General features: G+C 42.1%; 1 protein-coding gene across 1 annotated transcript; it reads left to right on the top strand.

Moving 5' to 3' along the window:
- Nucleotides 1-38162: 38162 nt before the first annotated feature.
- Nucleotides 38163-48121, top strand: LOC145394129 (uncharacterized). Its single transcript, XM_080268109.1, has 7 exons — nt 38163-38197; nt 38464-38565; nt 38878-39016; nt 44260-44376; nt 44985-45194; nt 46218-46352; nt 47999-48121. The coding sequence occupies exons 1-7, from the start codon at nt 38163-38165 to the stop codon at nt 48119-48121; spliced, it is 861 nt and encodes a 286-aa protein (XP_080124235.1).
- The last annotated feature ends 23968 nt before the right edge of the window (nt 48122-72089 follow it).

Genomic DNA, 72089 nt, shown 5'->3' with positions numbered 1-72089 from the left:
CTAACCCCTCCAGGTCTAACAGATCATCCCAATCCAAATACAACACTCAGAGGATGGATAAACTATAACTCAAAAGATCTCCCCAAACTCAAAGATTTAATTCAAATTCATCACATCGACACACCACCACTTTCACATCCACATCCACATTTAACCTTCTTTGTTACAGTTACCTAAGACTCACAGACCTGCCTTACCCAAGGAGCAAATAGGGGATATGAAAGTTGGTACCTTCATACCATAATTTGTAGTTGGATGTAATTTTGAAGCATTCTCTCCTGATTATAAATGATTTGCAAGGATGATCATTTAGTAAGAACAGATGGTTCCATTTTATGCCAAATATGTTTACAAAATATCACAACTTTTTCAATATATTTAGTAGTGTAATTTGGGAAAACAGCAAATTAGCTTCGTAGTTAACAATGAAACTTTGTTTATCAATCAGTCTATAACCAACATCTTAATCCCTGAGGGGATGGTCCCAAACATATCTACACCATGTTGCCCTATCCTCCAGCTTCATGTTGCCTTCCCTTCACTCTCATTCATATGCTTCTGCACCCCATCCCATCACCTCATTCTTCAGTCTCTTCCTCCTTCTCTCTCCTCCACCTCACACACACACTTTTCTAGTCAATCTCTCATTCCCCATTCTCCCAACATTGATACTTCTTTCTACAGGTCACTTCTCCAACAAATTCCAGCACATCCACACCAACAACAGAATTCTTCTGATCTTCCTCATTCATCTGTTTGTCTCTCAGTTTTAAGTGTCCATAATTATATAAGTTACTGAAGATATTGCGGTGGTAGGTGGGGGCTCCCATCATCCTCTCAGTTAATGTGATGCTGCCTACTTCCTCCTTCATGTCTATCATTCTTTTTCTGTGTCTGTCGTCCTCGCTTCCTATTTCTCCCATCCTTCATGTCATTATTTATTACCCTTCAGTCGCAATACATTGAGTAACAAACCAAATGGGTTCCTGTAACCTAGGAAACCATTTACTGTACTGTACAAAACTGGGTGGTAACCATATAGACAAATAATGAGATGACATGGAGCCTACTCTAGTCTCCCTGTTAAATGGGAGGAGATGCCAATGCGGCCTCCACTTAGGAACCAAACCTCCACGCTAATCCCTGCACCTTGATGTGGTGTGGTGCTGTCAACTGCATGGGAACATCAGTTCACTGCATGAGATGGCCCTATAGGGACAGTTGCTTGCCTGCAATTGATGAGTCTGCTCAGTCAGACAGACTGGGGGTACCACCACCACCACAACAACTGAACATAATGCATGCCACTGACAAGACGCTTACACATAGTGACACTGTACACCCTGGTTGGAGCAGCTGTGGCATATATCCGGGAGCCAAACTTTCACATATTTCTCTGCACCTTTCTATGGGAAGGATGCTGGTTCAACTGTAGTGAGGTGCTGTCTACCAGAAAGGGGCACCATATCCCTTTGCAGTGCATGTACTGTACTGTAACTGTAGGATAGCCCCATTGTAGCAGTTGCTTACCTGTGGTCAACAGGTCTGCTTGGGCAAATAGACCAGGGTTATGCAACATGTGCTGATGATTTAAAAGCTAAAATGAATGTCAAAAAAGATGACATGATGATGACTAACAGTAATCTACTGTATTATCTATCTATCTATAGCCAAATGCCATAATCCCATAAGGGATGGCCACTTGTCTTTGAGTTAGTTGTTTTACGGGTAGGTAAGGGTACTAACCCTTCACCAATCCACTTGCCGACACACAGGGAACATGTATAGGTTGGTTATATGGTTACACACACAGGGAACATGTATGAGTTGGTGTTGTAAATGGTTTCCTGGCTTACAGGAGACCATTAGGCTTGTCATTCTACTTAAAGCTACCTGAAAAAGAAGAGTAGTAAAAAGTGACAGAAAAGGTGGGAGAAACAGAAAGAAAGGAGGGCAGACACAGAAAAAGAACGATAACGGTGAAGGAGGAAGTAGGCAGCACTACATCAAGTGAGTGGATGTTGGTCACCACCACCTACTGTAATCTATCTATCTATCTATCTATTGCCAGACGCCTCAATCCCGTTTGGGGTGGCCACAAACAAACCGCCTCCAAGTCGCCCTGTCCCCCGCCATCTCACTACCCTGCTCCCAACTCACACCCCCCTCTCTCATATACCTCTCCACCCCATCCCTCCATCTCATCCTCGGTCTCCCCCTCCCTCTTCCACCCTCCACCTCACTCACATACACTCTCTTCGTCAGTCTTTCACCCTCCATCCTCTCCACATGGCCAAACCACCTCAGTGTGTTCCTCACAACGCTTCCTATCACATCCACATCAACACCACAACGCTCCTTTATATCCTCATTCGTCAGCCTGTCTCTCCACGTGACTCCACAAGCTCCTCTTAAATAACTCATTTCCACTGCTCTCACTCTTGACTTGTGTCCTTCCAACAACGTCCAAGCTTCACTTCCGTACGTTAGAGTTGGTATCACAATACTGTCATGTAGTAACTTTTTTACTTCCATGCTCACTTCCCTGTTTCTTATCACTGCTTTCAAGGAACCAGCAACCTTTCTTCCCCGCTGTACCCTTTCAAGCACTTCACCCTCCAAACCTCCATCCTTACTCATCACACTACCCAAATACTTAAACGTACTCACATTTTCCAATTCCTCACCATCCAACCTCGCTATACATTCACTGACTTCACCTCTCTCAAAGACCATCACTTTACTCTTCCCTACATTCACCTTTAGGTTCCGTTTCTTACACACTCTCTCAAACTCATCCACCAAGCCTTGCAGCTCCCCTTCATCTTCACTCAACAACACAGTATCATCTGCAAACAACAGTACAGGGAGTTTCCAAACACTATCCTCTCTCACCAGGGCCACTCCAACATCCACTACCCTACCTTGTACCTCTTTTATTACCCCATCCATGTACAGATTGAACAACCATGGAGACATGACACATCCCTGTTTCAAACCAACTTTCAAAGAGAAAAATTCACTTAGTTCACCATCCACACGCACTGCAGCCTTAGCACCATCATACATACTCTTCACAGCATTCAACAACTTCCCATCTACTCCATATATTCTTAACACTTTCCACAATCCTTGTCTATCCACCCTGTCATATGCTTTCTCCAAATCCATGAAAGCCGCATACAACTTCTTTCCCTTCTCTAGAAACTTTTCCACTAAAGATCTAAGAATGAATATCTGATCTACACAACCTCTTCCCTTCCTAAAGCCTCCCTGTTCTTCTCCAACTAATTTCTCTGTTCTTTCTCTAACTCTGTCTATAAGTATCCTACCATACACTTTTCCTATTATACTAAGAAGACAAATGCCCCTATGATTACCACACACTTCTTTTTCCCCTTTTCCTTTGTACAAGGGAATAATTATACCTGACTTCCAATCCTCCGGGACTCTACCTTCCTCCCAGGCCAATCTGCACATCTTCCACATCCATTCTACTACTATCTGTAATACATGCATCAAATACTTTTAACAAAGGATAATAAGATATAAGTATCAAGTACATTGGCTACTTATTGAATAAAAATCCTTAACATAATAACAATAAATAAGTATACAAACCACTACATTGATGAGATCACATCACTACCGATCCCTTCAGTCTGATGACATACTTTTTTCATTTTAGTCTTTCTCTCTCCAAAAGATTTTACTTAACTATGGAGAGGCTTTTCAATCTAGAGGTACTGTATACAGCCTTCATCAACTCCTTCAGTACTGGGGGTCATGTGCACTGAATATAACAGTCTGATGCTGGCTAAAACAAAATGAAGAATATGTCCTCAGGTTGAAGGGATAAGAACTGTTAAACTGGTCAGAAGCTGCATAAAACTTTTAAAGATATGCACAACCTTTTTTGCACATGTTCATTCCCACCCCACCTGGTAAAAAGGTGCATACTGTATGTTGCTCTTATGAAGGAAGCTGAGTCACAAACATCCAAAGTTCAACATTAGATTCACTGTTAAAGTAAATTTTCAGTCTGACATACAGCAAGTTAGCTAGGGCGGTTTAGCCTCTTGAATCAGGTGATATCTTCTATAACTTAATCTTGCTATTTTAGGAGATTTTCTTCAGTTAAGGGGAGACTTATTCTAGTAATAAGGTAATCAAAGGCTGCATCTAGTCTCTCCCAATCTGTGTAAAATGGTATGACGATAGCAAGAAAAAGTATCTCTTAAGTGACACTATCATACTGAAGGATCTAATAACATGACTGGGTGCAATCTTGCGATGATCACACAGCTGACAGCTTCACCAGTTATCCCCCAGTCTGTAAAATACCTAATTTGCCCTTTATTTCAGTTTATACTGGATGACTGTGCTATGCTCAAAGTAAACCTAGGTCACCAAATATGTTAAACCTATCAATACTACTAATTTGGAAGTGATTTCAAACCTTTGTGCTATATTTCAGCTTAAGATGGATGATTTTTTATACTCACACAGAAATTCACTGCAGTTAAAGGGCTAATTCCTTCAGTCCAATGATGGACTTCTAATTTTCCTAAGTCCACTGGCAGGTGATTATATTCAACCTAGGAAGGGTTCCTCAGTAGTAAAATAGTTAATGAAGCCTATTCCAACCCCCTTCCCCACATGGAAAAGTCTCTCTTAAACTACATAAAATCACCTGATGGTAGCAGTAAGCTTAAATAACACCTGTGGCTCAATAACTAATACAAAATGTGCTCCTACCCCAGGTGCAATATTGCAACTACTGGACCCTGAGGTTTATCACATGTTACAGTGTTCATATTATTTGAAGCTAAAACTACACAATAGTACTTGGAAGATGCTACTGTATCAAAATATTATGCAGCATATTCTAGGTGCACATTAGTGTAGGGCTTTATTGCTACAGAATCTGTCATTGATGCTAAAAACACACATCACAGTGGTAAAAATAGAAATCAGTTAGTTTGACATACAACAAACACATAAACCATTACAGTACTTCAATATACAGTACAGTGTGACGGAACATCCATTAAATGATGGCAGTCACACATTATCACTCTTGGTTATAGCCAAATTCGGTAAACTTAAAAAACTAGTTCCATTCCTGATCTTCACAACTGATAGCATATCTGCTAAAGTATTGCCTTACAGTTTTCGAGGTTCTGTGTTAACATTTGCTAATGTATCAATGAACATTACTTATAAAGGAAAACTGAATGCACTACAAATGATTAATTTTTAACACTATTTTACTTATAGCTCTTTGTCAGCCAGGAAAAAACTATATACTCAACAATATAGAGTTTTCCCCTGATACAAACTTTTTGCATTAAGGCACCTAATGGAAAAATAAGAAAACAGCACAATCTGCTTCTTTCCAAACAATACAGGGGTTCTGCACTTCAGTATTTCAATGCACAGCTATAGCACTTGCACTTCAAAATAACATTCATATAGCTATGTTCTAAACATGACTACCTTCAAACTTACCACAGTCTCTTATAAAACAGCAAAAGAATAAGATATGCATATTTCTCATGAAATCCTCTTTCTTGATATTTTGTAAAAAACTAATTGCTTTGCTATACCATATGTTTTAAGACTGGAGTATACATCTCATCACACTGTTAGGCCTCTGCTCACCTTTTCATCACTCGTGGTTTACATCATTAGCAAAAAATATCACAACACTGAATATTTGTTACAATGCACTGCAGCCTTTATAACTAAGCCTTTGACTCTTGATCATCACCCTCACAACCAGCAGCAGGCCACTCATTGTCAAGAATAATGTATTTATCATCATCCCTTGGAACTGAACTTTTGATCTGCTTGAAAATGTCTTTACCAAGATAGAATTTCAGGTTTTCTTTAGGAGTATCTGAATCATGTTGGTTATCTAGCTCTGATGGGCCATCTTTTTTACCTGCTCTGCCATTATCATTCATTAAATAATTTGTAAGGTCTTGTACCTGAATGTTTAGACTTTTTTCCTCCTTTGAGAATTCCTGTCCCAATGACTTGATGGGATATTTGGTCTGAGATGTGTCGTCTTCATTGATGTCAACTTTATTTGTGGCAGTGATGACTGAAGAGAGGTAGAGATCATCAATGTAAGAGGTAATGTCACGGAATGCATATGACATGATGACGGCAATAGGCAGGAAGACCACTGGGATGGACACCACTATGTTGGACAACCAGCTCACCAGATTTGACAAGTGCTGCACCAAGAACATGAATATTTGTTAATTATGAATATATGTCTTAGGTTAAGCTATGTAATCTTTGCATCACCTTGTCTTATGACACTCAATGGTGACTGGTGTAGAAGGCTATGTGTGACTAGTGTTGCTGACTGTGTGTGACTGGCATAGCTGGCAGCATGACTGGTTAAACTAGCTGTGTCTGACCACTGCAGATGACTGTATGACTGGTGTAAATGGCTATGTGTGACTGGTGTAGCTGGTTGTTTTTGACTGGTAAAAGTCATTATGTCTCACTGGTGTAGCTGGCTGAATGTAACTGGTGTTGCTGGCTGTGTATGACTGGTATGGTTGGCTGGCTGTGTGTAACTGGTATGGTTGGCTGGCTGTGTGTAACTGGTATGGTTGGCTGGCTGTGTGTAACTGGTGTGGTTGGCTAGCTGTATGTGACTGGTGTAGTTGGTTGGCTGTGTGTAACTGGTGTGACAGGCTGTGTGTGGCTGGTGTAACTGGCTGTGTGTGACTGGTGTAGCTGGCTGTAAATGACTGGTGTAACTAACTATGTAACTGGTGTAGCTGACTGTGTGTGTCTGTTGAAATTTGCTGGTTGTGTATGGCTCATAAGATGTAGACTGCCAGATGCTACCCACATTCAAAATTATAAGATGATCGATTGCTTTTATATGCTATGGGTTACAATTAATATACTGGACACAGGTTTCAGTCTACTGGTCCATAACGTAAAGTTTACACTTGATGAAAAGTTGTGTTGAAAAAAAAGGAGAGTGTTCAATTCTAGTTTGAGTAACCAGTTGCTCACCTGTATGTAGAATTACTTGAGCAATAGATCCAACCTCTCTTCAATATACACACATGGGCCTACACATACAGCATGATTCTTACATTAAGTAGTTCTCTTTGCTAGTCTCCATACTTGTGAACTGTATGCTAATAAATGGCAGGAAAAGAGTCTCATTTAAAAAAAAAAAAAAAAAAAAAAAAAAAAAAAAAAGGAACAACAGTAACCACCTTTTTGATCAAAGCAATTATTTTTAACTACAGTAAATTTTTGGTGCTGATGAGGAGCCAACATGCGGTAGCACTATGTAACCTGGGTGCACTGAAGCAGCTGCAGCCTTGTTTCAGGAGTTAAAATCTCCTTACATTTCCCTGCACCTAGCCTTGGGGAAGGACCCTGGTCTGACCCTGGCAAGGCAATGTCTGCTACAATGAGTGCTGGTTCCTCTACATGGTGTATGAGGTCTGTTCAGAAAGTATCCGACCTTAGGTTTTAAAAAATAAATAGCTAATCTGTTGAGCTATGACACTAATCCCACTCAAAGTAGGCCGCTTCTGACTTGTCACATGTAGCCCAGCATTCTTTCAACTGCCTGAAACATTTTTTCAAAGTCGGTTTTTGGTATCTCCTACAGGTGCTTCGTCGCGTTTGTGATGAGCTCTTCTCTCGTCTCAAATCGGGAACTCCTCATTGGAGTTTTGAACTTGGGGACTAACCAAAAGTTGCACAGAGCCCTGTCTGGTGAGTAGGGAGCCTGTTGGACCTGTGGGATGTTGTGCTTGGCCAAAACTTTCTGAATCAGTTGAGAAGAATGGGCAGGGGCATTGTCAGCCTCCAACTTGTCACTTTCCAAAGATCTGGTCTCTTCTGCTGAAATGTGTCATGAAGACGAAGGACAATGTCGAGGTAGTGATGATTGTTGACATTCTAACTTTCTGGTGTGTATTTGTGATGTAAAAAATCATGGTACTCGAAAAAATTGTCAACATGCGAGGGCACTTCACCTTGCTGCGGACCTGTCATGCTTTTTTGGCTGAGGTGACCCTGCATGCTTCCAATGGGACGACTGTGCTTCGGTTTCAAGGTCGTATGAATTCACCCTAGTCTCATCTCCAATGATAACAGTCTACAGAAAGTCTGGATCGCGATTTGCACACTCAAACACGTCATAAGCAATGTTTATCAGAGAGACGAGATCATGATAAATGTGATGAAGCACCAGGAGAAGACACAGAAAACCAACTTTGCAAAATGTTTCAGGCAGTGGAAAGAATGCTGGGCTATGTGTGTCAAGTCAGAAGGGGCTTTGGGGAGATTAGCATCCTAGCTCAACAGGTTAGCTATTCATTTTTTTAGAGCCTAAGGTCAGATACTTTCTGGGCAGACCTCATATGTACTGTACTGTACCTGTAGGACAACCACAAAGAAGTAGTTGCTTACCCTGTGGTCGATGGGTCTGCTCAGCCACACATACCAGGGTTGAGCAACAATAACAACAAAAGATTAAATATTTAATCAGCATAATGGAATATACAGCACAGTACTATGCAAACTGTTCACACACTGAACACACTGAAAGAACAAACACCAGTTAAAGGAGATGAAGAGATATTAATGATCCCTAAGTGCAGTAGGCCATTCAGTTGCAGTAACATCTAGTCCCTTTTACCCACTCTGAGATGTAAGGGTCTGATAATAAGCTACTGTAGTCCAGTACAATAAGTAAATAACTAGCTACTTCTCTTGATGGCATTACACATTCAAAATGCCTCTTGTCGCCACTTGGGGGTCAAACCTACTTGCTTGGCAAGGCCATCACTATGACTGGAGTATTATAACAGCTATACCCTTTTTACCCTAACTTGGCCTAGGTGGTAGGTGGTAGTGACAATCATCCAATCACTTGATATAGTGCTGCCTGTTTCTTTGTCTAACCTCCTCTCTTCCTACTTATCCCTTTAATTTCTATCACTTTTTATGACTTTTCACTTCAGGTGGCTCTATAAGAGAAGAGCCTAATGGTTTCCTGTAACCCAGGAAATCATTTTCAGTGCTAGGTGCTAACCATATAGCAACATAACAGGATGAAGTGGGGCCTGCTATGGTGCCCCTGTTAACTGGATGAAGAGGTGCAAATGCAGTGTTCATCCAGGAACCTCCTTTCCAAGGGCATTCCCCACACCTTGCTATGGCAAGGTGCTATCAGCCAAAAGGGAGCATCAGTTCATTGCATGGGATGGCCCTGAAGGGGTGGTTGCTTGCCTGCACTTGATTGGTCTGTTTGGCTAGACAGACTGGAGTTGCTCAACAACAGCAAATCTAACTTGGTCTAAAACTGCCACCTCTCGATGTTGAGTACCAAGTCATAAAGAGTTTAACAAGAGATTATGATGCTAGTCATGAAGAAGTGTTATGGAAACAAAGCAAAGCAAAAGTGGTGTCTTATGCTGGCACTGAGCTTTGTGAAATAAGTTGGAATAGGACAAAAAGCAGAACAAGGTTAAGGTAAAAGGACTACAGAACACTAGGCACCAAAATGTACTGTACTCACTGGTCCATAAAGGCAGTACAGGGTCACTACCACGATCACCTTGCACCACACCCAACAGCAGCCCAGCACCAGCAAAGCATCCACTGTGCACGCCTCCATGCTCAACAAAGCTGCCAGGTAAGGAATTACAGATGAGTGGGCATCCATATGTAACTGAGGAACAAAGACAAGACAAACCTGAGGGAACCACCAATGGGATTTGAAACCACACCTTCACCATTTTGAGTAATGCCTTATTCTGCTATTCAAAAGAGCTACAGTCCCTGGACATCTTTACACACAAAAGAAAGGCAAAAAAACTCAAGGCATTCTTATGGAAGTAATAAGGGAGAAATTGAGTTTTTTTTTTTTTTATCTCTTGTCTGATGCTGTAAAAGCTTTGATGGGGAAGAGGATGCATTTCAATATATAGTACATATATATCCCCTAGCAACATTCCAACTAACACTTTTTTGCACTGATGATTCACATCTTTTTGACACCTCTGTGAAGTAAAAAAATACCAAATTTTCATGTTAATTATAAATAAAGAGGGAAAGATGTAGTAATTAGTTTCTTATTTTTTAGCAGAAAAAAAGGGATATGTAGGCCTACATAAAATAGCTACATTGTTGACAGTAAATGTAGACTGAAGAATTTAAGGAATTTTGGAAATTAGGATGGTTAATGTGGAAGTAAAAAAGACAATGTGTGAAAGTGTGCTATTGTCAACACATCTGTATGGGAGAGATGGGAAAGAAACTGGGAAGTGAGTGACAAGCTTTCTAAATTACAGGTTGTAGAAATTACCTTTTTAATAACAGCTCGTAAGTAGAATGGATGCTATAAGTACAGCTGTCTTAGTGAAATTAAGGGAAATCTGCAATAGAAGAAAGGGTGATAGAGGTGAATGGGGGAAATTACTAAGTGATTAAAACAATACATAGAGATAGTATGTACATAGGGCATCTTAAAAAAATGTATAGACAAGGTACCAAAGAAAATCTTTGAAAGTGAGAGGGAGTGTAATGTCAGAAGAGGCAGAGCATAAGCGACATGGAACAAGAGAGTAATGAGTAGTAACCCCCCTCCTTCTTCTGTGGACCCCACTTGCACAGATTCTGTTTACTCAGTGCCCTTGTATGCCAAAAATTTGGTGAAGTGCCCATAAACTATACCAAAAATCAGTAAGGTGGTTAAAAAAAAAAAAAACACAGTGATGTCTAGACCTCCATTTCACTGCCATCTTGACTTCTGTCAGGAATTAAACAAGTTTTGTCAAAAATGTGAAAGGTTTGAGGCTAGCACCATGCCCTCTCTATAGGTCACAGAGGATTTTTGGTTGGCAAGTCTATCATGGTTAGATTTTTTTCCATCATTCATTCATTCATTCATCACCCAATCCTACGTTGCCCCATGAGGAGCGTAGAAGCCCGGGGCTAGGCAAGTTGGTCCTGACATTTAAGATGAGAGTGACCAGCCTCACTCATCTCTGAGTGGGATTATGTGAACAATAAACCCCAACCAACCCTTGGATATAAACCTTCACTGGATCAATGCGATTGGAGCTCCAAAATTACCCACTAAACCACCAGGCGCCAAAATTTGGTTATATGGTTATCACTCAGCATAGTAAATCGTTTCCTGGTGTACAGGAAACCATTCGCCTTGTCACTCAGTCTAGAGTCACCCACAGGCAGAAGGAAGAGGAAAGAATGGAGGAAAGAAAGACAGAAGAGGAAGTGTAAAGTCACCCATAGGGAGAAGGATGAGGAAAGAATGAAAGAAAAAACATAGAAGATGATGGAAGGAAAGAAGGATGGAGGAGAGGAAAGGGCAGACACCTGAGAGCAGCACTACATCGAGTGACTGGATGGTAAGTGGCCCCGTCTACCAATTTAACATTGTTAATATTGCTATCTTATGTCTGTTTTACCTCTATACACTAGGTTATGCCCTTAGGAAGCACATTTGTTGTCTGGTTGGGGTTACAGAGGGTATTTAGTAAGAAAATGGGATCTGACTGGAAAATTGGTTAGCACATTAGCTTTATTATAGTTGGTTCACTTATTCTGCTTACACAGTCTTCACTAACATGGAAGGGAAGGTTAGCACCTTACCTGCATGAATGGAGAGGATTATCAAACACTGGTGAGTAAACAAGAAAAGTAGGAGGATTATCTTTGAGAGTAAGAGAGGTATATGAGTACAAAGCTTGGAGGCAGTTCTGACATGGACATCCTAGGAGGAGGCAAGGCATCAGAGATTATGATGATGGAGGAAGGACTTTCAGCCTTCAGGGATAAATTACTACACTCACGGGGAAGAACAGCATTGTACTGTACTTATATGTATGTGGGCCTATGACTGAAACATACAAAGTTCTGACTGCAAAGAATATTGATTGTGAAGCCTCAAAACTGAAATTATGCAGTAAAAATATATATATATATATATATATATATACTGTATTAGAGCAAATTAGATACAAGTAACCTACTCTGTAATGAAAACTTACTTTTAAACTTAGAATGCCAAGGATGGTCGTTGCTTTCCTCATCCTTGCTCCTCAGATAATACTTCTCATCCACAAGCAACCTGAGTCCAACCACTCCTAGTGCTGCTGCCAGGGTCATCATTGCAAGAGACTCCAGCAGCACCACCATCACATAGTTCTGTGTCACATTTATATCACAGACGAGGCTGTCTGTGAGAGAGTGTTGAGAATCAGAATCAAAGCATTACCTCATCAAACGATATAGTAGAAATGAGGACAAAAATCTGGTGCAGAGAAGATGCATATACTGTAATTCACAATGTCACATTCAGTGGATATATATAGTATATTGAGGTACGGCAAGTGACAGTTACTGACGATCTGTGTAGAAATGTTGTTTCCATGCAAATATTGCTACCATAATATGAGAGGTTATCTTTAAGAAATGCATGAAATAAGAATAATAATTACATTGGGTGGTGCATGGAAAGTAAAAAAAAAATGCAATGTTGAAATGCTTACAAAGAGTATGGCCAGCAAGTGATGCATCAGGTATGCGGGGAAAATAATGGAGGACGGTGCAAGTGAAGTACCGGAAGATGATGGTGACTAAGGATGGGACTACCACCAGCACGAGAACACAAACAGGTACATTGAGGGGACGACAGGCACTCATTACGTCCTGGGGAATAAAATAAGATGAGTTGTGGCAACAAATTCACACAAGTTATTATGACTGGGCATTTTAAATGTGTTAGTTGGACCTCAGGACAGTGAACTACAGAATGAAGTTATGAGTACAGTGGGAATACATGTATGAGTAAAAGTAAATACTTGAGTAAGACAAAAGATCATGACTGGGTGGCAAGGTGATCAGATAATGGTGTTGCTGTGGCCTCTTTCTTAAGTAAACATGATACCAGATGATCTGATTTTACAGTCATTTGAGCTGAGCACTTCCAGAGATATTAGGTACAGTCTAGCTAATTTTGAAATGTCTAACTATTAGTATTCTGATATCATCAACACTGTGGTAAAATACAGTAGTTATGGAGAGAAATGAAACATAATACTGTATGAAGATAATTCAGAAATCTGCTAACATCACAACAAGGATTTATTTAAAAAGACTAGCAAAAGAAATTTGAGTACAAAATTTGCTAACTGACGACAAAAATTTTGAGTGAGGATGTACTGCTTGTTATTTTTTTTCTCATGATATGTCCATGATCTGAAATGAATATACCTGCATTTTTATTTGGTTATTGACTTACTTTCTTAGACATCAGGAACCTTGCAGCAGCAGCCAAGAGAAGGCTGTAGACACAAGCTGAGGTTTGTATATCTTGAATAAATGAATTCCATTTGAGGAAAGCTTCAATGTCTGAATATGTCACATTGCTTTGCTGACTTTCTTGACCATCTGTTACTTGTATTACATCAGGTGCATAACCCAAAGTAAGTGTCTCCTCAGATATGATATTCCCACTTCGTAAATCAATGTATTCCACCACAAAGTCTGATGCTATGTCTGGTGTAATAGCCTCTGGAACTGATGATTCAGTACCAAACAGGCTAATATCAGCACCCAGTACATCGTGCTTGACAGAGGTTATGGTGAAGGGCATCCAGACCAAAACTAGGTACATCACATTGACACACAGGATAGTCACTGATACTATACGACCAACATCCTGCCGACCTGCAAGACAAATAAACTGATTTAGAGAACAGTCAGTAAAAACTCTATCTTCATCAAATTAAATGTTTGAAGGAAAATCAGGTTATCTGACCTTTTGAAAAACAAGGGAACATGGGAACACTGATTGTAAGAGTCGCAGCTAATTCCTGGCAAGGAGGCTTGATTCACCTAAACAATTAATCTTAATGCCATACAGTATATAAATACAGTACACTTAACAAGGTTCCATCTGCATGTGGTGGCATAAAGGTAGACAGTATTGTTTCAAATCCTGTGTGTGTGTGTGTGTGTGTGTGTGTGTGTGTGTGTGTGTGTGTGTGAATATATATAAGTATGTATGTATGTATATATGTATGTATGAATGTGTGTGTGAACATTAAAACTCAAACAGTTTTTATTCGATTTTGACCAGACTTGGTGGAAGGGTTGAGAGTCAGTCAAGGATGACATAGTTCAATTAATTGAGAACAGGTCAAGTTATAGGGCCAAAGGGAAAGGTTAACTAAAGAAAAAAAAGTATTTTACCAAGTGTGGTTGGAGAAATGATGATCAGACAAGGATGAATTGATTCATTTTTTTTGGACAAATGGTCAAAGGTCAAGGTCACAGGGCGAAATCAAACATGTACAGATTGAGTGTTGTAGCCTAGGTAGTCTTCCTCAAATTTCGTGATGAAACCGGTAAAACAGAAGACAGTACATCACACACACACACACACACACACACACACACACGCCGCCTGCCTTTCAGTATATACCTCTCTTCTTCTTTGAGTAAACCAGCACCAAAATAATGGCCGTCCAGTTGGCCACGAACAGGAATGTTATGACCAGCAAGCGTAGAATGGACGTCACCACGGGCCCCAGCCATTCCACCCCCATCTTGAGCTTCTGTCACTCCTGAGGGAAAAAAAAAAAAAAAAAAAAAAAAAAAGGCATTTTAGGAGGTCCGGTTTTAGTTAAGGAGTCCCTCTATCACTCTTTCTTACCAGTTAATTTCTGTATTTCTTACTTTATTCCCTTGTATGATATTTCCTCAAAGCACAGTATGTCGATGTTCAAAAGATACAAGTAACATACAATAGAATACAGGGTGAGCAAAAAGTCTCTGGGCGCTTGAACAGTGTGGTGTATCGATTATAACCCTTCAGCACAGGGGGTCTTTTAAAGATCGTTTGGAAGTAACAAGAATATGTGTGTACAGTACATCGAAGTTAATGGGCCAAGCGCTCTGAACAGTGACGATGACAAGAATAAAGTACCTAGAATGGCTGAGAAGGTAATGTGAGAGAATGGGGTTATTACTGGAACACTGCGTATGTGAAGAATAACAAAGGTAAGGAAGTTTACCACAACAAAAGTCAGTAGTGAAGGTCATAAAGAAGCATGGACAGAACATAATCACCTACTGGATGTAGGACATGGCTGAATGGGGTTTAGTGCCAGCAGAACTAGAGTTAGGTCGCACTGATTGATCTTAGGACTGTAGTTTTGACAAATGGTGAGATGAAAAGGCAATTTAGATGAGCAAGGTAAACCTGCGGGTGTATCTGATGTGGTAGGGTAGGTCTATCTATCTTTCCATCTATAGCCCGACGCCCTAATCCCGCAAAGGTGGCCGCAGACAGAACGCCTCCAAGTCTCTCTGTCACCCACCATTTGACTGCCCTCCCCCCAACTCACTCCCCCCTCCCTCATATACCTCTCAACTGAATCCCTCCACCTAATCCTCGGTCTCCCCTCCCTCTTCCTCCCTCCACTTCACCTACATACACCCTCTTAGTCAGTCTTTCATTCTCCATTTTCTCCACATGTCCAAACCACCTCAGTGTATTTCTCCTAATTTTCTCAACCACATCCACATCCACCCCACAACGTTCCTTCATTTCTTCATTCGTCAACCTGTCCCTCCATGTCTCTCCACATGCTCAAGTAACTTATTTCCACTGCTCTCACTCATGACTTGTTCTTGTAGGGTAGATAAAACGCAGAAAGCGTCTGAGAAAGTAAAGATGAAAATAGTTAATGATCTGATAAATCCATGTGTTAATGAGTGTTCTCTGCCACACGACTGTTGAAGCATATTTCTGAACCTATACGGGCAAGAGTAATCTGTTGACTGGGGCATCTATAAGGCCCTGGAACTGTTCGATCAGATAATGAAAGTCATGGAGAGTTCTGGAGTGTGATTAGGGAGAAAGTATATGCTAATGAGATGCAGTTTGTCTTCATGTCTAGGAGTGGAACAGGTGGTACAATATTCGTTAAGTAAACTCTCAGAAAAGTTTTTGGGTAACAAAATATATCTTTATTTTTCTCGTCCTGGAGAAAGCTATCGGCAGGGACCAATGGGGTGGTATAGTGGGCAATGAGGAAAATGGGTGATTGGGTGGTTGTTGCAAATTATGACAGTGCAAGTACCCAAGTGAGAGTGAATGATGGCATGAATAATGAATTCTGACAATGTTGGGATCCACCAGGGATTTCTTCTTATCCCTTTGTTTATGTTGCTTGAGCCCGATGGTCTTTCTATGGAGCTGTTGTGCACTAGGGCTTTGGGCTGTATTATACAGTACGTCGCTTTGGAAAGTTTCATATCACCTCATCCTTAACGATTTATTTGCACCTCTATATCCCCTTGCACATTACGGATATAAACTATGTCGACATTAAGGCAGTAAAAGGAACATAGCCTATAAAACAATGTTAAGGCGTCCTGTTCAATGTAAATCGCTAAGGAGCTACGGAGCCCCCAAAGAGACTTAAATGCCCTAGTGTTGACTGCACGTCAAAGGGAGGCCTTACCAAGAATTAGAGGCAGGAACATAGAATGGAACCCAAGGGACTAAGAGAATGTGGATAAAACTAAAGTAACTGGTGACACTGGGGTAGTGGAAGACGCAGGAGCATGTGCTGTTTCAGAAGTGTGTGGGGTTGAAATTGGTGTAATGTAACTCAAATAGGTACACAAAAACTGCAATTAACCAAAACTCATAACCCCTGTCACATTCTGATAAAAGAAATCAAAGTTGTAATCTATTTTCTTCGATCTGTTTGCACACATTAACATTCATTCATATTTAACTTGACAAACCTCTGGACCTTTGCATAATTTTCAAGATCCCTTTAAAAGGTATTACCATCGCATGTTAAGTCAGTGAATCGTCGTAAACTCTGTCTTCAACCCATTTACTATTACTACTTCCTAAATTAAGATCATATGGAAGAATATTGAACTAACAATCTCAGGCCCAGTGCTATCCAGTCCTCTGTTATTAAATCCCACCCAATGCAGTGACATCCTACAACTAATATTCAACTGAGTACTATCCGGAGATCTGCCCTCTTAAGTGGCTTTGACTATTTAGTATCACCTGTTCCTTAGCGATTTATTTTGCACATCTTTATATTCTCCTTTATGGCACTGATGGAAATATGAAGCAATAAAATAAATAATATACAAGAGAATGTTAAGGTACTATGCAGAATAAATCACCCGGGAAGAGACGCCACGATATTGCTTAAGTCACCTAGAATATGGCCCAACAGTACATAGCACTTAGACACACAAACCCTCTCCCATCACTACCTCACTCCACCCTCCATCTCACTTACACAAAAACATCACCACCGCCACATTACCATCGCCACGTCACCATCACCATCCTCTACCTCATTATGATCACCAACGTGTCAGGTACTATCACCATAACACTTTACCCTCCACCACACGCCCACATCAGCACTATTGCTTTATCACCACCACTAGCACAACTATCACCACCCACGCCCACACCACCATCACTGCTTTTTCACCATGCCTAACAAAACTATCACCACCCACGCCCAACTATCAAGATTCCCACATTACTATCACCAAACATCAGCTTCCATCACCATTCTCCACTCTTTATCTCACTTCCACATCACCATTGCCCCATTACAATCACTACATCACTGTCACAACCCTCCCCAGCAGTACCAACGTCTCCACAACCACCACCACCACCATCACACATCCACACCATCACCACTACCTCACCATCCCACCACACCACTATCACAACTCTCTACCACATTACCATCACCGATACATCAATCACCACCACCACCACCACACATCCACATCGTCACATGCGTTCTCTCCATCATCACCACGGCAACGAGGCTATCACAACAGCAACATCATCACTACCATCTCATCATCGCTTATCATTAAATCACCACACCTGTGTCTTGTTTAATATGTATAGTCCAGATCAATAATCTCCGTACACACCTGGGACTTGAAGCATAAAATGAGTCACCATCCCCTCACACGATGGTGTTGGATTTGACGCAGTTGCGAGAAAATGTGTCTGAAGAGACTTTTAATATTCTTAGCACGCAAGCACGCTCTCTCTCTCTCTCTCTCTCTCTCTCTCTCTCTCTCTCTCTCTCTCACACACACACACACACACACACACACACACACACACACACACACAGATCGATTCAACACACATCACCACGTGGGGACAGACTCCCCCTGTACAAACAAGGTGCACACACACACACACACACACACACACACACACACACACACACACACACACACACACACACACACACACACACACACACTGCCCTATGAGAAGCCTATTCTTACGTCAAATAGTCTTTTTCCACGATTCTCACTACCCCCTACTACTGCTTACATATATCTCTCCTAACTTTACCTAACCTCTAACATCTACCTTTCCTAGCCTAACCTAACTTATCCTGACTTTAAGTGTCCGTTTCACCTTTCATTCACTGCTCTGTCGTCTAATAGTGCTTGCTTTTACCTAACCTTAAACCAGAATTCTGTCTTGTCGGTCCTATCCTATTAAAATTTCTCTTTTCTTACTTCTGTTTTAGCCTAAGAATCTAAACCTACGTATTATGTCTCTCCACCTCTTACGCTACTCTACTTCTAACCTAACTTCAGCCTTAATCTAACGTAACTTTTTTTTTTATGCAAGAAAGAAGAATCCAAAGGCCAGAAGCCCCAACGAAGACGAAGGGAGTATGTTTTGTATGTCCTGTCCAGTCCAGCTTAAACCTTCCTATGGCTCTTGTCTACCCCCCCCTCTCTCTCTCTCTCTCTCTCTCTCTCTCTCTCTCTCTCTCTCTCTCTCTCTCTCTCTCAGTATTACTACTACTACTACTACCACTACTCTGCTACTACTACTGCTACTATTACTACTACTACTACTACTACTAGTCTACTACTACTACTAGTCTACTACTACTATTACTACTACTACTAGTACTACTACTATTGTTACTCTGCTACTATTACTACTACTACCACTACTACTCTGCTACTACTACTACAACTACTATTGTTACTCTGCTACTACTACTACTATCACTAGTACTACTCTGCTACTACTGCTACTACTACTACTACTACTACAACTACTACTACTACTATCATCTGACCTATGTCGCACTGTGAACTGAGCCTTAGTCATGGGGGAAGAATGAGTCTCCTTCGTTACAAGTGAAATTTTCCTCCAATCTGACCCTACTTGGCCATCAACTTAGCTAGACGGGTGTTAGAAATTTTTGTCAAGTTCGAGTAAGCGCGTATTTAAGTCACTTCGCAGCAAGAATCAATCCAAAGACACGCCATCCTGCTTCATATACACCCCCATCTTGTTGCACTTGAGTTAGCATCAGGCTTTGACGCAGATTCTTCACATAAAAACTTAAAAGGCACTTCACTGTCTTCGAAAACATGAAAAAAAGGGTTGCTGAATGTCTTATATTTATTTGCGTTCACTGTGCTTGAATTGTATATTGTTAAAAAGCTGTGTATAATAATTAAAAAGGTCTATATGGTGAAGGGCAAAAAATCATCTACACAACGATACATAAATTCGACACCTCACTTCTACAATAACAATTAATCAGTCAAAATCTAGATACGTACTCGTGCATCCTGTGGCCTTACCTCAATATCGCCTTCACAGCACGTCTACAGATGCCTCCAGATTGCTTCCTTTACTCCAAACGGCTCGAGACGACACTAAAAGTACAGAAGAGTTATGGGAGTGAGGCACGCACACCCACGCACAAACATACGCGCCCTCCTTCCTCTCCGACTCACTTTGTTGTGTGCTCTCTTCTCCGTCCGTGAGCTCCTGTCGAATCCCCTTCCCCCACCACCCCCACACCCCTCCTTTTTCCCACCCCCCTCCATCTCCCCACCCACTCTCCCCCATCCCTCTCCAATTTTCCCTTCCCCCCTTCGTCTCCTCACTTCCCTACATCCACACCCCGCACTCTCCCCTCCCCTCTTCGTCTTTCCCTCCATCCTCCACACCTACACTTTCCCCCCATACTTCCTCCTTATTTAGAGCCCCCTCCCGCTCCCTCGTCGTCCCTGTCTCCCCCCTTACCCCTACCTGACTAGCTAAGAGCCTACCTAGAAAGACTTGGACCTCTCTTCTCTTCTCCCAGTCTCTGTTATCTCCACACCTATGGTCCCCTCCTTTCCTTCTTCCGCTGGATTTCCCTATACAGGCCTCCCATACCTCCTCACCCACTCCTCCCTCTTTCCGATTGCCTCCCTCCCTCCCCTCCTTCCTCTCCATCTGCCTCCTTCCCCCTCCGTCTCACCTCCCTCCTGTATTCTTTCTCCTTTTCCCTTATTTTCCTCCTACCACACTCCCCTCCCTTCACAGACATCATTCTCATCTCTCACTCCTCTCTTCTCCCCAGTATAACTTCTTTCCTCTCCCCTCCGCCCCTCTCTATGGATTTCCTTCCGTCATCCTTCCCCCTCTCCTTGCCCCATGCTCCCTTCCTCCTTAAGCTCCCCCTCTCCATCTCTCCCTCCCTCCCTCCCTCCAACCACGCCGTCATTTGGCTTTCCCTCCTTTTTTCTCCCTGTCTTTGATGACTTGGCTCTAATTTACAAAAGAAATCTCAACCACAATTACCTGAGCTCCATACAACCTCTACGCTCTATATGGAAGAAAATAAATATAATCGACACAGTGTTCACTCAAGCCGATTACCTTAACAAAAGAGTAAAACGCGGTAGAGGCGACGAAGCATTCTGAAAAGTCTGGTTAGTTTAGTGAGAAATTTTACGTTCTACTAACGCCGTTGTGTTGCCAACTCCCGACTTTCACTGTAATTTTCCAAGCTTTCACGCGGTTGGCAGGAAAAGAGAGAGCAAGTCCGTTATTATTGATTAACGGAGACAAATTACAGTTATTATAAAAGATCTCTTGTTTTAGATCATTATGCTGTAACGGGTTTTGTAAGTCCGCAAATCACACATTAAATTATACTGCTGTACTGAAATTATGTGAATTCTATGCTTAATGATGTGAATGCTATGCTAAATCTTATAATAAATTCCCTAGCGAGTTCAAACAAGGACATATACCCATTCTCAAATTACCAGCTGTTAATCATAAAACCCGTGGAGTGCGGCAGGTGCGTTAGAGTGCGTGACACACACACACACACACACACACACACACGCACGACGAATGTAGGTCACCGAGTTAGTCACCATACACATCTTTGAGCGTCCCCTCCCCTCTACCTGCCGCCGACCCTACCTCCTCATCTTATGGGTAAATAGGTCGTATTCTTGGTGACTGTGGACTCCGTATCACCTCTTTCTTAGCGATTTATTCTGCAATTACACCTCACTATCCTTTATTATATTATGAACGCAAACTATGTCGGTATAAAAATGACAAATGGCATACAAGCGAATAGGTGTAATAGGCAAAACAAATCGCTAAGGAAATGGCGCTAGGAATTCCCGTCACATAGAATAGGCTGTAATGGAACTTCTGTCTCATCTGTCCACCATAATCACGTTCGCCCCTGCAAGTCAGCCTCCCCCATGTACTCCTTCATGTGTCTTCCATACCACCGTGATTATTTTTAGAGAGGAATTAAGAGCCAAAAGGTTAAGGGGTCATGCCACGGAGCTCCTGTAAGAGATTCGAAGAGAGCGACTAGGAGAAAAGGACAATAAACTCCACATCTATGCTAATTCGCTTCACTATCCTTCCTACTCATTCGAAGTCTTGTCCCCATTCTTCCATCAACTGCTATAGAGTATAACAACTTTATTTTCCTTTTTTCTTTGTCTTTTCTTAACTCACATATCTATACGTTGTCAATTTTTCATTTCCTATCCCTATACACTGTCAGCTCTTCATTCCCTCAGGCTTATACACTATCAACTCTTCATTTCATCATGCCTATACACTGTCAACTCTTCATTCCCTCAAGCTCATACACTATCAACTCCTTATTTCCTGTCCCGATACACTGACAGTTCTTCATTCCCCATGCCTTCCAGTCAGTCGCCTTATCCACTGTTGTCTGCTTGATTGTGCGAGGTAGTTGGCTAGCTTGGAGATGATAATGATGATAAACGATGATGATGATAACGATGACACTGATGATGATGATGATGATGATGATGATGATGATGTTGATGATAACCTACACTGTCTGACACCCGTAAGATGGCACACTCGTTATTCTTGACACATTCTCGATATGATGAAGTCAATGGGATCCTGGTTGCTATCTGCCAATGCTGTGACAGTGATATGAGAACGAACACGAACGCACGCTTGCACGCATGTATGTCCTTAAGCACACACACACACACACACACACACACACACACACACACACACACAGATCTATGCACTCACGCTTAGACACCTCCCCCACACACAAATCTATGCATTCACACGCTTAGACCCCACCTCCACCCCTAACCTCCAGAGAGAGAGAGAGAGAGAGAGAGAGAGAGAGAGTGGAAGGGTACTGAAGGGGTGTTGGGTAGGCGTGTTTTGACCACAACAACCTGAGGACAAGATTGTGTTGTCTTCTCTCCCAGGCTAGAAAAGTGCCACTCATACATTTTTATTGCATCTTTTGTCTACTATGTAATGATAACTCCTTACAAATCCTTCTTCATTTTACAAGAGTATGTAGATAAATTTCCTGAAGGAGTGTGTTAAGACTCTCCAACCCCTTTTTGTTGCATTTGCACTTATTATACTTTTGCAATAATAAACATCATTCAATCAATCAGTCATCAACATTCTCTCTCTCTCTCTCTCTCTCTCTCTCTCTCTCTCCCTCTCTCTCTCTCATCTGGTCCATTGAGCATATTATGTGTATAGGCATATAAAATAAATTCATACGTATCTCTCCTCTTTTCTCTATGACTCTCCATTTATTTCTAACGGTGTCTGTCCTAATTTATCCTCAAACCTCTGGCAACCCTGATCTGGAGAAGAGACCCACGCAGGTAAACTAAAGGTAAACAAAGAACAGAAAGTATCCCTTCCGGTATTCGCGGATCCTTAAATAGTGGGTCCTGCCAGCACTTTCCACTCCAAGAAGAAGAAGAAGAGGAGGAAGTGGAGGAGAAGCAGAAGGAGAATGAGATGGAGGGATGAAGTGGAGGAGTATATGAAGTAAGGTAGCGAGATGAATTAGTTTGTGGAAGAGAAGGAACAACAAGATGTCACGATGAGGTAGAATGATGAGACATGAAAGGAAGTTTAGTTTCACCGGTGACACACACGGACCCTAAAACACACACACACACACACACACACACACACACACACACACACACACACGACTGAAGGCTGTGTGTGTGTGTGTGTGTGTGAGAGAGAGAGAGAGAGAGAGAGAGAGAGAGAGAGAGAGAGAGAGAGAGAGAGACTGTGAAAGAGTCGGAGTGAAAAAGTGCTTGTTTGGAAGCAAATCGTGTGAAAAAGTAAGTTGGGGTGAAGGATGTGATGAGCTGGGTTGGGACTTGTGTGTGTGTGTGTGTGTGTGTGTGTGTGTGTGTGTGTGTGTGTGTGTGTGTGTGTGTGTGTGTGTGTGTGTGTGTGTGTGTGTAAGTGGCTGTGAAAGACTCGTGTGAAGAAGGAATGCGGATGAGTGGGAATGAGGAAAGTGAGTGAGAGTGAAGGAGACAATGAAATGTCTGAGGTCATCATGTTATTGAGAGAGAGAGAGAGAGAGAGAGAGAGAGAGAGAGAGACCGTGACCTCACTCCCAGGCACCCTCCTTGGACAACAACATCCTTCTCTTTTATAGAAATCTTTTTAAAAATCTATATTTCTGAACTGAAGGCTATTTATAAGGGTTGCCATATACTAAAAGAATACATACCTCTTTTATAGCTTAGTTTAGTCCAACCACATTACTGTAAAACCATAATATACTCGAGAAGAGAAGAAATTTTACCCATATAATAGATACGTCATATGCTAATTTACTCCCTTGTATTTGGATCTAGTTTGGACCTTAAGTTGTTAGTATGTATCTGCCTTTATTTTTTTTTTTCACTATTTGATTACTGTCATTAATATACAAATAGTGATTGAGAGAGACGCCTTCACGTGGTGGTACCGATGTACAAACGTCCCTCAGCTCTCTCCCTGTCCCTCGAAATGAAGATGGTGAACTGCAGGAGAAGTACAGTCTCATCCTGAAGTCCACTGGGTTCACGTGTAGGTGAGCCTGGAACCACCACAACAAGCAAAACAAAATTTCCCCTTCTCTTCCAAGTATTACACCACGAACGTGCGCAAAGTACTTGAAAGAATTTAAGAAAGTTGAGAGATATTTCCCGCCAAAGCACTTGATTTTGTTCCCTGTGTGTTGGGGGTGAGGGTGAGAGTGTGGGTGAGGGTTAGGGTGAGGGTGAGGGTGTGGGTGTGGGTGTGAGCGTGCGTATAGCGTATGGTGTACAGTATGTGTGTCTGCGCATATTCAGCTCCAAGAATCAGAGGCCCTTCTCTCACAACACATAGGCTACAATACACGATACACATGACACGAGGAATGCACTATATCGTCCACAGATCATACTGAGAATGAGAGGAATCTTATATCCAGGACAGTACATAGACACAAGTGAAGAGAGATATGAATAAAGGAGATTAAAAGAAAGCAAGCAGCAAAAGACGGAGGGGAGAAAAGTTGCATTTAACGATGAATGAGAAGAAGCGAATTAGTAGTGTAACCAGATATAACAAAATATCAGATGCCTATTTACAAATCATTATCCTATTTCTCCACCGATTCCGTATCCTTTCCCTCTCCATCACCAGCCTGCCTTACCATCACACACCGTCATTTACGTCATTAGAGGTCGTTAATTACACCTTTCTCTTGGTGATGTCAGTGATATTCCCCGGGTAATAATTGCATATCGGGACCAATTTGCAAACTTTCACTTTTACATTCATAGAGCAGACTAACGAGCTGAGAAGAGCCATCCTACGCAACAGTACAGTCATTTACAAGAGGAAGGGAAAGGTAGGGACTGGAGATAAAAGAAGGGATGAGGAAGGATACTGATAGAAGGGATTAGACACTGTGAGAGGATAGGTAGGTAGGTGGATAGGTAGAGAGGGGAGGGGGACTTAAAATCGGTTGAGGAAGATCCTTAACTCCTTTTCCAAAGCAATTTGGTTTGTTTAATGCGCCTGACTGTCCTCTTCTGTGTTACATAAATCTTTCCATTATCGCCAAATTCTGCCTAAATAACGTACAAATTTCTGTTAGCCACTCATAACCAAAAATAAATCGCTAAGGAAGAGGTGTTAGGGAGTTTCTTTAACCAATGAGGATACGAGCCTATATTGCCAGATATATGGACCATCCCTGTTTTTGAGTTATTTTTTTTTATACAGTACTATACTCTTTTTACTCTAACTTGGCCTACATTTTCGTTCTTTTACAGTTTATTTCGCGTAGCTTAGTAGTAGAAAAAGACAGCAGTACGGCTGTACATTCATTACATAGCACTTCTTCGTGACTGGCACCTTATTCTAGTGTAAATCTTCTGTTACATCTCAGCATCCAAGACCAAGAGATGGCAATTTTAGGCCAGGTTAGAGTAACATAAGTATAGGTGTCTCATGACTGCGAATCAACTTTCTTCTTAAATAATAGATTGATTTAGATGAATTATTTATCAATCTATATTAGGTTAGCATTTTAATTTATATAAGTGACGTATTGTGTTGAGGAAGTGATGGCGAGGGAGGCGGTTAGCTTACGAAATTACAACCCCAAGTGATGCAATAAAACATCCGGAGACTCGGTTAATGACCCTGAGAACTGGGGAACGAGGCTGTTTGGTAGTTACATTGACACACGGGTTGTTAATGTGACGGGAGTGGAGACGAGGCTGTACTCTTTTCACTCTAACTTGGCCCAGATTATTTCCCATCCTGCATCTGATTCACGTAGCTCAGTGGCCAAAAAAGACATTGCTACGACTCTACATCCTTTCCATAGCACTCCTTCGTGACTAGCATCATATTCTAGTGTTAATATATTGTTATAGTTCAGAATTCAGTGAGATGCAAATTTTAGGCCAAGTTAGAGTAAAAAGGGTATAGTATATTCCCTAGATGTCTAAGAATCAATGAAGATATTCCTAGGATAGTCGAATATTAGTCAGAATATTCTAGGATGGTGAGAAAATAGTAAAAAATATTCTAGGATGGTTCGTAAAATTAAACTATTCCCAGGATGGTTGAAAACAAAATCAAGAATATCCTTTTGCTGTTCCCAGGATGGTCGGAAAAGAGAAATTTCCTAGGATGGTCGGAAAACAGTTCGATATTAGGATGAGACATAAGGAAGCTCCCTAACACCTCTTCCTAAGAGATTTATTTTGCTTATTATTCCTTACTATCCTCGTCTGTACCATTTCAAGCATCCCAGTACCACTCTATTTAGCATAAATAGTATACGAATTAATATTAACTAGCCGTACCAAGAAATAAGTCGCTCAGGAGGGTGTGTTATGGAGCTTCCTTAACGACCTCGGGATATCAGATAAGGTATCATTCCTTCTCTCTCTCTCACCCTCCCTTCCTACACCTGCCTCTGCTTCCTCCTTTCTCTTCTCTCTCTCCCTCTCTCTCTCTCTCTCTCTCTCTTATCTGGTTGTCCCCCTCCCTCTACCCCGCTCCCTTCCCCTCTCTCTCCCCCGCTCCCTTCCCCTCTCTCTCCCCCCCTCCCTTCCCCTCTCTCTCCCTCGCTCCTTTCCCCTCCCCTTCCCCTTCCCCTTCCCCTCTCTCTTCCCCTCCTCTCTCTCTCTTTCTCTCTCTCTCTCTCTCTCTCTCACACACACACACACACACACACACACACACACACACACACACACACTCCTCTCCACGTAACCTATCCACAAACATATTCCACCTCTCTCCATACCTAACCAGGATCCAAGTCGGGCCAAACTTGTTCTGTCATCTCAATAAACAGAGCATTTCTATATACGGATAACTAGAACGCTTGGAAAAAAAAAATAAAGGTAATTTTCTAGGATAGTCAGAAAATAGTCATGAATTCCTAAGAGACGTGGAAGGAAATTCAACCATCCACTGTACTGAGCATAATCTATTTCTGTGTATCTATCTATCTATCTATCTATCTATCCATCTGTGTGTCCATCCGTCTGTCTGTCTATCTACCTGTCTATCTGTCCACACACGTCTTTCTGTCTATCTATCTATCAATCTAGCTATCTATCCGTCTGCCTATCAACCTGTCTATCTATCTATCTATCTTTCTGTCTATCTATGTCTGTCTGTCTGTCTATCTATCTATCTATCTTTCTGTCTATCTATGTCTGTCTGTCTGTCTGTCTATCTATCTATTTACTGTATCTATCTATCTATTTCCTGATATCTAATCCTCTCAGCACGTAAAAAAAGGAAAAAAATACAGGCAAGAAAAAAGAAAAAAAGAATTAGAAATCTGACCATCTGCTTCGTCTTCCCGAGAGAGAGAGAGAGAGAGAGAGAGAGAGAGAGAGGATTCCCATATTTACGATTCATCCCTAAACTTAAGATATTTTCCAGGACGCTCTAGACAAGGGTTAAAATTTTCACCTCCTTTCCCAGATCGTCCTGCGGAAAAAAATTGCAACTCTATTATAATTTTCATCTCGTAATTGGCAGCCTCCTTGTCCATCCTCCAAATCAAAATCCCAGTCAGCGTTAAGGGATGCCAGATCTAAGCCTCCTGAAGCCTCTCCAATGCTGAGTAAAATCGTCTGAAGGGAGCTAGAAAGGAATGAAAAATAAATAATGAGTGTGAAGGAGCTAAGGTGTAATAAACTAAAATGAATCGCCGTGGAGAATTTGTTACGATTTTCCTTAGGTAACAAGAATACTGCCTTACCTGTCACTGTAATCTGATATTATTATTATTATTATTATTATTATTATTATTATTATTATTATTGTTGTTGTTGTTGTTGTTGTTGTTATCATCACATCATTAGCATCATCATCATTATTATTATTATTCTTAGAGGTATTATTATTATTATTATTATTATTATTATTATTATTATTATTTCCTGCTTCCAACCATACTATTTTCACTTCATCTTGGCCTCAAATTGCCATCCCTTAATCTTGAATACTGAGTTGTACCGATAGATAAAAAACTCAGAGAGGGTGCTAGTCACGAAGAAGTGCTGTAAAAAAAAAAAAAAATGCATTCCTATGATATATATATATTTTTTCGAACCAATGAGCTACGTGAAAATTATCAGCAAAATAAAAAAAAAATCTGGACGAAAATCTGGGCCAAGTTAAAGGGAAAGAATTATAGTGAATAATTCTAGTCGTGAATAATCCCTCAGCAGTGAATAATCCCGGCCGTGAATAATCCCTCAGCAGTGAATAATCCTGGCCGTGAATAATCCCTCAGCAGTGAATAATCCTGGTCGTGAATAATCCCTCAGCAGTGAATAATCCTGGTCGTGAATAATCCCTCAGCAGTGAATAATCCTGGCCGTGAATAATCCCTCAGTAGTGAATAATCCTGGCCGTGAATAATCCCTCAGTAGTGAATAATCCTGGCCGTGAATAATCCCTCAGTAGTGAATAATCCTGGCCGTGAATAATCCCTCAGTAGTGAATAATCCTGGCCGTGAATAATCCCTCAGTAGTGAATAATCCTGGCCGTGAATAATCCCTCAGCAGTGAATAATCCCTCAGTAGTGAATAATCCTGGCCGTGAATAATCCCTCAGCAGTGAATAATCCCTCAGTAGTGAATAATCCTGGCCGTGAATAATCCCTCAGTAGTGAATAATCCTGGCCGTGAATAATCCCTCAGCAGTGAATAATCCTGGTCATGAATAATCCCTCAGCAATGAATAAGCCTCGTCTTGAATAATCCCTCAGTGGTGAATAATCCTGGCCGTGAATAATCCCTCAGTAGTGAATAATCCGCCGCTGAAGAATCCTCACGGGTGAATAATTGAGGTCGCGGGGGAAGATTGGCGATGAGTCTGCTCCTCACGCGTGTCGGGTTGCGGGTCAGAGAAGAGAGATTTAGTGAGGAGAAAAGTATTAATATTTGCCTGTGTGTGTGTGCGTGTGCGTGTGCGTGTGTGTGTGTGTGTGTGTGTGTGTGTGTGTGTGTGTGTGTGTGTGTGTGTGTGCGCGTGTCTGTCTGTCTGTCTGTCTCTCTCTCTCTGTCTGTCTGTCTGTCTCTCTCTCTCTCTCTCTCTCTCTCTCTCTCTGCTTTCCATCCGTCTTTAACTTTGAGGGTAATATCTTAGGTGACATGGAGGCTTCTTAACACCTCTTCCTTAGCGATTTATTTTGCCTAGGTCTCCTTAACATTCTCCTGTATGTTACTTTTCTATCTATCCATTTATCTATCTATTTATAATGATTTAGTTTCCATCAGTGGCACAGAAGAGGATGTTGCTGTGTAAGTTGCAGAATAAATAGCCACGGAGAATATGCAACGAAATCTCCACACTCAGAAAACAGCCCTCAGTCTTGAAAAAACAACTAAGAAATAATAATATCCTCATCATCATCATCAACAACAACAATGATGACAATAACAGCAGCAATGATAATGGTTAAAATGATTCTACTACTACTACTACTACTACCACTAAAACTACTACTACTACTACTACCACTACAACTGCTGCTACTACTACTACTACTAAATAATTGATAATAATAATAAAACACTACCACCACCATCATCATTAGCATCATCATTAACAACAAGAACAAGAACATGATGAACAACGGCAACGACAATAATAATAATAATAATAATAATAATAATAATAATAATAATAAAAATAATAATAATAATAATAATAATAATAATAATAATATCATCATCATCATCATCATCATCATCATCATCATCATCATCATCATCATCATCATCATAATAATAAGTCCTGTCATCTTGAAATAAAAGAATGTTGACTTCCGGCTTTCTTTACCTGTCTTTGGAAGGGAAAGCCTTTGCGGATTTACGGATTTTTCTTCTCTTTCTTATTCGCATTAAAAGAAATCCGCTCCATTCCAAACACCACCTGTGGATGTTAAACTTTCACGAGTCACCGTAACGTGTGTGTGTGTGTGTGTGTGTGTGTGTGTGTGTGTGTGTGTGTGTGTGTGTGTGTGTGAGAGAGAGAGAGAGAGAGAGAGAGAGAGAGAGAGAGAGAGAGAGAGTTTGCGTCTATGTGCGTCTGTGAGTGTGCATGTGTTCATATGACTGAATGTGTGTGTGTGTGTGTGTGTGTGTGTGTGTGTGTGTGTGTGTGTGTGTGTGTGTGTGTGTGTGTGTGTGTGATCATTACTGGGTTGTGTTCCGGACTCCGCAGTATTCACGGTCAATGCGCGCTTTAATTGTTACTCAGATGAATTCAGAAAGGTGTGTGTGTGTGTGTGTGTGTGTGTGTGTGTGTGTGAGAGAGAGAGAGAGAGAGAGAGAGAGAGAGAGCTACAAGGAGATACCAGGAGCAACAGGGACAAGTAGTACCCTAGAAGGTATTACGACCCATACCGAGAAGTTACCACGAGTGAAATCACCAGGTACACATTGCTAATAAGCGAGAGAAAGGCATAGTAAAGATGAAGGCTCTCCCCACCCACCTCTCCCACCGGCAAATTAGGCAGGGAAAAGGAAGTACACCAAACCTGGAGGAAAAAGGCTTGGCTAGGAAATTTTAGAGGAAAGAGGGAAGTATTCAATCTACCACTAAGGCTTAATATGACCTTTTCTAACCTACCTTTGGGCTTCTCTGTCATGGAAAGGTCAAGTTCTTAAGATGGTAGTCGATTCTAAGTGCTCTAGGTCAATGTATAGTGACCTTCCTGAAGATAGTTGCACTTCATCGAGCGAGTGGACGGTAGGTGTCACTCCCAACTACATTTAAAGTAATGGTTATTGTTTATATTTTTATATAATTCATTGTTGTTGTTATTACTATTATTATTATCATCATCATCATCATCATTATTATTATTATAGTTGTTGTTGTTGTTATTGTTGTTATTTCAGTCATCATCATCATCATCATCATCATCATCATCATCATTATTATTATTATTATTATTATCATTATTATTATTATTATTATAGTTGTTGTTGTTGTTATTGTTGTTATTTCAGTCATCATCATCATCATTATTATTATTATTATTATTATTATTACAGTCCTGGCATCAGTCCTAAACGGTGCTAATCCACGCCATGAGGCAGACGACCGTAATGTGACAGGAGAAACAGCTAGTCATCTCCCACTGCCCCTCCCTCCTTCACCTCCACCCCCTCTTCCCCTCTACCCCCTATCCCCCCCCCCCCGCAACTTCTCCGGGCACCTCTTCCTGTTAGTCAATCCCTTCAGTACGAGGAAGTAATAAAAATGGTGATGATGATGATGATGATGATGATGATTCCTTCCGTCACTCACCTTTGCCACACAAACTTTGGTTCCCTTCTCTCTCTCTCTCTCTCTCTCTCTCTCTCTCTCTCTCTTTAATTACACGCAAGATAATAATTAACTTGACACAGATAGATAACATGCAAGGAAACAGTGCCATATAGGGAAGTTTGTTTACCCACGAAAATATGACCTAGTGAGTGCTTGAGTGTCCCGTTTTCTATGTGTGAGAAAACGGCGAGAGGGGCGGGCTACAGTTACACTATGCCTGGAGATAAAACGGGAAAACAGTTCTTTTTTTTTTTTTTTCCTTTCCCACTTAGTTTCTTCCTCATTTGCTCTACGTTTGATTCTGTCTTTCACTTCTCGTGTATATATTTCTCTCTCTCCCTCCTTCTCTCTCTCTCTCTCTCTCTCTCTCTCTCTCTCTCTCTCCACTAGCTGGCAAATTAGCTTCATGGGATTCTATATTATTTTAAATGGTAATATTTTTGTAACTGGTTGAGAAATTGGCAAAAAAGAAAGGAAAAAGATAAATTTATAAGGGAGGATTTTTTTTTTTTTTTTTTTTAACTTGGGGAGGTGGTGTAATGGTTAGCAAATGCGCCTAGGTACTGATAAAACCCGAGTTCGATTCCCGGGCCGATCAGAGTCATGGACAAAGTTTGTTTGCTCTCTATCCCTCGTTTTGTAAGAGGATATTGTGACTTAGAGAAAATGTTTGTCTGTCTTAATGCCCCTCTTGTGGTAGGTGGGTAACAATATTAGGCTTTTTTCTTCTTCCTCTTCCTCCTCCTCTTTCTCCTCCTCCTCCTCATCTTCTTCTTCCCCTCTTCTCTTCCTCCTCCTCTTACCTCTCCCCTTCTCCTCATCTTCTTCTTCTTCCCTTCTTCGTCTTCTCCTTATCGCTTCTTCTTCTCCTTTTCGCTTCTTCTTCCCCTCCTCCTCTTCTTTTCTTCTTCTTCTCCTCTTCCTCCTCCTTCTCTTCTTTCTCCATCTTTTCTTTCTTTCTCTCTTTCTTATTTACACACCACACTTCCACCAAGAGTCCGATTTCTCCTCGCCACACAAAGTACCTCTGGCCTGCTTGCTGTTGCTCTTACCCTCATAATAAGACCCGCAAGCAAACAGTTAAGGAGAGAAACGGTGCGGGAGGAAGGAAAAATGCTTGTTTGTTTGCCTGAGAGAGAGAGAGAGAGAGAGAGAGATGATGTTGGTCGTCATGCGCTGACTCATGTGCTTCCCGACTGACTCGTCTTGTATTGGCTGACTCGCTGATTTGATAGATAGACAGATAGATAGATAAATAGAGAGAGAGAGAGAGAGAGAGAGAGAGAGAGAGAGAGAGAGTAAACAGGGCAACACTTAGGTAACTGTGGTAACCTGGATGCGCAGTAACTTTATACCCCAGAACTATGAGCAAATAACCCGCCACAGAGTCAAAGGCCTAAGATACGGAGATGAGCACCTTGGTCAAGCGCCTTACGGTATTTCCCTATCGTATTAGGCGAAAAATAATAAAATCGTCCGAAGTTAGCCGAAATACAGGGTGACGCGTAAATAGGACTCCACAAGAAACTCACCTGGCTCAGTCGGCTGGTGTGGGCATGAGTGTGGCAGTGGGAGTAGGAAATGAATAAATGATGAAGGATAGATGCCGATAACACTGAATAAATGGTGAAGGATAAAGGCTGATAACACAGAATAAATGATATAGGGATGATAACACTAACTCAGCCGTCCCCACAAAACACAAGAAATCGCCGGGTGGAGTGGAAGTGAAGGGTTATATATGGACTACCCTCTATAATGCAAAGTTTGTACAAAAGTTTCGCAGCTCGAGCATACAGCCCACCTATTTACTATTTCAACACGAACACCTGTTGCACACCTTGATGATTTTGCACAGGTGAATAAAGCACGATTGCCTCAGGTTTGGTATTAAGGACGGGCACACACACACACACACACACACACACACACACACACACACACACACACACACACACACACGCAGGTCAAGGTCAGGAAGAGGTGGGAGGTAAGTGATATTTTTCGCCCTGACCTTATCATCTCCATTTGGTTCCTTATCAAATAGGGACCTGGATGTAAAATTGACTGTTGCGTGTAAGGGAATACTAGAGCTGCCCTGACCATGAGGATGTTAAGGGTATGTATTAGTACTTCCTGGCTCCTGCGACTCACTCTCAGCTGAATAATATCGTCTGGCGTTAGTTGGAATAGAATAAGAGAGAAGAATCGATCATGAGATGGTAAAAAGACATCTATCTATCTATCTGTCTGTCTGTCTCTCTATCATTCTATCTACCTATCTATCTATCTGTTTATTTATTTATTTATGCTGAGACTGATACAAACCGTGTCCATATTGACTGAAAATTTAGTTGATCAGGAAATTCAAAGTCACTCTAAATATTAACGGTTTATAACACCAGTAAAACACACACACACACACACACACACACACACACCACAGAAGCTGACTCACGCAATTACAAACATGGGCTAAAACACAAATGTCCTTGAGATGTAATGACAGTAGCTATCCCATCCCTTGTCTACTTCCCCTCATCACCACTACACACCATCCTGTCCTTGAATCCCCCCATCCGGCCCACTGACACCACCACCACCACCACCACAACCACCATCTTCATCACCACCGCCACTACCATCCTTATCATCAACACCACTCCAATCCTCATCACCACCACCACTACCACCATCTTCATCATCACCACCACTACCATCCTCATCACCACCACTACAACCATCCTCATCACCAGCACCACTACCATCCTCACCACCACTAGCACCATCCTCATCACCACCGGCACTACTATCCTCATCACCACCACCACTACTATCCTCATCATCATCACCACTACTATCCTCATCATCACCACCACTACCACCATCCTCATCAATACAACCACCACTTCCACCACCACCACCACCACCACCACCACCACAACCACCACCACCACCACAACCACCACCACCACCACCACAACCACCACCACCACCACCACAACCACCACTATGCTTCATCACGTGCGTAGTGGATGGGATTGATGGGTATTAACTTTAACCCTTATATAGCTTTTTTATTTTGTTTTATTTTATTTTTTTACTTTTCCCTGGCCCACCTGACCAAGCAGACCCATCGACGGTATGTAAGCAACCGCACCTATGGACTCGCCTCTTAGATTCCTTTTACCCATGCTCATCTGAACGTGAACCCGGTCGACTGCAGGCCAAAATTACCTTCTGCAGTCCACTATCCTTTCTGGGGGATAGGGAGGATACAGAGGGACAGTTGTATACCCAGCCAGCTCCACCGTCCAGTCATATCAGTGCCACCACACAAAGGCGCCCCTCTCTAGCACACAGGCCTAGACAATAAAAGTAGATGTATTCAGCGATATATCAACACACACTATCGAACAAATTACAGAGCGACTTTCACTACGTCAAGAGAGCGACCCATTTATCATAACCCACTGAGGCGCAGGGCATGACACAGAATAATAACAGTGATAAAGACAAGAGAACACACATAAATCACACAGGAAGACAAAGAGGCCATGGAAAACTCAGAGTCAGGTGTGAATAGGAGCGGTATTGCCACTCTCAGGCTCCTGTAACTCACTCTCAGCTGAATAAAATCGTCTGGCGTTAGCTGGAGCTGATTACTAAAGCTGTCCCGATCATGAGAGAATTAAGAAAAAAGTTGGGCATAAAAGTAAATAAATAAAGAAAGAAAGAGCGGTCTAAGATATCAGCACCAGAACATTAACACGTAGGAACAGAACAAAATTAATTAGTAAGTTTGAACAGGAACAACATTAAACTATATTTTAAACTGAATGATGGGAGATAAAATATTAAGAAAAAAAAAAAATATGCACTCGTGGGTATGGCAAAATAACACTTCTACTACTACTGCTGTCACTACCACCACTACTACTACTACTACTACTACTACTTCTAAACGTTTAGAACGATTCATATGAAAGCTAAATATGCGTGTCTTAGGTTCATGAAAAAAAAAAAAATAGCCTGCCGAAAAGGAAAATGCTAAATTTAAATGATTAGAAAAAAGCAAGAGAGAGAGAGAGAGAGAGAGAGAGAGATAATAGTTTCTTGAATAATACTAAATCACGGGAAGTGGGTCTGCGTGTGTCAAATAAATGAATGAAGGGGAACGCGACACGAGAGCACCAGGCAACGAATGTAAACAAAGAGGAGTGCCACATACCCTCCTCTCACTGTAGTTTCTCAAGCTCCACGCTCCCCTCCATCAAGTTCAAAGCTCCAGGAAGCCACAGGGATTATAGATATTTCAAGTTTATTGTTCGGAAAGTAAGGTTAATGATATTTTGAGGGCATATTTAAGTTACGTGTATATTTCATCACACGCTCCCAAGGCGTCCGTACGCGATCGTAGTAGTGATTTATGGCTGCATGTGGTGGTGGTAGTGTTAATCTTGCTGTGGTGTGGCTGTGTGTGGTGGTGGTGGTGGTAGTTACATTGGTTCTTCCGGAAAATCAAAATCAGATCAAGTGTTAACCCCTCTTATTGTCGGGACAACTCTAGTAATTTTGCCCTATCTAATGCCAGACGATTTTATTCAGCTGAGCGAGTAGAGGAGCCTGAGTGTTAGTACTGATGCAATTACCCCCTCAACGGTCGGCACAACTCTAGTAGTCTGTTCCAGACGATTTTATTCAGCTGAGAGTGAGTCATAGGTGTGAGTTAAGGTCACGAAAGGTATGCGTGAACGAACACTAAATTACAATCGTCATCATTATTGGTTTTAGATTAACTGATGAATTGTACGCTGGAAAACTGCTACATTTCGTATAATACACAATATATGGATAATCTTCAAGTAACTACCAATATATGAATTCAGAAAGTATACTGGAATGAATTATAATGCATGCTGAACCCGGATTAATTTCTGCGTTAGTGCATACAAGTTACCATACCAATTTATATTTATCCATAACCTGAAATGTGTGTGTGAGAATAAGATATCTATTAGAGAAATAATACGTAAGGTACTATGTGTAGTTACCATATAAAATAGCGATGAAATGGCCGCTACTGAATGAAAAATGAAAGAACACAGAAAGGGGAATAATCTGAGGAGAGTGAAACAAAAGCATCAGGCGATATAATAATAATAATAATAATAATAATAATAATAATAATAACAATTATAAGTTTGATAACGATAATAACAACAGTAATAATAATAATAATAATAATAATAATAATAATAATAATAACAGTGATGACTGACGAAGTTTGGAGCCAGTGTAAATGAAGTATTGACCGTAATTGTCCACGTGATAACCCTCTAAGTTTTATTTATTCAAGTTTTATTTTATTCTATCCACCCCAGACGATTCTATTCATCTGTAGGAGTTAGATACAGCCTCCATTAACCCCTTGAATAGCAGAGGTCCTTCCTAAATCAAAATCATCCCTGGTTAGAAAAAAAGAAAATGAAAAAGTCGAAGGAATTTTTGACTTTTGGCTCGTACGGGAGGGAAACTCGCGCCACAAATTTAAATCTCAGCATCGGTATCAGTCTATATATTTATCTTTATTATATTCCTTAAGGTGATTAGAATTGTCTGGAGGAAGTTAAAAATAAAGGAGAATTTGTCACAAGATTCAGGCGGTAATTGTATTGTAAAATTTCAGGACCGACCAGGGACTTGGGGTTAGCAGAGGCAGTAGAAGGAGACGAGCAGGAGGTACAGCAGAAGCAGGGGGATAAGCAGAGGGAAGGATAAGCAGGAGGGAGAGACAAGCAGGAGAGACAGAAGAAACAGTGACTGAGGGACGAGAGGGGAACACAAAGGAGGTGAAAGAGAGCACGAGGATTTAAGAAAGGAACACGAGAAACGGAAGGAGAGAGGAATGCGAAGTGCTGAAAAAGAGAGGAACATAACAAGCTGAAAGAGAGGAACAGAAAGAAGTGAAAGACCGGAAGAGAGAGCTGAAAGAGATAGGAACAGATTAAGCTGAAAGAGAGTGGAAGAGATATAGCTGAAAGAGAGAGGAAGAGATAGAACCGAAAGAGAGAGGAGCACATAGAGGTGACAGATAAGAGAAAGTAACACACTGAGCTGAAAGAGGACCTGAGAAGAGTCACGAAGAAGCAAGAGGAGACGTAAAGAAACCGGTAAATGGAGGGATCTGAAGAAAATTTTGAAAGACCAGCGAAAAGAATGACAAACAGAGAAACGGATTAAAATAAAAGAGGACTTCGGGAAATCGAACAAAGACAAGAGGAGCAAAAAAAAAAAATAAGAGGGAACCTGGAGAATATAATGAGGAGGAACAGAAGGAGGGAAAGAAAATATGGAGGAAAGTAGAATTAAGTGGAGAGTATGAGAGTATTGATTAAAGAAGACCCAAAGAGAAAAGTATAAGTGTAATAAGTGAAAAATAAAGTTGAGATAATAGGAGAGAAGAGGCAAAAGACGAACTATTTAGTGAATTAGGAGAGAAGAAGAGAAAGAAGAGGATAAGATAAGAGGAGTCAAGAGGCGGTCAAGAGAGACTTCACCCTGGCATACATGACCCGGAAGTCCATCACAGCCAGATTACCCAGGTCAGGTCAAACTAAAGGTCAAACATTTCTCTCTCTCTCTCTCTCTCTCTCTCTCTCTCTCTCTCTCTGACTCGAACTTGCCTTCTAGCCTGTTATACATGTACTTGAAATAACAGATCACGTCCTATGCCTTCAAGATGAAAACGTATAAAACAGCAAACGTTTCAAAATGCCATTCACTTGATATCAAACGTTTCCTGTCTTGTAATTATATATGTATGTATGTATGTATGTATGTATATATGTATGTATGTATTCCCACTCAGGCTGACCCCCAATGCTGAGTATGAAAGGACGCGCCAAGCATCCCCACGAGACCTGCGCGGGGCAAGTTACACCAGACTGCAGGACACATGGCAGAAGGACAGGTGAGTTTGTGGGGCTCTAATTAATCTCTAAACACCGTTACCTGTGTATAATGAAAGATTAGCCATGACTCCAGGTAAACCCATTTCTATATCGCCATGTCGAGTAATATCTGAAGGTGTGGAAAGTAGTAGATTTTACTGGGAGAGAGAGAGAGAGAGAGAGAGAGAGCAAAGTCATTTTATTATACGAAGTGAGAGGATATTTGCTGCATGTGTGTGTGTGTGTGTGTGTGTGTGTGTGTGTGTGTGTGTGTGTGTGAGAGAGAGAGAGAGAGAGAGAGAGAGAGAGATGATTTTTCGTCTCATTTTCAGGCTTGTGCTCCTGCCTTCACTGACCGAGGGAGAGGAACACCCCACCCCATACTATGTGTCCAACGAGGTGTCCTTCCCTGCCCTTACCGACCTGCCCTGGCGCCAAGAGGAGAAGAAGAGGATGAAGGAGCAGGCGGAGGTGAGTGGGAAGTGAGTGGCAAGTGAAACGGAGGGGGGAAAAAGTGTGTGAGTACGTGAATGGGGAGTGAGGTGGTTGGGAAGTGAAACGGAGGGGAAATGATGTGTGAGTGCGTGAGTGGGAATTGGGGAAGTGAGTGGGACTGTGAGTGGAAAGTGAATGGGAAAGTAATATAAGTGAGGAGGTAAGTGGGAAGTGTACAGGTGAAAAAGGACTAGGAAGTGAAGGGGGAGTGTATTATGAGTGGGGATGGAGTGAAACATGCATAGAAATGAAATATAAGTAAGAGGTGAGAAAGAAATGTATAGAAAGTGAAACGTTGGGTGGGGAGATGAATGGGATCTGGAAATCAAGGGAAACATGAGTGGGAAGCGTAAAAACAGTGAAAAGTGGGTGGGAAGTGAAAAATGTGTGGGGAGGTGAGTGGAGATTGCACAGGAAGTGAAAAGTGTGTCGGGAATGAGTACCGGATGATGATTGTGGAAATATTGGCTGTGGAAATATGAACCCACTAGTGCCACTAAAAATACGACTTGTTTTTGGTGGTACTGGAGGCTTCTTTGCACCTTTTTCTCAGCGATTTATTATGCATATTACAACCTTCACGTGGCGGCACCGATATGACTGGGCGGGGCAGCTGCATGGTTAATATCAACGCTCCTCAGTCCCCTTTTCAGTCCCTAAGGGAGAATGGTGGACTGGCGTGGACTTACGTAACTCCAACATACTGTAGTTACCCCTTCTTCACGTTTTCGTCCCTGCTGGATTTTTATATTCTCTGCTGCTATAAGGGGAAAAAAGTCTACTAATATTGGGATGCTTATCTATATTGCTGGCCAATAAACTACAATAAAAATGTAACAAAGAAAATAGTGCAGTACGATAAATTACCTTAATGTTTTGCGTTAAAAGTTAAAAGTATTACTATAATTACTTAGTACATTTTGGAAAAGAATAATAATAGTGAATGACTACCGAAGTTTAAAACAAGGTAGCGAGTACCGATAGTAGTGGGTAACTATTGAGCATAATTTATGGAACACTAAACTGCGTATCTAAGAGTCCTGTACACACTTCCGTGCTGTATATTAAAGAAAAAAAACTAACTAACTGCATAACCACGACGTTTCCTGTCTCGTCCTCTACTGAAGCTTCCATCCTTCAATCCATCCAGTACACCCACACACACATGCTACCCACCTACTCACTCCACACACACATGCTACCCACCTACTCACTCCACACACACATGCTACCCACCTACTCACTCCACACACACATGCTACCCACCTACTCACTCCACACACACATGCTACCCACCTACTCACTCCACACACACATGCTACCCACCTACTCACTCCACACACACATGCTACCCACCTACTCACTCCACACACACATGCTACCCACCTACTCACTCCACACACACATGCTACCCACCTACTCACTCCACACACACATGCTACCCACCTACTCACTCCACACACACATGCTACCCACCTACTCACTCCACACACACATGCTACCCACCTACTCACTCCACACACACATGCTACCCACCTACTCACTCCACACACCCAATCTATCCACCCTCCTGCCTATCCATCGAACCACTCCGCTCATCCCTCTATCCACCTTCCTGCCTACCCATCTACCCATCCCGCCCATCCATCTACCTGCCCTGCCCATCCATCCACATGCCTGCCTATCCATTTAACCACTTCACCCACAGGTAAATGGATGGGTGGGGTGGTTTGATGGATAGGAAGGAGGGTGGATGGATGGGCGGTATAGGCAGATGGATGAGTGGGGTGGGGAGATGGATAGGCAGAGGGTGGGTAGATGGATGGTTAGCAGAGAGGTTAGGTGGATGGTCAGGGTAGATAGACGGATGGGTGGGGTAGGCCGATGGATGGGAAACAGTGGATAGATGGATGAACAGCGGGGTGGGCATATACAGTAGATATGCAGCGCAGCAAAAGTGGGTAGAATGATGGATAGGGTAGGTAGATGAGTAGGTGGGTGGCAGGGTGAGTGGGTGTTTTGGGTAGGTGGGTGGGCTGGGTGAGTGGGAGAATGGGTGTGATGTGGGAATGGGAAGACTGGGGGATAGGGACTTACCTATAAAAAAAAAAAAAAAAAAAAAAAAAAAAAGAGGAAAAGGGGTTATGTTGCTTGTTATTAATATACAAGAGGAGAGGTTTGTACAAGATGGTTAGACAAGTATTTCATCTCTCCAAAAATAACTCGAGGAAAATCCCCAAAAAATATTGTACAACTATGCGTGAGAGAGAATTTTCGGTTATCGTTCAGTATTATGTATCTCCCCCAACGTAATACATTATTATAATAGTACTATTTACTTTTAAAGCAAAACCTGAAGTTTATTTATAATCCAATAGGTTACTAATTTCTTTGTTTATTATTTTTTACTTCATTGGCCGATAATTTAGACATTTGGCCCAATGTAGTTTGATCTTTTTCTTATGACGCCAGAGAAAATTAATATTAAGCAGAGAAGAAAACGTGAAGAAGGGGTAGCTATGTTAGAGTTACGAAGTCCCTGCCGACACAGCTTCCAGTCTCGTTGAGAGCATTAACTTCCCAGCGAATCTCTTTCTTGTAATACATTAATCTACAGTTTAATTGTAATCTGCCGTGTAAGCTGCAGTTTATAACGATGATTTAAACAATACTTACAAACTCAAACTGTCGGATCGTTCACAGAAACATGTAGCAAATGAATCGCGACATTGCACATTACACCTCATCATTTCACGCGTATGTGACTGATGTAGCAATAGTAGATGCAACCTCAGGATCATATGAGCGTGAACCCAGTGGACTGCTGGCCGAAAATACTTCTTTTTTTGCAGTCCACATTCTCCTTTAGGGGATGAGCATGCAAGAAAATGTTAAGGTATAATAACCATAATAAATCGCTAAAGGAAAGGTGCAACGAAGCCACCTGTGTCACCTGAAACACGACCTTCAGTTCCAATCAAGTGCCAAATTTCCGTACAGCAGTCGATTTTTATTTTTTTCTTGCGGGTTTAGGTTAAGAATGGTTTGACTTGATTAGGTTAGGACTGAATTGGGGTGGGTTAGGGTTGGGTTGGCTTTGGTTTAGTTAGAATTGGATTTGGCTGGATTAGGATTGGATTGGGTTGGGTTGGGCTGGGTTATGTTAGGGCTAAGTTGGCTTGGATTAGGCTGGAACTGAATTTGACAGCGGTAGGGTCTTGTTGGGTCCGGGATAGGTTAGGCTTGGGTTGGCTCGGCGTGGATTAGATTAGAAATGGATGTGGCTAGTTTAGGGTTGGGTTGGTTTAGGGTAGGACTGGATCAGGTTAGAGTTGGGTTAGGGTAAGATTGGATTAGGTTAGGGTTGGGTTAGCTTCATGTGAGACTGGGTTATGGATCTTTGTAAAGAAAAGGAGAATGATCATCCTGGGAAGAGAAATGGCCAGCAGTATAGAACGAAGCACCACACAAAGGAACTATAGACCTTTCACTTTATCTTGGCCTAATTTTTCATCTTTTTGTAGCTCAATTAACGTAGACCAGTAACAGAAAAAGGCAGTGCTACGTGGCTCTACATCCTTCCCATAACACTACTTCGTGACTAGCATCATGTTCTAGTGTTAATCTATTTTTATGACTCACTAATGATGATGGGAATTTTAGGCCAAGTTAGTGTGAAAAAACCATAGCAGGAAAGATCATTTATAGGCCGAATTTCTGTGCAACACAGCCGTATTTCTGTGTAACACGGACGTATGTGCAAGGTCAGAATTTTCGTCGAGTTAGGTAGTTCCCTAGCACTAGCACCTCTTCCTTAGCGATTTATTCTTGGATATGTCTGATTAATATCCTCTTGTGCGATATTTATGCAGAGTATGACAGTATTGAAAGGATTTATATTACAGAGAATTGGGCAGTACGGTGTAAGAAGGAAAATAAGTAGCTTAGGGAAAGGGTTTATGGAGCTTCCTTAACGGAGGAACTCAAGCGATTCCGTTCTCCCTAAACTTAAGTGAGAAATCTTCAACGAAAGCCGACCAGCACACGACTCAGTAACAGGGAATCGACTGAGAGAGGCTAAATCATCAACCTAACTCTTCCTTTTTCATAATAGGAGTTTGTGTGGGACTCTCAGGTGAGCAATCCCTTTCTAGATAAACTTAAAAGAGAATAATTTAGACAAACATAGAATACATACCATTCCAGGGGCCACTAATATTTCCTTGTCTCCCTATTCGTGCACTAAATGGTTATAGTAATTTTCTTGGATTTAAAAGCCGATCCTAAAGTTTTTCGACAAATACCATTAACAATTTTTATTATGTTATTGTTTTATATATTTTTTATCGTATTACAAGAAAAAATATATAGAAACGTCCCAAAATAAATAGCCAGACTCCAGACACCATCCAAGAATGAGAGAACTTGGTGAAGAGAGAAAACGGGGATGAACGGGTGACTATGACAGTACAGTTTGGTTCGCGCTGTGCCTGCCAGATATTAACCGCTGTTGTAGTAGGCACAGGAGGCTTCTTTGCACCTCCTCCTTGGCGATTTATTTTGTATATTACACCTTAACATTCTCCTGTATGTTATTTATACCGTTTAGCACTTTTTTAGCTATTTATTTTGTATACTACACTTTGACATTCGCCTGTATATTTTTCATTCCGTTTCAGTATCGACGAAATCTACTTAAATAACACACACGACGATAGTGAGGTGCAATGAACAGAGTAAATCGCTAAGAAAAAGGAGTTACGTAGTCCCTCAAAGCCATTACAGCGACTTAAGGGAGAACAATTTTTGAAAAGGGCTTTGGAAGCTGGTAATCTTAAGTTTGTTTTATAATTCCGAGGGTTCTATGCTTAAATTCAAACCTCGAAGTGGAATGCAAGCTCCAGAATTTTGATGGTCATTTTTGGAACGTCTGTGGTGATTAAATATGGTTAGTCTGCATCCCATAATTATTTCAGTGTGCAAACTTCCCTCAGTTCACTCCCTGTTCTATGAGAGATGGATGGTGGACTGCAGGAGAGGGGAAACTTCAACCTGCAGTCCACTGGGCGTACATTCTGATGAACCTGGGGCTGCAACTATTACTGTTAACACCACCACTACTACTGTTACTACTACTATTACTTCTACTACTACCACCACCACTACTACTACTACTACTACTACCTACAAGAAAATCCTATCAGTGCACGTCGTTTCAGATGTTCGGGAGTGACAGAAGGGTCCAGGGCCTCCTAGTAGATGACCTCATTGATGACGTCATTACGGAGGAGGTCGTGGCAGCAGCTTCAGTCGTCCTCGAGCACAGCAAGTACAAGGTCAGGTCAGGTGAGAGTATGAAGGTCAGGTCAGGTCAGGTGAGATAAAAAGCTAGGTCACAGCATCAAATTTAGTTGTTAGGCTTGGTTGTATTGGGTTAGGTTAAGTTAGGTTGGATTAGTGAGGTCAAGGAGATCAGGCAGGGTTACGGTAGGCTTGATTAGATTTTGTCAAGGTGAACCAGGTCAATCTGGGTTAGAAGAAAGCCACAGTAAATTTGATCTGTTAAAGTGGATTAGATTAAGTTCATGATTAAGACAAAGACGTTATATTCTTTTCATTTTTACTTGGCCTAAAAATTACCATCTCTGTCTTAAAAACTAAGATGTAATAATAGAACAGGGTTAAAATAGCATGCTGGTCACGAAGAAGTGCTATGAAAAGAATGTGGAGCCGAGGTATTGTCATTTGCCACTGAAATACGTGAAATTAGCTGCAACGGGACGAAAATCTGGGCCAAGTTAAGATGAACAGAGTATGACAAAGACATCCTCCCGCGTCTATCTAACACTTCTCTACTAGTTATTATGCTTAGGAGGGAGTTCTAGTAAGGAAAAGGTGTTAGGGAAATCTGTGACCTAGTAAAATACCATCCTTACTTCCACAGGCTGCTGAGGACTACCAGGCTGCCGAGGTGGTGGAGGAGGAGGTCGTGATGCCGGGGGTGCAGAGGGAGGTGTGGCTGGTCGTGTGGTCGGTGCTATACGACCTGGGACGCTCCCTCTCCGACGACCAGTACCACGACCTGCAAAAGAGGGAGGATCAGCTTCACCTCAACCAGTCCGCGAAGAACGCACTGGTGGCTCATGTACTGGAGGTAGGAAAGGAAGAGGAGGTATGAGGAAGGATTTTGGAAACTGGGGATTGATAAGAGAAGACTGAGGCAAGAAGGCTGTAGTAGTAGTGGTAGTAGTAATAGTAGTAGTAGTAGTAGCAGCTGTTGTAGTAGTTGTTGGTAAGGGGAGAGCATGGGAACGATTATTGACACTGCGATGGTAAGAGTGGTGAAGACGGTGATGTAAAATGTCTGTTGTCTGTTGTTGTCGTTGTTGTTGCTGTTGCTGTTCTTGTCCCGGCTCATCTGAACCTACACCCAGTGGACTGCTGGATGATGTTGCCTATTTCCTACAGTCCACCACGTGAAGGCGTCCCTCTCCAGGATATAACATTATTGGATCCATCATCGCCAGCGAAACAGGGCGTCTAACACCTTATACTTATATTTCCAGACTTAACCTATTAATATTCTGCTGGAGGTTAAATAAAAAAGATATATAATTAACTTGCAAATAGAATAAACAATAAAGAAATAAAGTCTTCCTTACCCTCGAGAATACTGTCTGAAGAACAAGAATCGATACAAATTGAGCAAATGATGGAAGAATACGTCGAGAGCTTCCTTATATTGTCTTTACTGATTCAGATAGGCTTTACTGATGGGCTTTACTGACAGGCTTGACTGATAGACTTTACTGACAGGCTTTACAGATAGATTTTACCTATAGACTTTACTTATTATTTTTACTGATAGACTTTACTGAGAGACTTTACTGACAGGCTTTACTGATCGGCTTTTGTAGATCTTATACCTTTAGCAAGACCTAGCCCTAAAGCTTTATAATTTCCTTTGCCCAGGTATGCATAAATGAAGACCTGCATTCACAAACCAACTTAAGATCAATATTCTGTCGTAAGGAAGATTTGTTTTGCAGGAAGGGGATGGAAGGAGAACACAGACATTTCCCCTTTCTCTTGTTCTTCCTACAAAAAAAAAAAAAGTCAAAGTGAAGGAAGGCATGTGATCGCAGACAAGTTTCTCTCCCTCTCTCTCTCTTTTCAGGGTGAGGACTGGGCAGACAACCTTCAGGAGGAGAGGCTGCTGTCGGAGGTACCCTGGGATGCTCTGGTCTACCACTATTACCGAAACTTACTGGAAAATGGATTGGCAAAAAACCTGGCACTTCAAATCTACCAGGTATTGGGGAGGAGAAGGTATGGGGAGGAAGAAGGTATGAGGAGGAAGAAGGTATGGGGAAGAAGAAGGAAGGAAGGGAAGGTGAAGAGAGAGGTAGAAATTGAGGTAAAGAAGAAGGTAGGGAAAAGAAGATGAAGGGAGGAGAAGGTATGGGGAGGAAGAAGGAAGGAGGGAAGGTGAAGAGACGGGTAGAGACTGAGGGAGGAGAAGATACGGAAAGAAAGGGGAAGAAGGAAGGGAGAAGAAGGTATGGGGAGGAAGAAGGAAGGGAGAAGAAGGTATGGGGAGGAAGAAGGAAGGAAGGGAAGGTGAAGAGGGAGGTAGGGATTGAGGTAGAGGAAGCAGGTAGGGAAAGAAAGGGGAAGAAAATGAAGGTAGGGGGAAGAGTACGAATGAATGAAGGAAGGATGATAGAAAAGGAGGTAGAGAAGAAAATGGTAGGGAAATAAGATGAAGATATGAGAAGATGAAGAGAAAAAGGTAAGGGAGAAAGAAGAATGAAAGAAGGAAGGTACAAAGGGAGGTACAGAAGAAGAAGTTAGGGGGAGAAGATTAGGGTAGGGGAAGAAGAATGAGGCAGGGGGAGGAAGAAATAAGGAAGGAAGATTGAGAGGAAAACAGAAGGGAAGTTGAGGTAGGAAGAAAAGTAAAGAAGGTAATAAGGAGGAAGAAGAGAAAGGTAGAAAATTATCATCTATAACTCAAGGCTCATCATTCTCCTTTGCAAATGAAGGGGTTAAGCATAAGGCGATAAGGGGCTGCGGAAATTAACTGAGAGCGAGGAGAGGATGCCTATCAAGGAGCATGAAGGGTGATTTAGGCATGATGAAAAGCCTATTATCAATACCAGTGAGAGGGACGAAGGGAGAGAGAGACACACATTCAGGAGAGGTAGAGAGGAGAAACACAATCACGAGACAATCAGGGAGGGACAATCAGAGAAAAAAGCAATCAAGAGAGACAATCAGGAGAAACACAGTCAAAAGACACAAACAGGGAGGAACAGTCAGAAGAAAAACAATTAAGGGAGAACATTAGGAGAAACACAATCAAAACACAATTAGGGAGGGACAATCAGATGAAATGCAATCAAGAGAGGCAGTCAGGAAAAACACAATCACAAGAGATAATCAGAAGGGACAATCAGGAGAGGGACAATCAGAAGAGGGACAATTAGTAAGGCAGATTTAGAAAAAGAGGTTCATAGCTCTACGTTTATATCTTGAAGGAAAAGGCAGTTTCATGATCTTTTACAATAATTTCAGAAGCACATGACGAATATAAAAATGTGCTTAGTCTCCATGTGTCTTTGCTGACTTGTAATTTGGGTTGCAAGCACATCAAATATAATAACCATTGTTGCAAAATATTCGTAAAAAATTAGGGGTTTGCCTTCACATTCATCGATTAAGTCTCCTTGGTCTCATACCCTGTCCCACACCTGCCCCACACACCTCCCCACATCTCCCCCACACCTGTCCCACACCTTCTCAACTCCTTACATCTTCAAAAAAAAACCTCACTCCTATCCCAACCTTCAGATCTCCTATGGCACCCTCCCCACACCTGAAGAAGTGCCCTCACACCAGCCCCACACCTTCCTCACACCTGGATACACCTGCAAAACCTCCCTCTCACCCTTGCAGGAGCGTGTGGTGTCTGCCGCTGCCGGATGTGAGGTGGTGGCGGAGACCATGGCGGCCCTGGAGACAGCCCTCACCCGCCAAGACCAAAAGGAGAAGGTGGACTGTCCGCCTAGACAGGGCTAGCCACTCACCTAATCTAACCTGACTTAAACTAACCTAACCTAACTTAAACTAACCTCATCTTACCTCACCTTACCTAACCAAACCCTACCTTATCCTACCTAATCTAACCTGATCCAGTCTAATCAATGTTAATCAAACCTAACCTAACATAATCTAACTTCATCCACCACGACCATACGGGGGAAGGTAGACTTGCTGCCATGACACACCTCGCTCTCATACACCTCTCATACACCTCCCAAATCTGTCGTATACCAGCCAGCCACCCATCATATACCTGCCTGTCACACACCTGTCATATACCGAACCTCTTTCTGCGTTGTATGTGAGGTGGGTTTATTCAGCACTCCATTTCTAATCCATTGACTCGAAAAGGGAGAACTGAACGTGTCATACTCTTGTCATACACCTGTCACACACCTGTCGTATACCTGCAATTCATCCATAATATACCCGTCACACACCTGTAAAATACCTATCACACACCTGCCGCACGCCATGATCCTATAAAACCGGTACATCATACACCTGGCATAGACCTGTCATACCAGTGTCATATACCTGCCACGTAAGTCCTGTTTCTATTATACATATGACACACACACACACACACACACACACACACACACACACACACACACACACACACACACACACACACACACACACACCACCAACTTGAAACTCCCTCCAGAAAATCACATTACGTTGTCAAATAAAAAAAAATCCAAAAGACAAAAAGTAATACGTAGCTGATACATAAAAAAAAAATCTTTACTAAGTTCCTGTTTACCATGGCGCTACATGTATACTGAAAATATAAAGCATAAGACTGAAATATAATAATGTCAAGAGTTTCATTACCTAAACAACATATAAAAAATGCTAGAAATAAAGAGTAAGTACGGAGACCCAGAAAGATGAGGGAGTATATGGAGCTTCGCTGGAACAAAGGACCTTGCGTGTGGAAATCTTTGGGGTGGGACTGACTGACTGAAAAGGCGGTCCTAGAGATGCATCTGCATCAAAAAGCTGGGTTCTAAAGCAAACTTGTGCAGGGGACCATTAATCTGATCACATAAAAGCGACAGATAGATTTTTTGACACAGGAAATAAGAGGAGTAAGTAGAAATATATACCTCTCCCTCTCCCTCTCTATCTCTCTCTCTCTCTTAAAAAAAAAAAAAAAAAAAAGGCATACCTAAGACCTAATTTCTCACGAGTTTTTGAAAATTCTGAAAGGACAGAATTTTGTACAGATCGCGACGTACTCTCACCATAAACCTTTTAAAGATTCTCCCCTTTTACAGTAACCTGACCTAAAATTGTCCCCATCTTGAGTGCTGAGTTGTAGCAATAGATTAACACTAGAATATGATGCTAGTCACAAAGAAATGCTGTTAAAAAGACCAGAGCAAAAGGACGAAAATCTGGGCCAAGTTAAGGTAAAAAGGTATCTTACTGTAATCAGGCTCATATTCTTGGTGGTTAAAGATGCTCCCTAATACCTTTTCCTCAGCTATTTATTTTTGGATATGGCTGATTAATATATTTTTGTATGTTATTTATGCAGCGTATGGCGATATTGGAAGGATTTGTATAATACTGAGAAGGAGAGTAAGGTGTAATTAAAAGAATAAACCGCTTAGGGAAAGGTGTTAGGGAGCTTCCATAACCGACGAGAATACGGGCCCGTGTTTCTCAATAGCCACTTGATCCACGTATCCCGGAACTTAGGAGTAGCAGAGAAGGAAGGGCCAAGAAACCTGAGTTAACTTGGAAGGTAGAGGGGGTGAAGTTCCCGTGCGGGTCAACTGATACCACTGTGTTCTGACTCTCGACTACACTACACTACACTACACGACACTACTCTCTCTCTCTCTCTCTTCCCTCCAAGTTTACTCAGGTTCCTTGTCCCTCAAAAACCTTTCGGAAGTACAGTCGGGGTCAGTATTCCCTTTCCACCCCTCGCCTGGCGAAAACGTAGATTTGATAACCGTAGACTGCTGCTAGCTCCCGTGGGTGTCAAATCCCTCCCTCCTTCTCCCACAGTTCCTACTCTTCATCGTTCCTCTTCTCTTCAGACATCATAGGTAACGCAGGGCATTTCTAGACCTAGGTGAGCAGTATCATGATCAACTTCTCCCATAATTAAGATTTGGGTTCACAGGAAGAACGAGAGATATAGGAAGATTTTACACTCACCTTTTCTCACCCTTCCTACAGAAAGAAATTTAAGTTACGACTAGCAAGAGTTTTTATGTGAAGATTTTAGGCTTTCCTTTCCTCACTTCTCCTGCAAATCAATCAATCAATTAATCAGTCAATCAATCAATCAAAGTTACGACTGGGGACTAATCACGAGTTTGTGTGATTTGGGAAGAGTTTATCCTACCCTTTCCTTGTGCTTCCTACCAAAAGAAATCGAAGTTACGACAGAGATAGTTAGGTTTGTGATGAGAAGAATTTGCTTTTTCTTACCCTTCCTTCAAACACAGATCAAAGTTACGACAGAAGGTAATTGTGGGTTTGTTCGTGAATGTCGGCGCTTATGAGCCTGGCCACAAATACGAGTTGCGAAAGTTGTGCTATCTGTTTGGGATTTCTCTCTCTCTCTCTCTCTCTCTCTCTCTCTCTCTTTCACACACACACACACACAATCAGAAACAAGGATTCTCTCAGTCGTTTGGGGTGGAATGAGACAAAAGGAAGGCAGGATGCAAAAGTCGACAAAGGACTGTCCACGAACTTTTGCTCAGGCCTGTACGCGGAGCTATAAATAAATCAGCAAAGCGACATGAAAATTAGATTACTATATTAAATCAGAAAAATAAATTAATCTCAGTCCAGTATATTTCTCTTCCTTGTTTTTTTTTTTTTTAATTTACTATTCTTTTTTTAAACATCTTTTACAGTGGGTTAATATCCTGAGGGAAGCGCTACGTGTTGTTGTGATCAATAGTTCCTTTACACTTTTTTTTTTTTTGAGGGGTTACAAACGTCCCTAAATCCTCTCCCAGTCGCCCGAAAGGAAGATGATGGACTGCGAAAAAAAAATGGTTATCTTCGTCCTGCAGTCCACGGGGTTCACGTTCAGATGAGCCTGGGTTTCCATATGGTTCTGGTACATCGTCTTCATTCTGTCTCAAAACCTGTTAAGATTTTAGTAGTCGTAGTACCGGTATGGCTGAAGTTACTCTCCTTTTTCAGTTCCCCATCTTCCTTTCGGGGGATAGGGAAGGAGTCAATGAACATTTCTATAACGGGGCAGTGGAGCAGCGCGGTTATATTAGTGCCACCACGTGAAGGCGTTCCTCTCCAGCGCTAAGGTCGTGCAAAACTAACCAGTAAGCCACCATTATTGAAAGAGAGAGAGAGAGAGAGAGAGAGAGAGAGAGAGAGAGATGTGGAGAACAAAGGAAAGGATATAACGAAGTGGAGGAAGGAAGAGAGAGGCAGAGAGACGAAGGTGGGGGAGGAGAAGGGAGAAAAGGAGAGGGGGATCTGGGGTAAGGGGGGAGAGGAAGAAAAAAGAAGAGGGGGACGGGGGAGAGGAGTAGGGGGGATGAGAGGGAGAGGGGGGAGAGAGAGAAGAGAGAAGGGGGAGAGGGAAGGGAAGAGAGGGGAGAGGGAGGGGAAAGGAGGGGGGGAGAGGGAGGAAATCAAGGGGGGAGAGGAGAGGGATGAGGCATGGTAGGCCAAGTGGATGATAAGTAAAGGATGGTACTGGCTCGCTTCCCAGAGTGGATCACCATGTTGCTGAGGCTGCTGGTGTGGGCTGCCTTCCTCATCACGGCAGTCACGCCAGGTATGTCTGTCTGTCTGTCTATCTATCTATCTATCTGTCTATCTATTACGAGAAAGGCGCATTAGAGGTATACCTATCGACACTTTTGGTTTGGATCGACTTTCTCCATTTTTTTTTTTTTATGCAAGGAAGAAGGAACCAAAGGCCAGGAGCCCGCACACTGTTCCCGCCAAGAAAAAAACAAAACAAAAACTATACAAAAAGGAGCCAAATTCAAGATCCGTTCATTTCGAGATGCCTGAACACACTGCGTTTGAAAGACTGGAGATCATAGGAGGTAGGAAATACAGACAGAGGGAGACAGTTCCAGAGTTGACCTGCTGCATAAATCAAGGATTGGGAGTAATGATTAACTCTAGCATTAGAGAGTTTGTTGCTTGACGTGTGATATACGCCCGTCGTACAGGTAGAGGAATGCAAAGAGACAGTTCAGAGGAGCAGTAACCATTGAAGTAGTGATAGATAAGAGATAAAAATGCAACAGTGCAATGAAGAGACAGAGGTTGAAGGGAGCCAGTAAGAGGAGGAGAGTTAATGTGACGAAAAGCCTTTGACTCCACCCCATTCAGGAGAGCTCTAAGTGGGAAGCCTCCTCATACATGAGAGTTGTACTTTACACATGGCAGAATAAAACCCGTGTATAAAGTCAACAACTGTGCTGGGGTAAAGAAGGAACGGAGTCGGCTTAGCACACCTAATCTCTTGGAAGCAAATTTTACAAGAGATGTAATATGATCTTTCCAAAATAAGTCCCGAGTGAATGAAACCCCAAGCATGTTCAAGGATGATGCAGGATTCAGCTGGATATTATTAAACATTAGTGGGTACTCTTGTGGAAGATTTTGTGGGGTTGATGGATGTAAGAACTGAGTCTTTGATGCATTAAAAACACAAAGATTATTTTTATTTCAGTCAGAGATACGAGCCAAGTCAGACATTAGGTGTGCCATAGCCTCATCCCTTGTTTGTTGAAGTAACTGCTGAGATGGACGTTGCGGGAACCGAATGGAAAGGTGAAGGGTGGAGTCATCAGCGTACGAGTGGATAGGGTTAGATGTACAGCTTAGAAGGTCAATGATGAGTAGAAGGAAGAGAGTTGGTAATAGGACAGAGCCCTGAGGAACACCGCTGTTGAAAGATCTAGGAGAAGAACGATGGCCGTCAACAACAGCGGCTATAGAACGACCAGAAAGGAAGCTATAGATGAAGGCACAGATAGAAGGATAGAAGCCGTACGCGGGCAGTTTAGAAATTAGACTATCGCCAATTTGTTTTACCTGGCGGGACTGGGTCACTCACACAAGTTCATTATTAAGCCGTGGTTACCTGAACTTCCATGAACCCTAGTTATGAGGAAGGAAGGAATCTCTTTGGTAACTAGCCAAAACAGACGCTCCAGTCTTACTCCAACTAGCCGTAAACTGAACCGGAAGGGGATAGGGATCTTCTTCAGGCTAGAAAAACAAAATAATGTTCTATAGCAGTGGTTGTCAATCTGGGAGGGCGCGTCCCCCAGGAGGGCGTGAGCAATTTCCAAAGGGGACGTGAGGATTTAAAGGAAAAATAGAGTGCTCTAAACAAGTTTTTTTCTGTGTGTGTGTGTGTGTGTGTGTGTGTGTGTGTGTGTGTGTGTGTGTGTGTGTGTGTGATGACACACACATTTTTATTGGTATCCGTGTATTATTTTTTTTTCCTTTTCTGTCTCTTGCCTGGTCAGCTTCTTGCCTTTTTTTATTTTATTTTATTTTGTCTAATCTGGAAAGAAAATTAAAGATATGAAGAAGTCTTACAGTGCAAGTTGGACAGCACCGAAGTTGAAATACAAACGTCCCTCAATCCCCTGCCTCCCAACTCCTGACAAGAGGGGTAGTGAACTGCAGAAGGGTTAATTTAGCCTAGACTGACCTGGTTTAATATCCAAATGGCCCTGTGGCAATAATAGCAATAATAATGAGGGAATAATTTTTTTTTCTTACTCTCAGTTTATCAAAGGTATATAATGTTGGCAGGAGTACAAGAATTTTTCAGATCATGAAGGGGTTAATAATTTTCAGTCTGTCTACCTGTCAGTCTGTCTACCTATCAGTCTGTTTACCTGTCAGTCTGTTTACCTGTCAGTCTTCTACCTGAAAGTCTGTTTACCTATTTGTCTGTTTACCTATCAGTCTGTCTACCTGTCAGTCTGTCTACCCGTCAGTCTGTCTACCTATGTCTATCTACCTGTCAGTCTGTCTACCTACCATTCTGTCTACCTATCAATCTGTCTACCTATCAATTAATCTATCAGTTACCAAGTTTACTCATTAGTATACAAATGGAGCCTTTTTTTTTTTTTTATATATATATAGTATGGCTGCCTATATTCTTTTCACTTTAACTTGGCCCAGGTTTTCGTTCTTTTGCAGCTTATTTCATGTAGCTTAGTAGCAGAATATAATGCTACGGCTATGAATCCTGTCCATTGCACTTCTCATCTCCCTCTCTCTCTCTCTCTCTCTCTCTAACTATCCATCCACTGCAACAACTGGGTATTCAGAGAGACAACAGTATTAGACTAAGTTAATATGAAAAGAGTATAGAAAAAAAAAATAGCTTGCTTTTTTTTCTCCCCTTTTACTCTAGTGTATTTGCTCTAAACTGGGTGCTTTTCTGACTGGAGGCTTGATTTGACTAGTAACCAAGGAGACTCATCACATCTTTATAACTCAGTCTCAAAGAATTTCATGTAACCACAATCTTGCATGACCTAGTGGGAGTGACCTAGATCCATCAGATGAAAAATATAAATCTATCTTTACCTATCTGTGTATGTCTATCTTTCTATCAATCTGTCTATCAACCTGTCTATCTCTCTCTCTCTCTCTCTCTCAATCTGTCTGTCTTTCTATTTCTTCTTACCTAAATACCTACCAACCTACCTACCTATGTCTGTCTACCTATCCATCTATCTGTCTATCTGTCTATCTACCTATCTATCTATATTTATGTACGGAAGGAGCCTTTGCCATCTCTTACCCTGTCTCTCCTTTCTACGTCCTGGAAGAGAGAGAGAGAGAGAGAGAGAGAGAGAGGAAACCATTCTTTACTTAACATATCGCTCGCTTATGCCTCTCTGTTCTGCCACATCTCTCTTATCAGCTGTGTTATCCTGTTCTGTTATAAAGTTCTTCATTTTCGTCAACAAGCAGTGTTATAAAGTTATCAGTTATCAAATTCTCTGTTATTTCTGTTATAAAGTTGTTAAAAGGCTGTGTTATTTGCTCTGTTATGAAGGCGTTTGTTATGAGGTGATGTTATTGTTCTAGTTATTAAGTTCTGTTCTCTCATCTGTTATAGGGGCCTGTGTTATGAAGTTCTCTGTTATAAAGCTTTGTTATTTGTTCTGTTACAGGAGCCTTTGTTATGAAGTTCTTTGTTATCGTGTTCTTTGTTATCGAGGAGTGCGTGTTTTGGTCGGGAGTGGCGGTGATAACTTGGGAAAAATAACACATCCTCATCCTGCTGCCTAATGACTCTTATCACCGTGCTTATCACCGCTAGCAATCACCGTCGCTACCACTATCACCACCACCACCACTATCACCACCACCTATATCATCACCACTATCGCCACCACCCCTCTATCATCACCACTATCACCATCACCACTATCACCACCACCCCTCTATCATCACCACCACCATTCACCACAATCACCACCACCACCTTTATCATCACCACTATCACCATTACCTATCACCACCACCCCCTCTATCATCACCACTATCACCATTACCTATCACCACTACCCCCTCTATCATCACCATCACCACTATAACTATCGCCACCACCCCTCTATCATCACCACTATCACCATAATAACTCACCACCACCACCTCTATCATCACCACTATCACCATAATAACTATCACCACCACCCCCTCTACCATCACCACTATCACCATCACCACTATCATCATCACTATCTCCACCACCACCTTTATCAACTACATCTATTCCTGGAGGGAGGGTAGTGGACTGCAGGAGAGGGGCAACTTCAGCCTGCAGTCCACTGGGTTCACGTTTAAATCTGAGGCCACAACATTATTATTATTATTATTATTATTATTATCATTATCATTATCTTTTACTTTTTATTTTATTTTATTTTTTACTCAGAATGTTCGTACTGGAGAGAGGTCAGTGGACATCATGTGGACATCAAGGTGGTGGAGGGGGACATCCAAAGGAGCAATGTCATCGGAGTGGAGGAAGGGGACTATTCCTTGAGCTTGACCTTTGAGATCCATCTGGTAGGTGGTGGTCAGGTGGTTAGGGAGGCAGTCTCTTGGCCCCAAAAGACGCGAACTCCTGGGCTAGAGGGTAGGATCTTTCTGACTTGATGCTGACCAGTCTCATGAAAATAATAATAATAATAATAATAATAATAATAGTAATAATAATAATAATAATAACAATAATAATAATAATAATAATAATAATAATAATAATAATAATAATAATAATGATAATAACAATAGTAGTAGTAGTAGTAGTAGTAGTAGCAGTTATGGGGACGGGGCAGTCTGCTGGTGTGGGCGTAGGTGTGGCTGTGGGAGTAGGGGATGAGTAAGTGATGCAAAGTGAACACCGATCAGAATTTGCCAGCCGTCCCATAAGCACAAGAATATTCCGGAGAGAGAGAGAGAGAGAGAGAGAGAGAGAGAGAGACAGACAGACAGACAGAGAGAGAATGTTGTATGATACTAGAGTTGCTCTGATCCTGAGGGGGGTATTCTGCTGTGGTCAAGAGCCTTCGTAACGCCCCTTCCTGACTGATTTATTTCTGATTCTGCTCCGTTATTATGTTCTTGTGTGCCATTCATGCAATCTACGTCTATATTAAAAAGATATAAGAAGCAAAGGAGAGGATGTTGATGGGTAGTTTGGGAAATAAATCGCTAAGGAAGAGGTGTTAGGGTAGAATAAGGGCCTGAGAATGTTAACTGAAGCTACTGTAACTTCAGAATGCAGTTACACACGTGAGGAAGCTGAAGGCGAGGGCGAATTCAGCAAAGGAACTGAAAATGACGGCATTCCCCCTCGTTAAACTTCAAATCTGTACTTTCGAAGCCTGCATGGATGAAGGTATTTTTTTTTTCTTTCATTTTCTTTATCTGGTGGAACTGGGCAAACTCTCACCCCTTGAAAACAATATCCTTGAAATTTTAGAGGGCCGTTTTCTGAGTGGCTTTGGAGATTCCGCAACACTTCCTCGGTAGCGAATTATTCTGCACATAGCGCCTTGGTATCCCCTTGCATGATGTAAAGTATGTCAGTATGAGAAACAAAAAAAAAAAAAAAACAGTAAGGTGTAATGTGCAAAATAAATCGCCAGGAAGAGGTGCTAAGAGGCCTCCTGAGCCCCTTAGAATACGGGCTCTCATCTTACCTGCATTTAGTTCAATCAACGAAAAAGGTATGGCACACCTGGGGTACGATGGATATGAAAATGAACGAGTTTTGAAGGACACATATAAATATAATAAATTAGTGCCTGAAAAAAAAAAAAAGCATCCAGAATGTACATTTTTGTGCAGTTTCGAGTCCTATTAATTATATGTCTATCTGTCTGTTTATCTATTGTCAGACGCCTTAATCCAGTAAGGGGTGGCCACATACAAATTGCCTCCATGTCGCCCTGTCCCCTACTATTGCACTGCCTTCCCCCAAATCTCTCGTCCCCTTCCCTCATATACTTTACCCCTCTCATATAATAATTACCAAGTATAATATTTACACTTATAATCACAGGCTGCTCCACATATTACAATGCATCGTCCATATTTCAGAATTATACGTGCGGTGAGATGTGCGATACTTTTTCAATCTTTTTTTTCGTTTTTGGCTGTACTTCAATACCTGCCGTTTGCCCATTCTCCCAGCTCTCCGCCGCCCATCTCCATCGTGTTCTCCACCCATATCCTCTCCTCATTCCATCACATTTAGAATAGTCTCCTCATCTGCCCCTTTATGGCTTCCATCTCTTACAGTTCTTTCCTTTTCGTCTCTAGCATATTCCCACTTATCTTACATTAATTCCTCAACTTATTTTACCGCTTAGATATAGCTTTGTACTTTCAGAGAAATTTACAGCACACACACACACACACACACACACACACACTGAAGCAACCACAATTCTAGTACTCCTTCTCCTCTTTCCCCTCCTCCTCCTCTCTCTCCCTACTACTACTACTACTACTACTACTACTACTACTCCTACTACTACTACTACTATCACCATCCCACCACCATCACCATCACTACAACAACTCTTGCTCACCAACAGAAACGAACTTGTGCAGTATCACCATGTTGCTGGGTGTGGTAGTCGGCTTTCTCATCGTCCTATGCGGCACCTGCTGTTTTGCTCGACACCTCACCAAAATTCTGGGCAGTGAGTCTATTTTACAGCCTACCTTGTTTCAGTGTGGTCAGTTAGCTCAGTCAATGGTTCAGTTAGGGAGGCAGATGGCAGTGAGTTTGTTGGTTAAGCAGTTAGTCAGTCAGTTCCTTTTCCTTCTGTTCTCGTATTGTATCTGGTTACTCTCTTTTCTTTTCTTCTTTTCGCTTACTTTCTTCTTTTACGCTCTCTCTCTCTCTCTCTCTCTCTCTCTCTCTCGAGGTAAGGAGGGTTATCTACTTCTGGTATCACTGCTATGCCCTTCCTATAAATGTGTGTGTGTGTGTGTGTGTGTGTGTGTGTGTGTGTGTGTGTGTGTGTGTGTGTGTGTGTGTGTGTGTGTGTGTGTGTGTGTGTGTGTGTGTGTGTGTGTGTGTGTGTGTGTGTGTGTGTGTGTGTGTGTGTGTGTGTGTGTGTGTGTGTGTGTGTGTGTGTGTGTGTGTGTGTGTGTGTGTGTGTGTGTGTGTGTGTGTGTGTGTGTGTGTGTGTGTGTGTGTGTGTGTGTGTGTGTGTGTGTGTGTGTGTGTGTGTGTGTGTGTGTGTGTGTGTGTGTGTGTGTGTGTGTGTGTGTGTGTGTGTGTGTGTGTGTGTGTGTGTGTGCAAATCGTGCCCACTTCAGCACACCCTCTCAATCCCCGCAGAGAGCAAGAAGCGAGAGATAGACATGGAGCTGTGTTACACTCCTGATCAGCCCGCCAGCCCGGTTCGTTACACGCCCTTCCCCCCTGCCAAAGCCCTCCCGAAACGCAAGAACCAGCCCGACGAACCAGCCCGAAGGAAGAAAGGCTTACGCTCACCCTCCCCTCAGCTCACATCCCCCAAGAAGCAGGAAGAACTGATGATCGAGGAAAAGGAGGTTCTGACCTCCGACCATGCTAAGGTCAAGAAGGGTCATGGAAAGAAGAGAGACGGCAAAAAAGACCAAAATAAGGCTCCTTCCTCCCCTCCAGGCTCCCCAGCTGGTCCGTCCACTTCCAGATCAAGACCGAAAGACCGTTCAAGGCCTCCAGGTGGTTCGTCCACGTCTAAATCGTCCAGACCGAAAGCCCGTCTGGACCAGCTCGTATCGGAACCGGAAGAGACTGAGGCTGGCGAGGTAAAGGTGGAGCAACTGATTGAGGAGATGAAAGAGAAAGTGAGTGAGGAGGTGAAGGAGGAACTGAGTGAGGAAATGAGTGTGGAAATGAAGGAGGAAGTAGGTGAGGAGGTGAAGGAAGAGCTGACCGAGGAGATGAGGAAAGAACTGACCGAGGAGATGAGGAAAGAACTGACCGAGGAGATGAGGAAGGAACTGACTGAGGAGATGGAGGAGGAACTGGCTAAGCGAATGAAGGAGAAACTGACTGAGGAGATGAAAGACGAGCTGATTGAGGAGATGAAGAAGGAACTGACTGAGGATATGGAGGAGGAACTGGTTTAGGAGATGAAGGAAGAACTGAGCAGCACAAGGAAGGAAGGGAGGAGAATGGTGAGGCTGGAGGGAGAAAGGTGTAAGGAGAGAGAGAGAGAGAGAGAGAGAGAGAGAGAGAGAGGGAACACGCGTCAGTCAACGGCATGGCTCTACCCCACAGGCACTGAAAGAGCAACATAATCATAGAATTTCTTTAATGATTTCGTTTATGGAGCACTGCAGTGAACCTCGAGAGCTTGATTTTTTTTTTTAATGCAAGGAAGAAGGAACCAAAGGCCAGACACCCGCAAGACTGTTCCCTCAAAGAAAAAATGAACAGAAAATAGGAGAGTCAAATGCATGGTTGAAAGGTCCAAAATTAGAGGGTACTACGGTAGGTGAATTTCTTGCTTTTTATTCAGTTAATAATAGTGTAAAATAAGGTAATGATGGTGATGATGATGATGATGATGAAGGTGATATATGAAGGTGAAAGTAATGATGGTGGTGGTTGATGATGATGATGAAGGTGATATATGAAGATGAAAATAATAATAATGATGATGATGATGAAGGTGATATATGAAGAAGAAAATAATAATAACAATGATGATGATGATGATGATGATGGTCGTGGTGGTGGTGATATAATTATGAAGATACAAATAATAATAATGATGATGATGATGATGATGTTGAAGGTGATATATCAAGATGAAAATTATGATGATGATGATGATGAAGGTGATATATGAATATCAATATAATGATGACGATGATGATGATGTTGAAGGTGATACATGAGGATGAAAATAATGATGATGATGATGATGATGATGATGATGATGTTGAAGGTGATACATGAGGATGAAAATAATGATGATGATGAAAGTGATTTATGAATAAGAAAATAATGATGACGATGATGATGATGATGATGATGATGATGATGATGCCGAAGATGAAGATAAAGGTGAAGACAAAGATGATTAAAATGATAATGATGATGATGATGATGATGAAAATAGTTAATTGTGATGGAAACACACACACACACACACACACACACACACACACACACACACACACACACACACACACACACACACACACACACACACACAATAGCATTTCTACTGATCACTCACTTCTATCCAATTTACTCCAAGTTTTCGAAATAAGAAACTTGAAAGGAAACATTAATAATTACAATCAGCTTATGAGACAAAAATAAGCCAAAATAAGTTACAGCCTGATTTTTAATACGTATAAGCTTCAGTTCTACAAAGCACTGATTAATCTCTGTAATAAGGCAATACGATTTTTTTTTTTTCCATAGCCACAAAAACATTCAAAACTGCAGATAACCCAATGTGACAGGTGGAAAGATTGACTAGGAGAGAGAGACGGTGAGAGTTTGGAGCCTAAATTTCTCTAACTTTCATTTCCTCTAACTTTCATTTTCTCTAACTTTCATTTTCTCTAACTTTCATTTTCTCTAACTTTCATTTTCTCTAACTTTACTTTTCTCTAACTTTCATTTTCTCTAACTTTACTTTTCTCTAACTTTTCTGGCTAAACTGAACCTGTTTCCAGGGATTTTTAACAGTTTTTTCACTCATGTTCAAACTCTCTAAGATAGGCTCTGTGTAAGTTAGAGAGAGAGAGAGAGAGAGAGTCAATCTCTAACCTGTCTCTCTCTCTCTCTCTTTCCCACCCAACCTTTCCACACATTCAAAGTTTATATTTATTGATTTATTTATTTCATTTCAAGGGCCGTATGCCGGATGATTTACGCCTCTCGATCGTTTATTTTGTATTTCCCTTGTCCCAGTTGCCAAGTTCTGTATGTGGGTAGCTCTATACACGCACTTAAAACTCGGGTCGACAAGGAGTTAAGTCAGTTTCCTATGATGGACCATTTACTGCCCAGTCCATCTCATTTAGCGGTACGAAAACACCGTAAGTCCTGTAGATTTAAAGTAGGGACCATTTTAGTACATTCGACACTTCCTGTAACGAGAGCTGAAGGGGTTTAGAATCTCTTTATATCAAGGAGTTTATTGATTTAGTTGTTTTGATTTTCATGGCACCAACACACTTTACCACAGATGTTTCGTCCCTAAAATAAAATCATGTATTTTGACCCAGGGACGGAAAACACAAGCTTCCCCATAATATCAGTGCGTGTACCTTTATTATTTAGGTATTTTCATTACTTAAAATTTAAAGATTACGCCTAGAATTTCACCTAAAAATGAAAGGAATGTGTGTGTGGCTAAATTCATTTGTATCCCAGTCAATGAAAAAAAAAAATTACTAGTGATTTGATGCTTAAGAGTAAAAATGTTTGAAATTATGCTGTGTGTTTGTTTCATTTTATTGTACCTTGACTGTAAAAATATCCTTAGTTTAATAGTATTTTATGTTTCATTTAATGTATTCGTGTGTATTACATACCTATAAGAGAGAGAGAGAGAGAGAGAGAGAGAGAGAGAGAGAGAGAGAGAGAGAGAGAGAGAGAGAGAGATTTTTAGTCATCTTCATTTGACTTCGTGACTAATTAGCACATTAGTCGTGTAATTAGGCACTTACAACTTAATGAGAACAGGTGAGCACGTTTGATGGATAATTGGAAGTGAGTTATGATTCACATGTCTGTCTAATCCTCCACGGTGACTGTGGATGAGAGAGAGAGAGAGAGAGAGAGAGAGAGAGAGAGAGTGAGTATGCATATTGATATTAAACAGTTATATTAAACTTTTCGAGCCTGAGGACTTTATTTTTCCTGCTATCTATCTATCCATCTGTCAGTCAATCAGTCAGTCAATCAATCTACACAACCAGACGCCTTAACCCCGCAAGGGGTGGCCACAAACAAATTGCCTCCACGCAATTTTTTCAACTTACGAGACGTCCCAGATTATAAAGTAATAAAGACCATATCTCAGTCCTCCTCCCCTCCAGCCTATAGGAAGCCAGGATGAAGGAGGAACAAGCCACCGGAAAGGAGAGGCGAATTCTAAAGCAGGCGGAGCTGTTCACATCTATGGTTCATGATAAGCAATAATTTCACACACACCTCGACGCCCTAATGCAAACCTCGCTTCATGTCCAGCAGGGGAATCATTATGAAGTTCGCCATGTATGTCACTGCGTCTGTATCACTCATAGGTCTTGTCGCTTCCCCCTCCCTGCACTGACTTACTATATCAAAGAACAGTCATGTCAAACCTCTCTCAGCTTAGGAATATTAGAGGGAGCGTTATCTATGGGTCGAGTTTCATACAGCCTTATTTCAACTTATAAATCAAGGGAGTACAAGCATTATCTACTAGAAGAGAATCATGCCAAACCTTTCTCAGCTTAGAAATATCAAAGGGAGAGAATTATACCAAGTCTCAGCTTAAAAATATCATAGAGGGAATCATCTATGGTTGGAGAAATATACCAAGCCCTTCTAAGCTTAGGAATATCAAAGAGAATATCATCTACTGGCAGAGAATAATACCAAGCCTCTCTCGGCTTAGAAATATCAAAGAGAGAATCATCTATGTGTAGAGAATCATGTGAAGCCTCTCTGAGCATAAGAACATCAAAGAAAGCATCATTTACTGCCGGAAAAACATATCAACCTTCTCCCATCTCACGAATATCAAGCAGAACTGATCTACTCGTATTGTCGTGGAGTCACACCAGCCCTCTCCCAGCTCACGAATATTAGCCAGCAGAGAGAAAATGAAAGGCATGAGAGGGAAAGAAAACATTAGACTAATTTTTATCCCAGATTGAAACATGGGGTAATCTATAACACGAGTTGCCTTTGATGCTGAAATGTTGAAATGTTGCAATGTTTATCCTGTCCATTTCCACTGTCAATATTAGTACTCCCATTTCACGCCCCTCCCTCAAGTTATTTACCCCAACATTTCCTGGACAGTTTACGGCAAGAGTTACTGCTAATTATGCCTAAATGGAGGCTTGGAGTTGGACTAGACACACAGGGTAGTTCGTATATTACACTCACCAAGTTTGTGTGTTGCAGGGACGGCCTGTGTGAGGAGAGTAGACATTTGGGTCGCCTCAAGAAATTATTAATGAGCCATACAAACTCCGGACGTAAAAAAAACAGACACTATAAAGAATGGAAATGGTTTGGGGGAGTATAAAGTGAAGATTAGACACAGGTAACGTTGACTCAGCCGTCCTTGCAAAACACGAGAACTGCGGTGCGTAATTCAAGGACCAGCCTGTACGTGCAAGGGGTCTGTACGTACTGGCACACCAAATCAAATAAAAAAAAAGTCCCAGTTATTTTTTATATTATTTGGCCACTGTTAATGAAAACCAGGTAAAACTTCAGGTAAATTAATTTGGTCGTGAAATTAAGCTAAATCGAAATATTCTGTTTGTTATATTCCTGAAGCTATTTACTACATAGTGGATGAAATGCTATATTATAATTCGATATATACTGTTGATATAGGAAGCACCGTAGCCAGGTCTAATAGTCTGTGCGTATCTGTTAATACTCCTGACCTGGGTTCAATCCCACGGGGGCAGACATTTAAGAGGATGCGGTAGTATATATATCCATACATGAGGTGACACATATCTATACTTTGTCCTTGTTCTCTCCATGATTATATACTGTACAGACTCACCCACACATGCATACATACATATATACATACATACATACATAAATTTACATCGACACTCAAATCACATATACTCTGCGTTCCAGTGATGAGCTTTTTATTTCATTTATTATTTTATTTAATTATTTATTTATTTATTTATTTTTGCCATAGATGAAGTTAGGTATTTAATGCACGCTAAAAACTGGTCAATTTTACTCCAGCGAAATCCACAGCAAATTGTATGTTACTGACTGGAGAGAGAGAGAGAGAGAGAGAGAGAGAGAGAGAGAGAGAGACACACACACACACACACACACACACACACACACACACACACAGACAAAGAGTGAATAATTGTTTTCAGATTTAAAAACATTAATTTATTTATTGTACTCAACTGTCTCTCTCTCTCTCTCTCTCTCTCTCTCTCTCTCGTTCACACACAGACACTGACACACCTTCGCATAAATAACCATACACGCACATGCACGTACCCAAACATTCCCAACTACAGTTCAAGCACATTAACAAACACATCTGAACACACATAAATACAGCTATAGAACACACACACACACACACACACACACACACACACACACACAAACACATGCACAGAAACAAAACAAACTGACCAACTTGGAAAAGCATAGGCGCACACAAATCCAAACAAACTTACACACTCAGAAACTCACACGCACACACAAACACACACGCACATACCGACACATACACACAAATCCCTAAAGGCACATGGGGTGAGGGAATGAGAAAGGAAGGGGACAGGGAGGAAGGAGGGGGAGAGGGGAGAGGGAAGGGGGAGGAGAGGAGTGAGGGAAGAGGTGGGGTGAGGGTGAGGGAGGGGGGAGACAGGATAGAGGGTAGGGAGAGGGAAAAGGGAGGGGGAGGAGGGGGAGGGGAGGAATTGGTTTGACATGACAACCAGCGGTAAATTCTTCCCAAAATTCCAAATCCTAAGAGAAATGACGGTGTACCCCCCGTCCCCCCCCTCTCTCTCTCTCTCTCTCTCTCTCTCTCTCAGTGCCAGCGAGGGTGTAAACGACAGCAACAGGCACGAGAAACAGCGGCAGGTGGGGCGGTAGTTGTGACAGGGTGTGTTGGGAGGTGACGAAATTGGGGAATGGGTTGAGGTAATAAGGATGGATGGTTGGGGAATTGTATGGGGATGGTGCAAGGTTGGATGGGGATGGTGAAAGACTGGATGGGGATGGTGAAAGACTGGATAGGGATGGTGAAAGGTTGGATGGGGATGGTGCAAAGTTGGATGGGGATGGTGAAAGACTGGATGGGGATGGTGAAAGACTGGATGGGGATGGTGAAAGGTTGGATAGGGATGGGTGAAAGGTTGGGTGGGGATGGTGCAAGGCTTGGATGAGGATGGTGAAAGGTTGGATGGGGATGGTGAAAGACTGGATAGGGATGGTGAAAGACTGGATAGGGATGGTGAAAGGTTGGATAGGGATGGTGAAAGACTGGATGGGGCTGGTGAAAGGTTGGATGGGGATGGTGCGAGACTGGATAGGGATGGTGAAAGACTGGATAGGGATGGTGAAAGGTTGGATAGGGATGGTGAAAGACTGGATGGGGCTGGTGAAAGGTTGGATGGGGATGGTGCAAGGCTGGATAGGAATGGTGAAAGGTTGGATAGGGATGGTGAAAGGTTGGATAGGGATGGTGAAAGACTGGACAGGGATGATGAAAGGCTGGATTGGGATGGTGAACAGGCCTTAACAGAACGATAGGATAGGCTACTGATATAAAACTGTAATTGGAGAAACATAATGGACGATGGATATTAACGAGAAGAGAAAAAAGGGTAAACTGAGAGAAAAATGACAAGGATGCTGTGTCTCTCCAAGGAATACAGCTGAGATATGGCGTCTAGAAAGAGTATGGCTGTTTGTTATAGATAAGATTGACTATGTTATCTAATTCTATGATATAACGATAAGGAATAACATAGCAGTCGGGTCTCTTCTTCCTTTCTCTATCCCTATCTTTATCTCATAGCATTAGATATCATAGTCAGTCTTCTCTACAGCCAACAACACAGAAAGGACCATTAGATTTGTTGCTGTCTGCTGTCTTTTGTATTTAAATGGGTGACAGGAGAGTGTATAGGAGGAGTATCAGTGTATTGGAGTATAAATATCAGGAGAGAGAATTATAAGGGGAGTATGGTGGTCAGGTGGTTGGTGAAGTGGTGTGGTGTCCAAAAGGGTGTGAGTTCGATCTTCGTCTGGGGTATGAAAGAAATGGTTGATCTGATTTTAAATATTTGACTAATCTTCAATAGGACTGATTATAAACACACACACACACACACACACACACACACACACACACACACACCGGTCCTGAGCGAGGCGGCCTACACATGTATTCAGTATTGACGGTCGGCATTAGCACCGAAGTGGGAACGCATGAAGGTGTATGACATGTGGACTCCTGAACCTGAGGAAACGGGCTTCAAATCTAAGCTCAGAATAAAAAAAAAAGATAAAGAAAAAAGAAAGGAAGAAGGTACTGCTGTCAATGGAAGGTATGGCTATTAAAAAAACATATATATTACTGTCAAAAAGAATGCGACTCTCAGAGAGGAATATGGAAGTCAAAAAGAATGTAACTGTCGGATGGAATGTTGCTGTCATGAGAATGTGACTGTCAGAAAGAATGTGACTGTCAGGAGAATGTGGCTGTCTGTAGGGATAGAGCTGTCAGGAGGAATTTAACAGCCAGACGTAATACACCTTATCAGGGGGGCTTACGGCTGTTAGGTAAGGTATGGCTGTCAGAAAGGGCACGGCTGTCGAAAGAAATGTGGCTGTCAGATCAAGCTGGCGCGAAGAATGTAAGGGAGGGAGAAGGAAGCGGAGTGGAGGGAGGGAGGGATAACGAGAGGAGGAGGAGGAGAGTGGAGGGAGGAAAGGAGGTACGGAGGAAAAGGGTGAATGTACGAAGGGGTGGGAGGATGATGGAAAGGAGGAAGGGAGAGAGGTAGAGGGGAAGGGAGAAGGAGAAGATGAGAAAGGGAGGGAGGAGGGAAGGAAGGGGGGAGACGGACATGTGGGGGGAGGGAGAATGAAGCAAGGAGAAAGGGAGAAGAAAAAGAAGAGAGGGAGCGAAAGGAGGAGATAGGGAGACGAAAATGAGGGAAGGAGGAAAAGGGAGAGGAAGAAAGAGAGAAGAAAAGGAAGGAGGGAGAGATGGAGGGGCGGAGGGGGCAGGAAAGAGAAAATGGGAGAAAGAAAGGAGAAAGAAGAGAAGAGAAAGGAAAGAAGAGAGGAGGAGATGAAAAGAAGGAGAGAAGACGAGAGGGGAAAGGAGGGAAGGAGAAGAGAGGAGAGGGGAAAGTAGGGAGAATATAGAAGGAGGGAGGGAGAGAGAAGAGAAGGAGAAAGAAAAGAAGGAGGGAGGGAGGGAGGGAGGGAGGGAGTGTCGATGTATGTCTTGGGGGGGAGCAGGTGGAGGGTTAAGTGCGGCAAGGACGAAAATCAAACACGATATTACACCACTCTCGTCTCTAATGGCCGCCGTAAAGCACCTGGGACCCGGACTGTTATGCTTGACGCTGCGAAGTTTGCCGATATGTAGCAGCACACACACACACACACACACACACACACACACACACACACACACACACACACACACACACACACACACACACATACAGGGTGTCGAGGGAGTGGGGTGCCTTGGCGTTGCTTGTATGTTTGCCTGAAGAAGTAAGAGGAGGGGTTGAACCGAGAGGGAGGAGGAAGAGGAGGAGGAGGAGGAGGAGGAGGAGGAAGGAAGGGAGTGTCAATACAGTCTTGAACAAAACTCACTTCATATTTCATCTCCTTTGCATCTCACTTCTACTAGCTAATATTCCTAAGCTGAGAGAGGCTTGGTATGTTTCTCTGCCCACGAGTGATTATTTTTGATGTGAGGCGTCAGAGAGGAGAGTGAGGGACATGCATTAAGTGTGAAGTAGAGGCGGTGCAGTCGCAGGCGAGATTTTGTTACGAAATGAGAGAGATGGAGGATACTGAGGAACGTGTGAGGAAAAAAAAAAAAAAAGGTTGGTTAAAATGAAAGGAAAGGATGTGGTGGTGGTGGTGGTGGTGGTGGTGTGTGTGTGTGTGTGTGTGTGTGTGTGTGTGTGTGTGTGTGTGTGTGTGTGTGTGTGTAAGAGAGAGAGAGAGAGAGAGAGAGAGAGAGAGAGAGAGCATTGTTGATAGTGATACAGAGAGGCAATTAGGTCAGGTTAGATAGTGTTAAGTTAGATTAGAAGTTAAGGTATGTATATTAAGTTACTGGATTCATGTCTTCACTTCCTATTCCCTCTGCGACCCCCACGCCCACACCAGCAGACTGAGCCATGTCCGCTACACATAAGATACAACTATTTACGTACCATCCAATATGCAGTCCAGTTTCAACAATTTTTCTTTTTTGCATGGATGGAATGAGAAGGTTGAGGTATTGCAAATGAAGGAGCAACGGAGTCACCCACATCCCTGGTAATTTCCCCTTGCATGTAAGCAGTGTCATGCAACCTGGAGCCATTGCATTAGTTATAGATGTTGCAATTATAGAGGGCATTTTCTAGGTGACTCGAATTTCCCTAGCACCTCTTCCTTAGCGATTTATTCTGTACAGTACACCTGAGTATTCATCCGTGGTTCATTGGTGCAAAACAGGTCTATATAAAGAAAATGGTTAGAAATAAAAGAAGAATGTTAAGGTGTAATATGTAAAACTAAATCGCTATGTAGGAAGCGCTAAGGAGGAAGCGCTACAGGTTAGGTGAGTTTGGAATATCAAGGTAGGTAAAGGAAAATTTGGTTGTTAGATTTGGTTGTAGTAGGTGTGGATAGTCTCGGTTTGGTAGGAATAGAGAACCAGGAAGCACAGAAACCAATCCAGGCTCCTGTTATCTCTATAGTGGGCAGGCTGCTATCTCCAGAGGCCATTTCACTGATAAGGAATTGCAGAGAGAGAGAGAGAGAGAGAGAGAGAGAGAGGTTGGAAGGGGAGGCAGGGAAGCGAGTATGGAATGGAGGGGTTGGTGGAAGGTTATCATAATCATCATCATCATCATCATCATTGTCAGCCGTCACAATCATCATCATCATCATCATCATTACCAACCATCATCCATCACCAAAATCATCTTCTTCATCATGCTCCATCTCTTCCTCCTCCTCCTCATCATCATCATCGTAATCATCATCTTCTTTATCATCATCATTACTGACACCAATTTCAACGTCAGCCAAAGGAGAGAGAGAGAGAGAGAGAGAGAGAGAGGTTTGCTTTCACCTGAGGGAACTGGGCCATTCTCACAACTTTAATACTTACTCTTAGTTATATGAAATTCCATATGCCCTTGTAATGAGGTAGGAATGAATCTCCTTGGTTACTAGCCAAATCAGCCCTCCAGTCTGACTCCACCTGGCAATAAACTGAGCTGAATGAGGTTAGGGATCTTTGCCAAACGAGAATAAACACACTGTAGCAACAAGAACCTCACCAACAATCATCTTGGCAATATTTAAGAAGAATAACTCAAGAAAAACCTCGATTAGACCTTTTCAGCTAAGTTACTGTGTGTTATCATCCAGCTCGAAAGGACGAAGGCAAAGCAGATATCCAGACACTAACTTATGTCCAAACACTAACTTCAGCAAAGGACGAAGGCAAAGCAGATGCCCAGACACTAACTTCAGCAAAGGACGATAGCAATATAGATGTCCAAACACTAACTTCAGCAAAGGAAGATAGCAAAGCAGATGTCCAACAACTAACTTCAGCAGAGGACGAAAACAGAGCAGATGTCCAAACACTTACTTCCAACAAAGAATGACAGCAACGCAGATGTCCAAATATTAACTTCAGCAAAGGACGATAGCAACCCAGATGTCCAAATACTAATTTCAGCAGAGGACGAAAACAACGCAGATGTCCAAACACTAACTTCAGCAAAGACTACTAACAACCCAGATGTCCAAACACTAACTTGAAGCTCGAAAGGACGATAGCAAAGCAGATGTCCAAACAGCAACCTCAGATGTCCTAGCACTAACTTCCAACCCACCTGGACCAACACGTGTCCTCTTCTCCGCAGGTAAATTGTCCCCATACCCCTGAGACGCTCCAGTGACACCTGCCCCCCTGTCAGCTAATCAGTAGCCAATTTCTCACCTGACCAGGGTACACGTGATATGGCAGGTGTAACAGGTAGGACTTGGGATGGCAATTATCGCCAACCCCTTCACTACGATGACGTACCGGGTATTTTATAAGGTATTCTTGTCATTTTCGAACTAGTGCACTGATTGTATTAAGGAGAAATTTATTGGACTGTATGAATTGGATGTAGCTTCAATATTTTCACATTCATTCCCCTTTGCTGATTGAAATTCGTCTTTAAGAAGGGTGAAGATAATGGAAAAATGCGTCATCGAAGTGAAGGGGTGAGGATTAAGAAGAATCGTAAATATGAAGCCCCGACACTGACATGGAAACTGGGCCAAACTTTCTTTAAACAAGTCAGACCAAGAACTTTTTTTCCTTTTTTTTTCTTTTCTTACTCTTGCTACTCCCAGACTTCTTCCTTTATATCATGGGTCGAGTCCTACTTTTTTTTTTTTAGATGAACAGAAGAAGGAAAGACAAAATAAATAAAAATAATATCCATACACCAGACGACACCCTAAGCTGAGTAAAGTCGTGCAAGGATGATAAGATGATGATGAAAGTTTTATCTTTGGGCTGAAGGGGTTAGCATCCTACTGCCAGCCCTTTCCCCTTCTTGTCTCTCCTTCCCTTTCCCCTTCATCTTATTCCTCTCATTTCCACCTATCTTAACTTTCAACCACATCCTACTCCCTCCTCATCCTCTCATTTTTCCTCTTTCCTCACAGTCTCCCCACCTCACATTAATCTTTCACTCCCACTCAGTTTTCATTTCTCTTTTTCCCCTCCTCTAATCTCCCTTCTTTCCTTTTAGCCTCCCATACCCCATTTCCCCCTGAGCCTTCCTCCACCACACCCACTCAGCCCTCATCTCTCCTCCCCTCACCTCTCATCTCCCCTTTTCCCCTCTCCCCGTCCCCTTTCCCTTCCCCCCATGAACATAATTACATCACATCACAACACGGGACGGCTCACACATGCAGGTCACCTCATTCTGCTACCATGCTCCCCTTCCTCCCCATTCTTCCCCTCCTCCCCTCGCTGCCTCTCCTCCCCAGCTGCCCGCTCTCCCTTGTCCCCCTCCTCTGACCCTTTTTCCTTGCTCACCTCTCCCCTTTCTCCCAGTTCCCCCTCATCCCCTCACTCCCTCACCTTGCTCCTCCTCCTCTGCTTCCGTCCTTTCTCTCTCTCTCCTTTACACTTCCCCTGATCCCCCCTCCCTTTCCTTCCCCTCCTCCTTCTCCTTCTCCCCTTTCTCCCCTTGCTCTGAGGAGGTCTTGCAGTTTTATGTATCCCTTCTCGTAAACCCTAAGGTCCTCTCGCTGTGGAGTAGGTGGGGTGAGACGGAGGATCACCTTATTTGTACCCCAGTTCCTTGTTCTCTCCTGCAAGCCACGACCCACTCCAGTTGCAAATTGATAAAAGTTTACAATAAAAATCCTTCCCCGCGTCCTACCACCAGGGGAAAGATCGTA

The sequence above is a fragment of the Coenobita brevimanus genome, chromosome 26, assembly GCF_032717465.1.
Source record: "Coenobita brevimanus isolate Jiangsu-jjx chromosome 26, ASM3271746v2, whole genome shotgun sequence".
Taxonomy (NCBI): domain Eukaryota; kingdom Metazoa; phylum Arthropoda; class Malacostraca; order Decapoda; family Coenobitidae; genus Coenobita; species Coenobita brevimanus.
The sequence above is the reverse complement of the archived record's forward strand: the minus strand, read 5'-3'. Positions and strand labels throughout refer to the sequence as shown.

What these genes read in the sequence shown, in the direction of transcription:
- LOC145394129 (XM_080268109.1), top strand. Translation starts at nt 38,163, where the DNA reads ATGACCCGGAAGTCCATCACAGCCAGATTACCCAG. An exon ending in GACACATGGCAGAAGGACAG is followed by an intron (nt 38,566 to 38,877) that starts GTGAGTTTGTGG and finishes TCTCATTTTCAG; the next exon opens with GCTTGTGCTCCTGCCTTCAC. An exon ending in TGGTGGCTCATGTACTGGAG is followed by an intron (nt 45,195 to 46,217) that starts GTAGGAAAGGAA and finishes CTCTCTTTTCAG; the next exon opens with GGTGAGGACTGGGCAGACAA.